Below are 72089 nucleotides of genomic sequence, written 5' to 3' on the forward strand. Positions count from 1 at the left end.
CAATGGGAGAAGTGCTTAGCTTTGGGTTCAATCTTGCAGTGTCCTTTCCCAGTGACAGCAGGAGCAGCAAGGAACGTATTGTATTGTTGCCATCGAGGATAAAAAGATGGGGTTTATATCATATTGCATGAGTTTATCCCTCTACATCATGTCATCTTTCTTAATGTGTTACTCTGTTCTTTATAAACTTAATACTCTAGATGCATGCTGGATAGCGGTCGATGTGTGAAGTAATAGTAGTAGATGCAGGCAGGAGTCGGTCTACTTGTCACGGACGTGATGCCTATATACATGATCATGCCTAGATAATCTCATAATTATTCGCTTTTCTATCAATTGCTCGACAGTAATTTGTTCACCCACCGTAATACTTATGCTATCTTGAGAGAAGCTTATACGTCTCCAACGTATCTATAATTTTTGATTGCTCCATGCTATTTTATCTACTGTTTTGGGCAATGTTAGGCTTTATTATCCAGTTTTATATTATTTTTGGGACTAACCTATTAACCGGAGGCCCAGCCCAGATTTGCTGTTTTATGCCTATTTCAGTGTTTCAAGGAAAAGGAATATCAGACTGAGTCAAAACGGAACGAAATCAACTTGAGAAGTTATTTTTGGAAGGAAAGCAACCCAGAGAACTTGGAGTGCATGTCAGGGGAGATATGGGCTGCCCACGAGGGTGGGGGGCGCGCCCACCCCCCCTCCCCCACCCCCCGGGCGCGCCCCCTGCCTCGTGGGCCCCCCGTAGCTCCTCCGACGTACCCCCTGCACCCATATATACTCTCGTACCCTAAAACTTCCACAACAGAGATTAGATCAGAAGTTCCGCCGCCGCAAGCCTCTGTAGCCACGAAAACCAATTGGGGCCCTCTCCGGCACCCTGCCGGAGGGGTCCATCATCACCGGTGGCCATGGAGGAGTATCCCGAAGGGGTCTTCATCACCATGAAGGTCAAGGACCAGAAGGTGGAGGCCATGGAGGAAGAAGCACAAGGGGGAGAACCTCTCCTCCTCTCTCTTGGTGGCATCGGAGTGCCATCAGGAGGGGAATCATCGCCGCGGTGATCGTCTTCATCAACATCACCATCATCATCACCATCCTCATCTCTTTTACGCGGTCCACTCTCTCGCACCCCGATGTAATCCCCTACTTGAACATGGTGCTTTATGCCACATATTATGATCCAATGATGTGTTGCCATCCTATGATGTTTTGAGTAGATATCTTTTGTCCTTGAGTTGATTTATGATCTAGATTGGTACGAGTTGTATGTTTTATCTTGGTGCTGTCCTATGGTGCCCTCCGTGTCGCGCAAGCGTGAGGGGTTCCCGCTGTAGGGTGTTGCAATACGTTCATGATTCGCTTATAGTGGGTTGGTGAGTGAACAGAAGCACAAACCCGAGTAAGAGGGATTGTTGCGTATGGGAATAAAGAGGACTTGATGCTTTAATGCTATGGTTGGGTTTTACCTTAATGATCTTTAGTAGTTGCGGATGCTTGCTAGAGTTCCAATCATAAGTGCATATGATCCAAGTAGAGAAAGTATGTTAGCTTATGCCTCTCCCTCATATGAAATTGCAATGACGACTATCGATCTTGTTAACAATTGCTTAGGATAATTCCGCACACCGATCCACCATTATTTCACACTCGCTACTTATATTATTTAGTATTATATTCTAACTCTATGATAACAGCACCTACTTTTATATTTTGGCTCTCCGATATCATGCAAAGTTATCCTCTCCATACCCACAACGTAGTTTTATTTCTCGTTGCTAGTTGAAAGCAAACGTTCGGTGCACGTAGGGTCGTATCAGTGGCAGATAGGTCTTGAGAGAATATTGATCTTACCTTTAGCTCCTTGTGGGTTCGACACTCCATACTTATCACTTCCATCTTTGGAAAGTGCTACGATGATTCCTTGCACTTGGGGATTATCAAGCTCTTTTCTGGCGCCGTTGACGGGGAGCAATAGCGTGGGGTTGATATTCTCGTGTGTGCTTGTTTGCTTTCTTTACTTAGTAGATTTTATTTTTCCTTTTTGTTTCTGTTTAGTTGTGGGTGAAACATACAATTTTTTTTGAAAATACAATTTTTTTATTACTTGCCTTTCATGCCTAAAAAGTTTTTCAAAAAGAGAAGTGATTGGAAGGTTTTGCATTGAAGAAGTGAGGGTCGACCTTGAGCACTTGTGCTCATGCTCACGGAAACAATGTAGAATTTTTCATGGAAGTTTCTCTGTAAATAATTATCCCCTTGTATATATTCATTGTATTATAAAAATAGTATGCCAAGCTTTGGTTTTAGGATGATTAGATTGCTTGTTTGCTTTGTGCAAAAGAAAAACATAAACTTTGGCTGTAGTGCACGAATTTACATTTTTAACTGGAAAGTCAAATGGTTCTGATTCTTTTTGCACATTACTTATGTACAAATTTTTAAAATTTTAAATTTTAGTTTATAATTGTAGGAGTTACAGAAGTTTGCCAAACTTCCAGATTACTACAGACTGTTCTGTTTTTAACAGATTCTGTTTTGCATGTGTTGTTTGCTTATTTCGATGAATCTATGAGTAGTATCGGAAGGTATGAACCATAGAGAAGTTGGAATGCAGTAGATTTAACATCAATATAAATAAAGAATGAGTTCATTACAGTACCTTAAAGTGGTAGTTTGCTTTATTACACTAACGGATCTCACAAGTTTTTGTTTAAGTTTTTGTGAATGAAGTGTTTGAAGAACGAGGAGTTACCGATGTGAGAAGAATAAAGAGAGACAAGAGTTCAAGCTTGGTGATTCCCAAGGCACCCCAAGTGAATATTTCAAAGTATACTCAAGCATCTAAGCTTGGGGGTGCCCCGGTTGGCATCCCATCTTTCTTCTTCAACAAATAATCGGTATACCTTGGTTTTTGTTTTGTTCACATGATTTGTGTCCTTTGTGTTTTTCCTTTTCTTCAAGAACCATGCTAGCATGATATAGCCCTTCATTGATTTATAGAATACTTCATGTGCTTCACTTAAATTTTTGAAGTATGATCTTATAGAATTACTCTTTGTGCTTCACTTAAATCTTTTGAGTATGGTCTTATAGAATGCTTCATGTGCTTCACTTATACATTTTGAGCTTGGATATTGGTCAGTTGTAGAATGCTCCATGAACTTCACTTATAACTTTTGGAGTATGAATAATACTATCATTTAAAGTGGGTTTGGAAGAGTGTCAACTTTAGGAATTAGTGATCCCACTATTTTGGAAGATATTGAATCTTAGTGTGATATTTATGAAAGTGGATTTGGAAGAGTGTCAACTTTAGTTAGTAATGATTCCACTATTTCGGAAGAGGTTCCAATTGAGTATGAGAACAAAGTTGTTATCCATGATGCCTCTGAAAATTATTATGAGGGAGGAATTCGTGCTTGTAGGAGTTGAAATAATATTAAGTTTCCTCCCTATGTGCTTAAAGTTTTGAAAGTTATGCTTGTTTTGCCTTCCTATGCTAGTTGATTGTTGTTCTTATAAATTGTGTACTCACAAAGTCCCTAGGCATAGGAAGTGCGTTAAATTTAAATGTGCTAGTCATATTCTTCAAGATGCTCTCATTGTGCTTTAATTCCTATCTTTTATGTATGCATCATTGAAATCATCATGCCTAGCTAAAAGGCATTAAAGAAAAAGCGCTTGTTGGGAGACAACCCAACATTTACCCTTACTGTTTTTGTGTGTCTACATGATTAAGCTACTGTAGTAATCATGTTTTATAGCTTTTGTTTCAATAAAGTGCCAAGTAAGACCTTTGGGAAGACTTGGGTGAAGGTTAAAGTGATCTTGCTGTAAAAAACAGAAACTTTGCGCTCACGAGAATAGATGTCATTTTTTACAGAAGAGTGATTTTGAGTTGATTCTTTTTGCATAAGATTAATAGACAAATTCCTCACGTCCAACAATTTATTTCATAATTTTTGGAGTAGCATAAGTATGGTTATTTTTCAGATCATTACAGACAGTTCTGTTTCTGACAGATTCTGTTTTCATTGCATAGTTTGCTTGTTTTCTAGTTTCTATGACTTATATTTCTCAATATAAATTGTAGAAATGATATGGTACAGTAGGCATTGTGTGAGAACAATTATGAACCTTGTCTTTTACAGTACCCAAGTGCATGGTTTACTCTTTATCATACTAACCTATCTCATGAAGTTTGGATGAGTTTTGTGTGATTGAAGTTTTCAAGTTTTGGGTAAGATATCGATATGAGGAGAATAAGGAGTGGAAGGACCCTAAGCTTGGGGATGCCCGAGTCACCCCAAGGTAATATTCAAGAAATACTCAAGCGCCTAAGCTTGGGGATGCCCCGGAAGGCATCCCCTCTTTCGTCTTCAAAACTATCGGTACACCTTACTCGGAGCTATATTTTTATTCGTCACATGATATGTGTTTTACTTGGAGCGTCATTTTATTTTGCTAGTATTTGCTTGCTGTTATTTAGAATAATGTTTTGCATCTTTAGTTTCAATAAAAATGTCAAGGATAGCCTTTACCATGCTTCTTTTGCTAGTATACATGTTGCTGTTTGAAAACAGAAAGTGTACCGCTGTTGCAAAAATTCCCTAGAAAAGTCAGAGCATGATATAATGTTGAAACTTTTTGCATAATGAGCTATGATAAATATAATACGGTGGGAATTTTCTCTCATAATTTTTGGAGTTAGGAAAGTATTGATACTCTTGCATTCTTTACAGGCTGTACTGTTTTGACAGATTGCTGTTATGTTTGCTTGTTTAATGATTCTATTTGAGGATAGGAGTGTTAAATATGCAGAGCCATTTAGTATGCAATGTTGAATAATAATTTTAGTAATTTGTTACAGTAGAAAACGATAAGGTTTTGCATTGGTTTATACTAACCTATCTCACGAGTTCTTGTTGAGTTTGGTGTGTATGAAGCTTTTGAGATTTAGGAAACCGACGTATAAAAGGAATTAAGGAGACACAAAAGCTCAAGCTTGGGGATGCCCAAGGCACCCCAAGACATTATTTCAAGAAGTATCAAGCATCTAAGCTTGGGGATGCCCCGGTAGGCATCCCACCTTTTCTCTTCAACAACTATCGGTTAGTATCGGTTGAACCTAAGTTTTTGCTTCTTCACATGAGTTGTCTATCCTTGCAATGTCATTTTATTTTGTTTTGCTTGCTGTTTGAATAAAATCATTAGATCTAAAATATTGAATGAAAAAGAATCCTCCCATGGCTAGTTAATAATTATTTGCCTACTCAGTGCCCTTCACTCAAATCTTTTGGAGTAGTTTGTCATTTACTCTTGTGCTTCCCGTATATCCTATGAGTAAATGGGGGAATGAATTGAATGTCATAAATCTGAATTTTTATATGTTTCATATGCTTATAACATGGTTAGTGATGACTTCACACATAGAAAGTATGAGGCATAAAAGTTATTGAGAGTTGGCAAACGTAGTTTTGGTCATTGTTGCAATTAATAGGAAGTAATAAGGAAAGAGTGGTTCACATACAAATATATTATCTTGGACATCTTTTATGATTGTGAAGCACTCATTAAGTATGACATGCTAAAAGAGTTGACGTTGGACAAGGAAGACAACGTAATGGTTTATGTTTTCCGACATCTCAGTTAAAGTATATTGTCATTGACCTTCCAAACATGTTGTGCTTGCCTTTCCCCCTCATGCTAGCCAAATTCCTTGCACCAAGTAGAGATACTACTTGTGCTTCCAAATACCCTTAAACCAGTTTTGCCATGAGAGTCCACCATATCTACCTATGGAATGAGTAAGATCCTTCAAGTAAGTTGTCATCGGTGCAAGCAATAAAAATTGCTCTCTAAATATGTATGACTTATTAGTGCGAAGAAAATAAGCTTTGTACGAACTTGTTGTGGAAGTAATAAAAGCGACGGACTGCATAATAAAGGTCCACATACAAGGGGCAATATAAAGTGACGTTCTTTTGCATTAAGATTTTGTGCATCAACCCTGAACGCGCATGACAACCTCTGCTTCCCTCTGCGAAGGGCCTATCTTTTACTTTATGTTTTTACTTTATGTTTGAGTCAAGGTGATCCTCACCATTCCCTTTTTTTTATCCTTTGGCAAGCTCCTTGTGTTTGAAAGATCATGATATATATATCCAATTGGATGTAAGTTAGCATGGGCTATTATTGTTGACATCACCTAAAGGTGAATACGTTGGGAGGCAACACAATAAGCCCCTATCTTTCTCAGTGTCCGGCTGAAACTCCATAACCACAAGTATTGCGTGAGTGTTAGCAATTGTAGAAGACTATATGATAGTTGAGTATGTGGATTTGCTGAAAAGCTCTATTATTGACTCTTTCTGATGTTATGATAAATTGCAATTGCTTCAATGACTGAGATTATAGTTTGTTAGTTCTCAATGAAGTTTCTGAACCATGCTTGACATTGTGAATAGATTGTTACTTGATCATGAAAAGTTTTATGAGATAAGCTGCTATTATGACACTTGTTGATGCTAGAAAAAGTGATTGGAATTATCATTGATCAAACTTAAGCACTTACTAGCATTCCGCGTCAAAAATTCTCTTTTTATCATTTACCTACTCGAGGACGAGCAGGAATTAAGCTTGGGGATGCCTGATACGTCTCCAACGTATCTATAATTTTTGATTGCTCCATGCTATTTTATCTACTGTTTTGGGCAATATTGGGCTTTATTATCCACTTTTATAATATTTTTGGGACTAACCTATTAACTGGAGGCCCAGCCCAGATTTGTTGTTTTATGCCTATTTCAGTGTTTCGAGGAAAAGGAATATCAGACGGAGTCAAAACGGAACGAAATCAACTGGAGAAGTTATTTTTGGAAGGAAAGCAACCCAGGGAACTTGGAGTGCACGTCAGGGGAGATATGGGCTGCCCACGAGGGTGGGGGGCGCGCCCACCCCCCTGGGAATGCCACCTGCCTCGTGGGGCCCCCGTAGCTCCTCCGACGTACCCCCTGCACCCATATATACTCTCGTACCCTAAAACTTCCAGAACGGAGATTAGATCAGAAGTTCCACCGTCGCAAGCCTCTGTAGCCACGAAAAACCAATCGGGGCCCTCTCCGGCACCCTGCCGGAGGGGGCCATCATCATCGGTGGCCACGGAGGAGTATCCCGGAGGGGTCTTCATCACCATGAAGGCCAAGGACCAGAAGGTGGAGGCCATGGAGGAAGAAGCACAAGGGGGAGAACCTCTCCTCCTCTCTCTTGGTGGCACCAGAGTGCCATTGGGAGGGGAATCATCGCTGCGGTGATCGTCTTCATCAACATCACCATCATCATCACCATCCTCATCTCTTTTGCGCGGTCCACTCTCTCGCACCCCGCTGTAATCCCCTACTTGAACATGGTGCTTTATGCCACATATTATGATCCAATGATGTGTTGCCATCCTATGATGTTTTCAGTAGATATCTTTTGTCCTTGAGTTGATTTATGATCTAGATTGGTACGAGTTGTATGTTTTATCTTGGTGCTGTCCTATGATGCCCTCCGTGTCGCGCAAGCGTGAGGGGTTCCTGATGGGGTTATGTACCTAGGATAGGGTCATGGACCTGATCCAAGTAACTTACCCCAAGACATCCTTAGAAGAGGTCGCCTTCCAGTCGACCAATGAGGACTCACTCGACTGGTCTGAAGGACTCGACCACGAAGACTCACTCGACCACCAGGAGGTCAAGAGGCACTCTGCACTGCAACGGCCTGTAATCAAGTAAACTTTATGATAGTAAAGGCACTTTATGTGGGGCGTTACCAGTAACGCCCCAGACTTAACTCACCGTAAACCCTCTCCTACGTGGGCTGGCTGGGGTCCTGGCGCACTCTATATAAGCCACCCCCCTCCACAGGCAAAAGGGTTCGGCACCTTGTAGTTCATATACTCATAATCCACTCGACCGCCTCCGGGCTCCGAGACGTAGGGCTGTTACTTCTTCCGAGAAGGGCCTGAACTCGTACATCCTTTGTGCTTACAACCTCTCCATAGCTAGGACCTTGCCTCTCCATACCTACCCCCCACTCTACTGTCAGGCTTAGAACCACGACAGTTGGCGCCCACCGTGGGGCAGGTGTTTTAGCGATTTTGTGGAGAAGTTGCGATTCTTCCGAGTACTTTCATCATGGTGTCTGCTGGAGTTTTGGTCGAGGGTCAAGAGATCCGTCTCGGCACTCTCACCTTCATCGCCGACGACTCCGCATGGCTCCAGGAGGCTCCACTCGACGTAGATGCGCTCCCCGTCCGCGGTGCGACGCATTTTCGCGCATGTGTCCGCGGCGTTCTGCTGCGGCAACCGTCGACCCAGTATCGGTCGGCTCCTCCATCGTCCACCCTCCCGGTCTCCCGCCAGCGCAAGCGCTCGGGCCGGTCGAGGCTTCAGCGATGGGTGAGGCACGCGGTGGCTCGCCAATCGGCCACCACCCAAGTTGCGGCAATCGAGCCCGACGAACCTCTCTACGGCTTGTTCGACCTGTCGACTGGCTCCGTAGAGACTGCATCCGAGTGCGGTAGCAGTGATCCAGCGGCGGAAATCTTGATGGTCGATGGGCCCCACAGTCCCCCTGGCTTCGCCCGTGGTGGTGGAGCAGGTGACGGCGGCGACCCTACGCGAGGCTACGAAGAGTACCAACCCGAGCCACTCGACTCTCTGCAAAGAGAGGAACTTCGCCGCAGGAACGAGGATCCCCTGCGTATTCCCATCGCAGGAGAAACCCCCGAGGCTCGTGCCTTGGAGGAGGCGCGCCTGGCCAATTTGGCCGAGCGCACTCGACTGGAGAACCTTCAGCGAGCACTCGACGAGCGCGCGCGGCAACGAGTTCCCGACACCAGTCGACGTCAACTCTTCCCGCCGACTCAGGTATATCGAACCCCAATTCAGAATTTAGCAGCTGCGACCCGTATAGCAGAGTCCATCCAGCCTTCGCAGTCGGAAGCTGGCAGAGGTTTGCTGCAGATCAGGGATCTGCTCCGGGCAGCAGGAGATCAGAATTCAGCCGTGTCTCAGTCGCGCAACAGAATTCACAGTCGATCCGTCACTGTGAATACGGTTCAGTCGGCTCACAGCCCCAGATCGCCTCCGCGGCGCGAAGGGCGCGAGAATCGGCGAGATCAATATGGCGACAGACTCGACCGAGATGATAGGCGTCGAGTGCCCTATTCCCCTCCGAGGGGTGGGTCTTACGCTCCTCGGCAGCCAGATGATAGGCGTCAGTACAGTACAGGGCGTAGGGTTCCAGTTGACCCCAGAGAGCCAGGCTTCGACGCGCGATCCATTATCGTGCAAGGGTTGGTCGACCGGAACAGAGCCCATCGAGGTGCACTCGACAGAGATGTACCCACAAGCAGTCGAGTGCATGTTTCTGGTCCTGAATGTTTCAGCAGAGCTATCAGAGCCGCAGTTATCCCCCCAATTTCAGGTTGGCAACAGGAGTCAGCAAGTTCACTGGTGAGTCTAAGCCTGAAACTTGGCTTGAAGACTACCGAGTGGCAGTTCAGATTGGTGGTGGGAACGACGAGGTGGCCATGAAGCATTTACCCCTCATGTTGGAAGGTTCTGCCAGGGCATGGTTGACTCAATTACCTCCTAGCAGCATTTACACTTGGGAAGATCTGTCCCGAGTGTTCGTCAGAACGTTTGAAGGGACTTGCAAGCGACCAGCTGGATTGACAGAGTTGCAAGTCTGCGTGCAGAAAGCTAATGAGACTCTCAGAGAGTATATTCAGAGGTGGATCACTTTGCACCACACTGTGGAAAATGTCTCTGATCATCAGGCAGTCTGCGCCTTCAAAGACGGCGTCAAGAACAGAGAACTGAGTTTGAAATTTGGTCGAACCGGTGACATGACCTTGAGTCGGATGATGGAGATTGCTACCAAGTACGCCAACGGCGAAGAAGAAGACCGACTCCGAAGCGGCAAGCACAAGCCGAGTCAGTCGGAAAAGGGAAACACCAGTCGGAAACAGAAGCGGAAGGCTGAACCGGCAGCTCCTGGAGAGGCTCTGGCCGTGACTCAAGGAAAGTTTAAGGGGAAACCAAAAGGATCCTGGAACCCCAAGAAGGTAAAGGATAAAGAAGGGAACGACGTGTTGGATATGCCATGTCACATTCACACGAAGAAAGACGAAGAGGGGAATATCATTTACCCAAAGCACACCACTCGCCAATGTCGACTCCTGATCCAGCAGTTTCAGGGAAAACAGTCTAAGGACAAGGAGAAGGAGTCGGACAAGGCCGAAGACAAGGAGGACAGTGAGGGAGGATATCCGCATATCAACTCCACTCTGATGATCTTTGCAGATGTAGAAAGCAGAAGTCGACTGAAAGTGATTAACCGAGAGGTGAACATGGTTGCCCCAGCAAAGGCAAATTATCTGAAGTGGTCTCAAACACCCATCACATTCGACCAATCTGATCACCCGACTCATATTGCCACCCCTGGGAGGCAAGCTTTGGTGGTCGATCCAGTTGTCGAAGGCACTCGACTGACAAAAGTGCTGATGGATGGTGGAAGTGGGCTGAATCTGTTATATGCAGACACATTGAAAGGTATGGGCATTCCGATGTCCCGACTGAGCACTAGTAACATGAGCTTTCATGGAGTTATACCAGGGAAGAAGGCCGAGTCACTCGGCCAGATAGCTTTGGACGTGGTGTTTGGTGATTCGAAGCATTTTCGCAAAGAAAAGTTGACGTTTGAGGTCGTGGATTTTCAAAGTGCATATCATGCCATTTTGGGGAGACCAGCCTATGCACGGTTCATGGCTCGACCATGTTACGTGTACCTCAAATTGAAGATGCCCGGCCCCAAAGGAGTGATCACTGTCACCGGTGATAGGAAAAAGGCAGAGGAGTGCTTTCAGAAGGGCTCCAAGATTGCCGATTCCCAAGTGACAGCGGTCGAGTTCGAGGAATACAAGCAAAACGCAGATCCGAGTGATTTGCTGCGATCGAAGAAACCCGCTACAGAGTCTGCATTCCAGTCGTCTGGGGAGACGAAGCCTGTTCATATTCACCCGACCGACCCCGATGCAGCTCCGACCCGCATCTCCACAACACTCGACCCAAAATAGGAAGAAGCGCTCATCCAGTTCCTCCGTGAGAACTGGGACATTTTTGCATGGAAGCCCGCTGACATGCCAGGTGTTCCCAGGGGACTGGCTGAGCATCGCCTAAGAGTCGACTCGTCTGCAAAACCAGTCAAAGAGCATCTTCGGCGGTCCGCCGTCCAGAAGAGAAAGGCCATTGGTGAAGAAGTGGCTCGACTGTTGGCGGCAGGATTTATCCGAGAGATATACCACTCCGAGTGGCTCGCTAATGTCGTCATGGTTCCTAAGAAGGACAAGTCGCTCCGAATGTGCATTGATTTCAAGCACATCAACCGGGCCTGCCCGAAAGATCACTTTCCTCTCCCTCGCATAGATCAAATTGTTGACTCGACCGCGGGATGCGAGAGGTTATCTTTTTTAGATGCTTACTCCGGGTACCACCAGATCCGTCTGTACGGGCCCGATGAGGTAAAAACAGCTTTCATCACTCCATTCGGGTGCTTCTGCTATATCACCATGCCATTCGGCCTCAAGAATGCCGGAGCCACATTTATGCGAATGATTCAGAAGTGTCTACTCACTCAAATCAGTCGGAATGTGGAAGCTTATATGGATGATATTGTTGTCAAGTCACGAAAAGGTTCCGACCTGCTCGCTGACCTCGCCGAAACATTTGCCAACCTCAGAAGGTATGATATCAAGCTCAATCCATCAAAGTGCACATTTGGAGTTCCTGGTGGCAAGTTACTCGGTTTTCTCGTTTCCGAACGGGGAATCGACGCTAACCCAGAGAAGATTGGCACTATTCTCCGAATGAAACGCCCTGTGCGAGTGCACGATGTCCAGAAGCTTACTGGATGCTTGGCCGCATTAAGTCGATTCATCTCACGACTCGGTGAAAAGGCACTGCCTCTTTACCGACTGATGAAGAAGGCTGACAAGTTCGAGTGGACTCCAGAAGCTGATGCAGCGTTTGCCGAGCTAAAAGCTCTGCTCTCCACCCAGCCGGTGCTTGCTGCTCCAATCAGCAAAGAGCCTCTGTTGCTCTACATCGCAGCCACAGGACAAGTCGTCAGTACTGTGCTAACGGTCGAGCGGGAAGAAGAAGGAAAAGCTCTCAAAGTTCAGCGCCCAGTGTATTATTTGTCTGAAGTCTTGACTCCATCCAAGCAGAGATATCCTCATTATCAGAAGCTTGTGTATGGAATATACATGACCACAAAGAAGGTTGCTCATTATTTCTCTGACCATTCCATCACAGTCGTCAGCGACGCTCCACTATCAGAGATTTTGCACAACAGAGATGCAACTGGTCGAGTGGCCAAATGGGCGATTGAACTTCTTCCCCTTGATATCAAGTTTGAGGCAAAGAAAGCCATTAAGTCCCAGGCAATAGCAGATTTCCTCGCCGAGTGGATTGAACAGCAGCAGCCGACTGAAGTTCACTCGGAGCATTGGACCATGTTTTTTGATGGCTCTAAGATGTTGAATGGTTCCGGTGCTGGGGTTGTCCTGGTTTCCCCCAGAGGAGATAAGCTCAGATATGTGCTCCAGATTCACTTTGATTCCTCCAACAATGAGGCAGAATATGAGGCCCTCCTATATGGGTTGCGCATGGCCATTTCACTCGGCGTCCGTCGCCTAATGGTCTATGGCGACTCGGATTTAGTGGTCAATCAGGTGATGAAAGAGTGGGACGTGAGAAGCCCAGCCATGACTGGATACTGCAGTGCAGTGAGGAAGCTGGAAAAGAAGTTCGAGGGGTTGGAGCTCCATCATATACCCCGACTGAAAAATCAAGCAGCTGATGATCTAGCAAAGATAGGTTCCAAGAGAGAAGCCATTCCGAGTGGTGTGTTCTTGGAGCATATACACACTCCGTCAGTCAAAGAAGATCCTTTCACCGAAGAAACTCCGCAGCCCAAGAGTGCCACAGATCCGACTGAAGTTGAAGTCCCAGCGGTGGTCGACTTGATCATGGAGGTTTTGGTGGTCATTCCCGACTGGACGATTCCGTATGTCGCATATATCTTGAGGAAAGAGCTTCCGGAGGATGAGGAAGAGGCTCGACAGATCGTCCGTCGATCTAAGGCCTTTACCGTAATCAAAGGACAATTATACAGAGAAAGCGCGACTGGAGTCGGTCAGAAGTGCATAACACCAGAAGAAGGTCGACTCATCCTCAATGATATTCACTCGGGGACCTGTGGTCATCATGCGTCCTCTCGGACCATCGTGGCCAAAGCATACCGAGCCGGATTTTACTGGCCCAAGGCGAATGAGATGGCAAAAGAGATAGTGGATAAGTGCGAGGGATGTCAGTTCTACTCGAATATGTCGCACAAGCCTGCGTCAGCTTTGAAGACCATCCCACTCGTCTGGCCTTTTGCAGTTTGGGGGCTGGACATGGTCGGTCCTTTGAGAACAGGACGAAGCGGCTTCACGCATGTACTGGTGGCAGTCGACAAGTTCACCAAGTGGATCGAGGCTAAACCAATCAAGAGCCTTGACACCGGTACTGCTGTTAGCTTCATCAGGGAACTAATATTCAGATATGGAGTCCCGCACAGCATCATTACGGATAATGGGTCGAACTTTGACTCAGAGGAATTCAGAGCTTTCTGCAACTCCCAGGGCACACGGGTCGACTACGCTTCAGTCGCCCATCCGCAGTCGAATGGACAAGCAGAGCGAGCTAATGGACTGATTCTTATGGGATTGAAGCCTCGATTGATGCGTGATCTCAAACACGCAGCTGGAGCTTGGGTCGACGAACTTCCCTCAGTACTTTGGGGACTGCGGACCACACCTAATCGGTCGACCGGAAGAACTCCATTCTTCTTGGTCTACGGAGCTGAAGCAGTCTTGCCGAGTGATCTTCTCCACAATGCTCCTCGAGTTGAAATCTACAACGAAGCAGAAGCTGAACAAGCGCGGCAGGACGCAGTCGACCTTTTAGAGGAAGAAAGGGAGATGGCTCTGATCCGGTCGACCATCTACCAACAAGATTTGCGCCGTTTCCACGCCAGAAATGTGAGAGGTCGAGCCTTCCAGGAAGGGGATTTGGTTCTCCGAGTGGATCAGCACAAACCACACAAGCTTGCTCCTTCTTGGGAAGGCCCTTTCATCGTCACCAAGGTCCTCCACAATGGGGCGTATCGTCTTTACAACGTCGAGCATAATATCAACGAGCCCCGAGCTTGGAACGCGGAGCTACTCCGCCCATTTTACACTTAAGTTTTATCACTCGGATGAGTTGCAATAAAGTACTTTTGTAGTTCATGGACCTCAAAATAATAGTGTCATAGTTCCTCCATAATATCTGTCACTTTTTATTTTTGTCCAATGAAATTCCCCTCAGTGGGTGACTTAGCTGCGAATCTGTTTCGCCTAAGTTTGTAAAAATCCTACCGAGTGGTGAGCCAGACTCCCACTCGGAGGCTTAGCTGCGAATCCGTTTCGCCTAAGTTATCAAAATCCTACCGAGTGGTGAGCCAGACTCCCACTCGGAGGCTTAGCTGCAGTGCAAGCACTCGCCTAAGTTATAAGAATCCTACCGAGTGAGGAGCAACCCTCTCACTCGGAGGCTTAGCTGCAGTCCAAGCACTCGCCTAAGTTATAAGAATCCTACCGAGTGAGGAGCAACCCTCTCACTCGGAGGCTTAGCTGCAGTCCAAGCACTCGCCTAAGTTATAAAAATCCTACCGAGTGAAGAGCAACCCTCTCACTCGGAGGCTTAGCTGCAGTCCAAGTACTCGCCTAAGTTATAAAATCCTACCGAGTGAAGAGCAACCCTCTCACTCGGGGGCTTAGCTGCAGTCCAAGCACTCGCCTAAGTTATAAAAATCCTACCGAGTGAAGAGCAACCCTCTCACTCGGAGGCTTAGCTGCAGCCCTGTGCTCGCCTAAGTTATAAAAATCCTACCGAGTGAAGAGCAACCCTCTCACTCGGAGGCTTAGCTGCAGCCCTGTGCTCGCCTAAGTTATAAAAATCCTACCGAGTGAAGAGCAACCCTCTCACTCGGGGGCTTAGCTGCAGGCCAAGCACTCGCCTAAGTTGTAAAAATCCTACCGAGTGAGGAGCAACCCTCTCACTCGGAGGCTTAGCTGCAGTCCAAGCACTCGCCTAAGTTATCAAAATCCTACCGAGTGGTAAGCCAGCTTTCCACTCGAAGGCTTAGCTGCAGTCCAAGCACTCGCCTAAGTTATAAAAATCCTACCGAGTGTGGAGCAACCCTCTCACTCGGAGGCTTAGCTGCAGCCCTGTACTCGCCTAAGTTATAAAAATCCTACCGAGTGAAGAGCAACCCTCTCACTCGGGGGCTTAGCTGCAGTCCAAGCACTCGCCTAAGTTATCGAAATCCTACCGAGTGAAGAGTAAAACTTCTCACTCGGGGGCTTAACCGCAGCCCAGTGCTCGCCTAAGTGGACTAAAGAATAAGTCGATTGCAATAAAGGCGCCTTGCTTTGAACCTGCAAAAGACATTTCGAGCCGAAGGCAATCATATTCAAGCGCCAAATTCAAGTTTGAATCGATATCTAAAGGAACCGAAAGTGCTCAGGCGTCAAGCCCGTTAAGGTTTGTCAGTTACAATTCCACTCGGCATACCGAGGCAAATTTAAAGCGTCGAGCCAGAAGAAGTTTTTTACCCCTCCTGTGGAGGGCTGGAAGGTGCAACAAATTCATCAAGGTTAATTCCGTCGGCGATCCGAGTGGCAGCTGCAAGGAAAGTTTCCATAAAGGACCTGAAGTCGTGCTTCTTGGTATTGGCCACCCGAAGGGCCGCCAGCTTCTCTTCTCGCGCATCTTTGCAGTGGACTCAGGCCAGACACAGAGCGACATCTGCACCACACCGAGCCGAGGACTTCTTCCACTCCTGCACTCGACCAGGGATCGTGTTCAAGCGGGCCATCAGCGACTCAAGGTCATTCTGAAGTGTCTCCTCAGGCCAGAGCGTCGAGTCGATGCGAGATGTGGCGGCCTTCAGCCTTGCGAGATAGTCCACGACAGCTGCAACACGAGACTCCAGTCGGAAAACATCCATGGCAACTTCGTCGTTCACCGGAGAATTGACGGGGTCGAGGTTTGGCTCCAGTCGGCTAGTTTCTTCTTCAAAGTTTTGACAAAATTCTGCAAGGGTGATCACTAAGTCAAGAGGATGGTCGAATGGAAAAATCACAATTGGAAATGTCTGCCAAGCATAGAGGTTTACCTTCAAGCATAAGAAACAGCTTCTTGGCAAGTCCACTCAGGAAGGCCTCCAGATCAGTTTTCTTCCCAGTCAATTTGCTGACTTGGTCGGTCAGGGCAGCTTTATCAGTTTTCAGTCGACTGACCTCCTTGTTGGCAATCCCAAGAGCAGCTTTCAGATTGGTATTGTCTTGTTCAAGCTTGGTGACTGAAGCTAACTTCTCGTCGGCAAGCTTGATCTTCTCAGCTAGCTCAAGGTCTTTCTTCTGCTGGGCCTCCCTTACCTTACCTACAAGTTACAGCAAGATCAGATTTTGAAACAAGCAAGGGGAAAAGCAGTCGTCAGGGTCTCACCAAACATACCTTCGGTCTCCTCCTTTGCCTTTGTCAGCTTCTCCTGAACCAGCTTCAAGCTCAGCTCGACTTGAGTATGTTTTTGTTCCAGCTCTGAGTAGCGAGCCACAAGATCACAAGAGTTCTGCGAAGAACCAATCGACTAAATGTCAAAAATAATTCACTTCCGAGTGAAAAAGGGAAAAACACACGTTTCTAAGACTACAGCCGAATACAAGCATTCGACCGTAGTCTCGGGGACTACACCCAGTGGGTGCACTCAGCGTGCCCCCACTAATCCTGTTGAAGACAAAGTCGACCAGTCGACCTCAAAAAAAAAGTGCGAGATGCATTCTCTAAGACTGTGATCAACTGCAAGCAGTCGACCACAGTCTCGGGGACTACACCCAGTGGGTGCACTCAGCGTGCCCCCACCGGTTTGTGAAATCCAGTCGACCAGTCGACTGACAGAAAGGTTGACATCATAAAGCCTAAGGCCGACTGCCAGCAGTCGACCTTAGCCTTGGGGACTACACCCAGTGGGTGCACTCAGCGTGCCCCCACCGGTTTGTGAAATCCAGTCGACCAGTCGACTGACAGAAAGATTGACATCATAAAGCCTAAGGCCGACTGCCAGCAGTCGACCTTAGCCTTGGGGACTACACCCAGCGGGTGCACTCAGCGTGCCCCCGCTAACACGGAGTTTATTCGACACACCCAGTGGGTGACTACTATAAATTCCGGAAGAGAAAAGTTTTTGGTAGCATATCCAACAGAACAAACAGCGGTCGACTGACCTGGACATTGCTTTGGAGGGCAGAGCTGGCGTCATAAGCTGCCTGGCTCGCGTCCCGGATGGTCTTCAGCTGCTCCATCATGAGTCCCGCCTGGCGTATTGCCTCCTTCGCTTCGCCAGCTTGGTCCTCTGGGACGTGGTGCATCGTGAAGAGGGAGGGCTGCTGAGCACTCGTCAGTGGATTTGCGAAGGACACCGTGTGTCGAGTGGTGTTCTCTTCCTCCACAGTCAGAATCTCAGGCGCCGTCACATCCTGAGGCACCTTACTGGCGGACGCTTTCCGACTCCTCCTGCGTGCCAGTGGTTCTTCATCCTCGTCGTCATCAGGGAGATTGATAACAGTATTGGGTGGAGCTGCGGAGAAGAATCAGGATCAGAGATCGCGAGTCAGTCGACTAAGAACGATGTTAAGAATACAGTACCTGGGTTCGAAGTTGCTGCGTCCTCCATCTCGTGGTCATCAGCCCGGGCCGAGGTTTCAGAAGTAGCAGCACTGCAACTCCAAAGGATCAGTCGACTAACTTCAGCGTCGACCAGAGATAAAGTTCACACAGAATAAGAAAATATGAGCAGCACGGTTACCCTGATATGGTAGGGATGGACACCTTCATCTTCGGCAAGAGCTTGATCGGCTTCGACGAGGCCGCCCTGGGCTGCTTCGGCGCCTTTTCAGTCGGCACCGGAGAGGTGGTCCGAGGGCGCTTGGTCGACTGAGTGGCGGTCGCAACCCCCTTACCACGTTCGGTCGAAGGGTCGTGGACAAGCTTCGACCGCCTTTCTGAGCGCGGTGGTACGACCTCCTCCTCCTCTTCTTCCTCGTCCTCGACGTCGTCTTCATCACCGTCATCATCATCATCGTCGTCATCGTCCTCTGCAACATCCGAGTCCCATTCCTCCTCTTCCTGGCTCTCGCCCCCGCTCGCCTCGCCCTCCTCAGTCGAAGCTTGTGCCCCATTGGGCATCGAGTACAGCTCGGTGAGGGCCTAGCAGATGCCCAAACAAGGATCAGTCGACCAGTCGGCAGGGTTAACAGAAATGAATACGACAAGGGCGCAGTGGAGAGCAGAGCAAGTGTACCTTGTTTGGGTCGCTGTTGTGGTCGAGTGGAGGAATCCTTCTGGCTCCGCGCGGGTTGTCCTTGTTTCCGGTAACGGCTACCATCCATCTTTCCAGAGTGACGTCGTCGACTGCTTCTGGATGGACTCTAGTCTCGTCTTCGGTCCCACAGTACAACCACATGCAGTGGCTCCGGAATTGAAGGGGCTGGATGCGACGCCTGAGGAAGACCTCCAGAAGATCCATGCCCGTCACCCCCTCCCGAACCAACTGCACCACGCGCTCCATCAACATCTTCACGTCAGCTTTCTCCTCCGGAATCAGCTTCAGAGGGGAGGGCTTGTTCACTCGGTCCATGGTAAATGGAGGGAGTCCACTCGACTGCCCTGGCGTCGACTGGACCTGGCAGTAGAACCAAGTCGACTGCCAGCCTCTGACGGACTCGGGAAAGGTCATGGGCGGGAAGGTGCTCTTATTCCTCACCTGAATCCCCAGGCCCCCACACATTTGGACGACTCGGGTTCTCTCATCACCTGGGCTCGCCTTCTTCACGGTCTGAGAGCGACACGTGAATATATGTTTGAACAAACCCCAGTGCGGTCGACAGCCCAAGAAACCCTCACACATGGACACGAATGCAGCAAGATAGGCAATGGAGTTTGGGGTAAAGTGGTGAAGCTGCGCTCCAAAGAAATTCAAGAAGCCACGGAAGAAAATACTTGGCGGCAAGGAAAACCCACGATCAACATGAGTGGCCAAAAGCACACACTCACCCTCTTCTGGCTGTGGCTGCCACTCCTTCCCCGGCAACCTCGCAGCTCCGTGAGGGATCAAGCCCTCGTTGGCCATGTCGAGGAGGTCCTTCTCCGTGATGGTCGACTGGATCCAGTCTCCTTGGACCCAGCCCTTTCGGCAGGCGGGATCTGGACGAGGACCCTCCGCGGCTGGTGGATCTCCCCTTCGCCTTCTCCGATGCCGACGCCTTCTTTGCACGCTCCAGCGCCGCCGTCTTCTCCTTGGCCATGGTCGCCGGCGAGATGCGCGAAGGGAAGTGGTGCGGGGGCGAGAGCGAGCACGCTGAGCAGGGAGGAAGGAAGCAGAGAGAGAGAGGGAGAATGCTGAGGCGCAGCACAGAAATCCTCGCCGGGCGCATTTATAAGGTCCCTTCCGAGTGGCTGACATGTGGGCCCGGTCGATCTAATCATATCTGGGAGCAGTTATGGAGACTGGATACGTGGCGAAAAAGGCGGCGCGGAGATCGAGGCGTCTATGCCCCGTCCCATCCGAACGCCGCGGTCCGCCCCGCTTCGCGCGCGCCCCCAAATTTCGCATCCCGCGGAATCCGCGAGCAACAAATCAGTCTGTCAGACGCGGTGTTTCCGGCGATCCGTCGCTCGGAGATCGTCGAAGCCCGAAAGATCACTCGACGCAAAAATAGAATGGATCGAGTCGACTGAAGGCAAATTGCTCCCTGTCAACGAAGAGATTCTTTGGTCCAGAACAGCGCACAACTAGAGCGCAAAGGTTAATCGGAAACGACATCAACTCCTTCTTCACTCGAAGCCTCAATCCATTCGGGGGCTAATGATGGGGTTATGTACCTAGGATAGGGTCATGGACCTGATCCAAGTAACTTACCCCAAGACATCCTTAGAAGAGGTCGCCTTCCAGTCGACCAATGAGGACTCACTCGACTGGTCTGAAGGACTCGACCACGAAGACTCACTCGACCACCAGGAGGTCAAGAGGCACTCTGCACTGCAACGGCCTGTAATCAAGTAAACTTTATGATAGTAAAGGCACTTTATGTGGGGCGTTACCAGTAATGCCCCAGACTTAACTCACCTTAAACCCTCTCCTACGTGGGCTGGCTGGGGTCCTGGCGCACTCTATATAAGCCACCCCCCTCCACAGGCAGAAGGGTTCGGCACCTTGTAGTTCATATACTCATAATCCACTCGACCGCCTCCGGGCTCCGAGACGTAGGGCTGTTACTTCTTCCGAGAAGGGCCTGAACTCGTACATCCTTTGTGCTTACAACCTCTCCATAGCTAGGACCTTGCCTCTCCATACCTACCCCCACTCTACTGTCAGGCTTAGAACCACGACTGTTCCCGCTATAGGGTGTTGCAATACGTTCATGATTCGCTTATAGTGGGTTGGTGAGTGAACAGAAGCACAAACCCGAGTAAGAGGGATTGTTGCGTATGGGAATAAAGAGGACTTGATGCTTTAATGCTATGGTTGGGTTTTACCTTAATGATCTTTAGTAGTTGCGGATGCTTGCTAGAGTTCCAATCATAAGTGCATATGATCCAAGTAGAGAAAGTATGTTAGCTTATGCCTCTCCCTCATATGAAATTGCAATGACGACTATCGATCTTGTTAACAATTGCTTAGGACAATTCTGCACACCGATGCACCATTATTCCACACTCGCTACTTATATTATTAAGTATTATATTCTAACTTTATGATAACATCACCTACTTTTATATTTTGGTTCTCTGATATCATGCAAAGTTACCCTCTCCATACCCACAACGTAGTTTTATTTCTCGTTGCTAGTTGAAAGCAAACGTTCGGTGCGCGTAGAGTCGTATCAGTGGCAGATAGGTCTTGAGAGAATATTGATCTTACCTTTAGCTCCTTGTGGGTTCGACAATCCATACTTATCACTTCCATCTTTGGAAAGTGCTACGATGATTCCTTGCACTTGGGGATTATCAGAAGCCACTAGTGAAACCTATGGCCCCTGGGTCTATCTTTTATCATATAAGCTTTCAATCTCCTTTTATTTGCATATTTACTTTTCCTATCTATATTATAAAATACCAAAAATATATTTATCTTATCATATTATCTCTATCAGATCTCACTTTCGCAAGTGGCCGTGAAGGGATTGACAATCCCTTTATTGTGTTGGTTGCGAGTTCTTGTTTGTTTGTGTAGGTGCGTGGGACTTTTGAGGAGCCTCCTACTAGATTGATATCTTGGTTCTCAAAAACTGAGGGAAATACTTATGCTACTATTGTTGCATCACCCATTCCTCTTCAAGGAAAACCAACGCAAGCTCAAGACATAGCAGAAAACCGCCCTGCCTGCCCGCGCACCGTTCTGGGCCTGGCCCAACAAGTGTCGCGCTTATGTGTGGCCCAGGCCCGGGGGCTCCTGTTAGTGTACCAAAATAGGGGCGCTCTTTTGTACCCCTTATTTGTGCACGGGCAGTCAGAGCCGCGCGGACGGCCACACTTAAGCAGGGCAAAGACAGGAAATCAAAGCCACGAGACAGCCAAAGCAACGCCAAGATAGAAGCATAAAGAGCAGGAAGCCAAAGTGGTTTCCCCCGGCAGGGTCCTTGTCAGGGCAGCCCCCATGGCCCTGGCAAGGTCCTTGCCGGGGCGGCCTACCTAACACCAGCAGGACGCGCCACCCTTGGGCCCCAGTTTCTCCAGCGTCACCAACCACGTTGGAACATAGGCTCGGTAGGCGCCTCCATGGTGGCATGCAGATCTTTGTGAAGACAAGGAACACCTCAAATCAGAAGGGCAGAAGACGACGAACCTCGGCGAGATCCTCACCGAGGAAACCCACAAGATCCCCGTCAAGACCCTTGCCGGGGACGACCGCAACGCCGTGGCAAGACCCTTGCCGCGGGCCCCCGCCAAGGCCCTTGCCGGGAACGTCCGTGAGGCTACAGCCAGGCCCGCACCCGCCAAGCCTTTGCCACCGCTCCCATGCAGCTGCCAACCCACCATCTGGGCAGGCACCTGCGTGTCGGCACAAGGCTTCTCAGCAAACTCAGCACATGCCTATGTGGTGGCATGCAAATCTTCATGAAGGCCCTACCACCGCGCCACCTCACCAGCCAGCCTGCCTACATGGCGCTGGCCGCCTCGCTGGCCCAGGCGCATGTCAGGACAAGGTGAAGCGGCGGTAAAGTGAAGGGGACACATCAGAGGCGCATTAAATGCGTCTTGTCCCATAATAGCTAGCGATAGGCTTAACCACAGTACCCTGATGCCACCTCCTGTGTGCCACTGTGGTGCCCCCCTTGCCTATAAAAGGAGGCCCGAGGCATCTAGGAGAAGGACTCGGACTTTTGGACAAGTTACGCCCATTGTAGCTAGTTCAGGAACCTCAATAACACTAATACACACATCCAAGCAGGACTAGGGTATTACGCATCTCTGCAGCCCGAACCTGGGTAAACGACCCGCGTGCTCGTACTGACTGATGATCCTGCTCTCCTCAAGACCCAGCGCCCCGCAACCGTAGTAGGGATTCTCGTGACCCCATAGGTGTCTTTTCCCACTAACATCCCGTGAATCATTAGTATTAGTAGAATGCCCGTGCGTTGCTACGGACTACAACCAATGTATTTTTCCTCAATAATGTCCGCTTCAAAATTGTTGTCCAAAAATTGTTCTTAGGATTTCCCCAAAAAATGAAAAAGTCCCCTAAATAATGTTCCGTAAGTAATGTCCACTAATAATGTTGATAATGTTCCCTCAATAATGTTCTGTAAGAAATGTTTGCTGAATTTCTGTTCAGCAAAAATGTTCCTTCAATAAGGATTATTTCTTACCTGTCCATGAATTTGGCCTTAGTACCTCAATAATGTTCCATCAATGATGTTCCCTCAACAAGGATTATTGTTCACTATGTAAGTAATGCAGAAAATTGTTCCGTTTAGATTGTTCATCGGAAAATGTTCCGTGAAAATAATGTTTTGTAAGCAATGTTCATTGAATAATGTTCACTATATTTATTGTTTCCCTAAACAATGTTCCAAATGTCCCTCAATAAGGATTTTTGTCCCCTAAATAAACGATGTTCAACAATGTTCATAAGTAATGTTTTAATGATTTCTAGGAAATGTTCATTGAATAATGTTCACTATTTTTTGTTTCCCATAACAATGTTGACAATGTTTCCTCAATAATGTTCCATCAATGATGTTCCCTCAGTAAGGATTAATGTTCACTAAATAACTAATGCAGGAATTTGTTCCATTAAGATTGTTCATCGGAAAATGTTCCGTGAAAATAATTCTTTACGAAATGTTCATTGAATAATGTTCACTAATTATTATTTTTCCCTAACAATATTGACAAATTTTCCTCAATAATGTCCGCTTCAAAAGAGTTTCGTAAAAAAATCCCGTGAAAATTGTTGTCAAAGAACTGTTCTTAGGATTCCCCCCAAAAAATGAAAAAGTCCCCTAAATAATGTTTCGTAAGTAATGTCCCCTAATAATGTCGATAATGTTCCCTTAATAATGTTCTGTAAGAAATGTTTGCTGAATTTATGTTCAGCAAAAATGTTCCTTCAATAAGGATTATTTCTTACCTATCCATGAATTTGGCCTTAGTACCTCAATAATGTTCCATCAATGATGTTCCCTCAATAAGGATTATTGTTCACTACATAAGTAATGCAGAATTTTTTTTTCGTTAAGATTGTTCATCGGAAAATGTTTCGTGAAAATAATGTTTTGTAGGCAATGTTCATTGATTAATGTTCACTGATTTTTTGTTTTACCTAACAATGTTCACAATCTTTCCTCAATAATGTCCTCTTCAGAAGAGTTTCGTAAAAAAAGTCCCATGAAAATTGTTGTCAAGGAATTGTTCTTAGGATTTGCCACATAACTGAAAAAGTCCCTAATGTCCCATTGTTTAATGAATTTTTGTTCACTAATTTTTTTGTTTCCCTAAATAATGTGGAATCAATAATGTCCCCTCAGTATGATTATTCTTACCTAAGTGTGTAACATTCTTTGGGAAACTTATCAACATGAAATCACGTTTTTTGTTATTTACTGCCCATTATCTGAAGTGGTATGAGTACTGCTTGCGAAACATTCTTTTTTGCGAAGCAACCTATGTAGTTTCTTCGCTAGACAGAACGGTAGAACCACATGGGCCAGCCAGATCAAGGAAACTAATTGCTTGCAATAATTTTTCTTCATTTGTAAAGAAACTTTTTCAACTAAAAATTATCCACAGAACATTATGCGTGCAACATTATTGTATATCAGGATATCTAACACCGAATCATTTTTTCCACCGCAGCTAGGTACTGGGTGCAACAATTATTAAATGAGGACTTTTTCAACAAGACATTATTGAAGAAACATTATGTTTTGCAACATTATTGGGATGAACAATTATTTACGAACAACTACGAAAGAGTATTATTTACGGAACATTATTTCCATGCAACATTTTCCGTGTGTAGGGAACATTACGCTAAAGTTCCTAAAATGACTAAAAACTCTATATTATAGCTAAACTGTACATGTTTAGCTTCCATGTGCATATAACAGTATATGTAACACTGAATAATTTTTCCCCACAGCTAGGTACTGAGTGCAAGGTAGATAACAAATAAGAAATTTACTTCCACTCTTGTTCTTACCACAAACAAAAACAAATAGTTCAAGGTGAAATTTAATTATAACAAGTGTAAATTATCATTCTCTTCATGCGTACAAGAATCATAATTCATCTAAAATTATTCAAACAGATTTTTTTCTCCCTTTTTTGCACAAAAATGTTTCATTTCTGGTGTGAATCTTCAAGCAGTCTTCTTCTTTACAACAGATTTCTTCCTAGATTTCTTTTCAGATTGTGGCTTCAATCTTTCTCCTTTGTTGACAGACTTTGATGACCGCACAGGAGGATCTTTCAATGAATCATCAGTTTGCACTTTGTTGACAGACTTTGATGACCGTACTGGAGGATCTTTCAATGAATTCTCAGTTTGCACTTTATCTTGATGTTTCTTTCCCTGCAAATACTTGACATGAACTTGAGCAACAGCATCAAGGAGTTCTTTACTAAGCTCAGAATCTTTGCTAACGTACGAGCAAGCTTCCCCAACTTTACTCATCAGGATAGCATATCTAACAGCATTGTGTGATTGATCATCACCTCCAAACAATATATTATCTTTCTTGAACTTCTCTAGTTCGTTTTCTCGAAAAGAAATAGTCCACCTGTCAACAATCAATTTATCTGGAATTTGGGTAATGTTGAACTGTGTAAACAGTCTGAGGATATGGCAACAAACAATACCATCACGCTCAAATTTCCCACAAAAACATTGAAACGACCCAGTAACAAGGTCAACATTAACTCTGAACATTTCTCTTGTGAATTCTGTTTTTCTGTACCATGTGTGCTTATTCAAGTCATACACTCTCTCCTTCTCAACTTCTATAACTTTAAAAGCTGTCGCATTCACTAATTCTGTGAGAAATTTCAAGTAAATTCCTTTGGTATATATTGCTGCTGCATGCCGTTCAACAGCCTGATGACTCCAATACACATGACTCTTCTCATTTGACAAGAATCTGTCCTGGTTTTCAATGTGAACAACATTTTCTTGGAATAGCACGTATTGTTTCATGAATGCCTCTATAGTATCTTTCCTCCTGATATAGTCTTTGAAATTAGAGTTGAAACTTTCACTACGGCTGGTTGACCTAATGAAAGGGCAGAACAATCCTTGGAAATAAGCTGGAACAAAAAAGGTCTGGTTCTCCCACATCCTTTTGATGTGAGCATGCCTAGCACACTCATACTTCACAACAAATTTCTGCCATCTTTGTTCGAATTCCTCAACAGTAATGGACTACAACAAGCACTTCATCATATGTTTCTCCATTTTTTCCCTTGTAGCCATAAATGCACTCATATTTTCCCTGACATTCTTAAATATATGCCAAAGACAGAACCTATGTATAGCATATGGAAAAACTTTAGGAATAGCAGCTTTCATCCCTGCATCTTGGTCTGTCAATATTATTCCTGGTTTCTTCCACTGCATTACCTCCATAAAAGTTTGAAAGATCCATTCAAAAGTATCTGAAGTCTCATCTTGCAATAGGGCCCAACCAAAAACAATTGTTCTACCATGTCCATTAATTCCAACTATAGGTGCAAAAGGCATGTTATACTTGTTTGTGCTGTAAGTGGTATCAAATGAGATTATTTTGCCAAACAACCTGTAGTTCAATCGGAATCGAGCATCTGTCCAAAATATGCCGAGGACAGTGTTGTCTGTGTCTCTTTGCAACCTATAGCAGAAACCAGGAGTATCAATTTGAAGCTTGTCAATATACTGCAATGTCCATTCAATATCTGTGTTCTCTTTCTTAAGGATTCGTTCTCCCTGTTTCAAGTTATCTAGCTTCTTCACATCAAACGTATTGTTTCCCAACTTCCCACCACATAGCCTTCGGAATATACTCATGATTCTTCTAGGTTTCACTCGTTGTTCTTGGAGCAACTTGGACAACATTATCTCTTCCTCATTCATATTTCTGTGGCTTAAGAAAATTTTTGTAAGTGATGGTGAGCTCACTAGATCATGGTTATGCTGAAGAGAAACTGATGCAATGTGCCACTTGTCATCCACCAACTTCACTATAATATTCATCGGACAATTTGTACCTTCAATGATGTTTCTTTTCCTTTTCCTCAAACCACTGTTGGCACTTGGTCTTTTCCTACCTTTGTTGCATTGGAAATACAATTTCCTATTCTTGTAATTTCTCCCTTTTATCACTGCGAACACATTCAACTGAGCATATACATTTGCAAACCTGAGCGATTCATCCAATGTTGAGAATACTATACCAACTTCTGGTCTACTAGCACGGTCCGCTTCTTCTGGTGTAGGGAACACATAATCTTCACTACCAGCACAAGCTACTGAATCTTCATCAGAATCTTCGCTGTCATAATTTCTTTCATAGCTATAGTCACAATTCTCAGCCAAAGAAAGTACCTGCAAAGCGAGAAAACATATTTAGGGGACATCACAATAGCAATCATCCAAATAGCAGTGTTACTTTATCAAAATCTTTCCTGTGAAATTTTCTTTACCTCATTGCAAAAAAAATTCACTTCTTCTCTTGTTGTCAAATGTTCAGTGCACATGTTCTCGCCAACACTATCCTGTGGATTTTTCTTTACAATGTTCAGTGCACATGTTCTCGCCAACAAATTTACTTCAAGTTTTTAAAATGTATTTCCATAGTTACCTACTTGCTCAAAGTTAGTTGCACTGCCGAAGAAGAACCTGTAACAATGTTCTGGTTCTCATTTATTCTCTCAAGTAACTACCAAACACAAAGAAGATGAACTTTTTGTCAAGCAATTAAACTGTACTCATGAACTTGACAAGAATTCCTCCTGCCATTCAGCATAGGTAGAATTATAATTACAACACTCAGCTTGACAGCACTTGCACTATGTTCATCATTATTAGATATTTCAAAATCTTGGCTCATGATATTTCTCGCACCTTCTTCAACTTCTTTGTCAACAACATCGAACAAGCTAAACCCCATTTCAGCTTCTTGACTTTCAATCAGTTCCTGACAGCAAACAAAATGAACCAATTTTCAGGTTCCATGAGTCTCAATCAAAATTCATTAGTTCATACGTCAATACTTGAGAAATATTAATGCAAATCTAAACTAGAAAGTACGTACAAACCTCAGTTCTTTTGCTCAAGCTTTGGTATTCCACGAACTAATCAAATTCTTCCATCAGAGCACAACCCTAACACAAAATTAAAAGAAATTTAAATGTTTTTTGAATGATCACTGAAATTCTGTTCAAAGCCATGACTGATTTTAAGGACAGAAACTTACGACACTTGCAGATTCTACAACACTTTTTCCTAGTATAACATCACTCAACTTCTGCTTTGTCTTCTTCGACTCTTTTCCATTGGACGGAACTACTTTTCTAGTTTGTTTCTGCAATCAGAAGAAAAATTACATTAATCTAATAACTGACTATGAAACAACAGAGAAACATGTTTTTGTAATGGTAAAAAACAAGTATATAGGCTAACCTTCTTAGTTACTTCTTTCTTCTTAATGATTACCCGCTAGTTACTGAATTTGTCAACACTGTTATCCCCTTCCATGTTGATAAACCATAGGCTGCAACATTATTCAGAATGGACACTTATTTTTCTCCAAAGAAGCTTATTGGCATGTACTGGTAATTAAATTCAAATACAAAATTACATGATAGTCTGTGTTTCCAACCACTAGTACCCAAGAATTAGTACTCCAGGAAACAAGAGACAAAGAACCTGCTTCCAGCACCACATGCTGCGCAGTCATCTACCTGGAGACGAGGAACAACCCAACTTCTACTGTTCTCCCAGAGTTTACAAGGTAGTTCTTCCTCAGATCAACAACAACTAACTGGCGAGATGTACGTGCAATCTACCTTTTTTTCTCCTCTAAAACAGTCAGAACTTCTTCTTTGCTATTTCTTGTCCCCTCTTACTGAAGAATGAAGAGAACTAGTACCTGTGCGCTCCAGCACCGCCACCGGTCCAAGGAAAGTTGGACGTGCCCTGTCGCCGCTTCCGATACGCTGCCGCCGCGTGCCGCCGCGTGCTGCGGAAGATTGGTCAAACAGATCTAGCCACGTAGCCCCAGGTCTTATCTGGTCGGCACCGTTCTTTTTTTCGTTTTTTCTTTTCCTTTATTTTTTCCTTCTCACAAACAGACAAGTGGGGCCCTTCACTCAGTACACTTTCCCCAACCCAGCCGCATACGCATTTCTCTCCTCTCTCCCCCTCCCGTCACTCTGGTGGCTCCTGAGATCTGGTTTTCACCGGAGAATCACCAGCGGCCGCTTCATCGGCTTCACTCAAAAGGTTCGCTCCCTTCCCTCTTCCATCTTCCTATGTAGTTTCTGCCCTAAAAGCCTCTTCGCCCCTCCCTGAGAAGAGAATTAGTCAGTGGCTACAGCAGCGCTGGAGCACCAACGATTTAATGGCTTAGAGTAGAACTCATGTACCACTGGTCCTCACTGTAGTTCCACTCCCTTCTTCCCATCAAATTCCTCCATTCCTCCATGAAATTTCTGGCTTAGACTATAACTTCTGTAGAGGACGGACTGTTTCATGTCTGATTAGTTGGTTCCTGATAGTGCTAGATCTGGACTACTATTTTTCAAATACTGTGTATATAGATGTCCAAGTAGGATCTGTACGTGCCTTAGTTAATTTATTATAGCAGTAATCCTGTTGCCATTTCTCCGAAAGAGAAAAAAGTAAACAATATCTCGTTAGGCAGTACCGCATTTACTTGCGTTTTGTTTGAACATGCACATATGAAATCCTGACCGGGGGTATCAATTCGTGTTTGCTTCTTCTAAATGTTGTTTCCCAAGGTCAAACACGTTACATGCATGCTCACAGTTCTTCCTATTTTTACAGAAGAGCAATGTATAATTTGTTAATCCCGTTCGAGCGAGGCTCACAACTTTCTTCTTTCAACTAGTTGCTTACCATGTTTTTTTTGCGATACACTAAATTTGAAGAGTTCCTGTAGTACATAATTGATGAATATTTTATACCTGAATTTGCTGGCATGACCATCTAAATTAAGTTACTACGGTTCTTACTTCGTTCTTAAATTTCATGTCTGTCAAGTGTGGCAACAAGTAATATTAATGTTTGTATTCATTTGTAGATGGAACAAGGATGCAAAAAAAGAGAAGCAGATCAAATAGTATATGCAAGGAAAAGAACCAAGGTATTACACATATCGTTGCAAGTATTCCTGTTTCACACTTAATAAAATCATCTACTGAGCTGCAACGAGTTTGTTTATTTCATTCTATGTTTTGTTTCATTCTCTTTACATGCAGTGTAATCAACTTCAGCATGTTGAAGCATTTCTGAAGCTCACATCTGAAATATCTGATAATTGCAAGCAACGTATACATAGAATGGGTTTCAGGGCATTCCTACAAATAACTAGCTTGTCCAATATAGACTATGTTTACATCTGGCTTGCAAATCATTTCAACACAACTTCGTGCTCTATTGAAACACCGAATGGCTTCAAATTCCGAATTACACCTTCAATTGTTCACAAATTTTTTGGCATTCCAATTGGTGGACATCCTGTAATCACAAAACCATCAGAAGCAACGTATGAGTTCATTCAACAACAATTAGGAACGACAGCACCAACAATTGAATACCTTTTCTCAATTATGAATGATGATCTCCCTGAAGAAAAATACTGCAAAATCTTCATTCTCATCCTCCTGTCATTGTTTGTTGCACCTAATTCAAGTGGAGTTGCTAGCAAATTTGTGTACAGTGCAATAGTTGACATTGACAGAATTTCTCAGTATGATTGGTGTTTGCTTTGTCTGAGCTACATGGTTTATTCAATTAAGAAAACAAGGCTGAAGAACATAGTGAACAAAGAAATCATTCCTGGTGGAAGCAAGTTACTTATGCTGGTAATAGTTTTAGCCACAACATAACTTCTTACAAAATTCAGGAATTCACTTTTCTTATTTTTACTTATATTATCACCGCTTTTATTTTTCAATGATAGATATCTTACTTTGAGTTCCTGATAATATCTGAAATCAAGATGCCGACTATAGAACCAAGACTACCATTATGGACAGCAAACATGCTAAATTCATATATGGCACTTGATGTTGTGCATGGGAAAAGAAATGAGTATGGCAGACTACCGGTATGCCATTTTCCTGCAGAGATACACTTTTGCACAGAAGATAGTTTTAATTGTTGTTTTACTTGTTCCATTTGTTCTTATCTCTTACTGCTTCTCTATACATTGAAAATATTTTATTTATCTTTGACATCATCTTCTTATCAAACAGATAAAATACATGTTTCTCAACTCCATTCATTGATTCAAATTACATCGAACTACCTGAAGAAATCGCAGAGTATATTGAATCCAAATTCTTAGATATCAGTCTAACACAAGCAAGTTCTCTTCGTGCCTCTAGTTTTGTTCAAAGTAACGAATACTTGTTTATATGATTCTGAGTTCTTTTTTACAACAACAGGATAAAATCATTCTTCAATTAAAAGCTCAAGATTTCTATAGAAATATCTTTCGGAACACAACTCCTACCATGAAAACCTATGTAGATGACATCCATTCTTCATTTCTGAAGAACATGACAACTTCCAGCAGCCAAAATGTGCAAATTAAACCAGCACTTTCAGAAAACACATTCAAAGTTCCTACATCTAAAGAATTGTTGGCTATACAATCACCTCGCATTTTCCCAATGCTAGATGTTCCAACAATAATTGATGAAGATAAACAAGTCAACATACATGATATTCTTGATTCATTGGTCAATGATTTCCCGCAGTCTGTCAACATAACAAGTACAAATCTCACTCTCTCTTTCTGTGGTGGTAATCTACCATCTTTTGAACAACTTGCTTGCTCGGAGCTTTTTGTCAAGAGATCAATTCCAAAAGTAACACCCACCATTGATGCTTCTGCACTGTTACATCGTAAGTTTTTTCTTCTCTATAGCTGCTACTCAATATTTTTTTCTATGTGCCCAATTTTTTTTATGAAATAACTCGTACCAAATCTTTTTTTCTATTGTACAGAATTCTTTTCTGAAACAAAATCCCCAAAGAGAAGAGTACAAAAAACAAAGTTCTGCTTTCCACTATTCAGATTCTTATTACCAGGAGAGCGCTTGGAAGGTCATTTCTCTTTACTATTTCTTTTTTTGTACAATGATTCTTTAGCTGGTGCAGATTATTGATCTAACTGTTTCTGTCCTGCTTTCTTCTTTCCCAACCAGATTTTGTTAACCCTGAACTAAATAAAGGTTGGTTGCCTCCTGAAATCACATATCCAGTTGACGAGTCTCTCAACAATACGCTGCATGGCAATTCAAATGGAGAAGCTGGTTCAAGCACTTAGTACGCACAAGCAGATTATCCTTCCTTTGATGCAGTTACCAATTCAATTGACATAGTACAGAAAGTTCCTTCTAATTCTCAAATAATTGCATCAGAACAATCTAAAACTTTTGCACCTACTCCGTCTTCTCAGTTCAGCCTCCCACCAAGTGAATATAACAACAAACATCATAATTATGCAAAAACCATTGTTCTTCCAAGTGAGAGCCCAATAAGGATAATGGACTTCCTGTCACCAAAAGTCTACCCAAGCAATATTGGCACACCCATTGAAGATCCTTTGTTAATTCAAGCACTTGAACAACACATTCCAGTAAGTTCTCAAAACCAGAAGGTTCAACTTGGCAACAACGCATAAACAATTCTTTCAAATCTGGGAATGTAGTAGTCCAAGATCAGAACAGGGGAAATAAGCAGGTCATTTTTCCAACTGGAATAGAGAATGCCTTCTACCAATAATTGGTTGGACATCTTTCAAAGTTAACCTACAGGTATGAAAAATGGCACATGAAATTTATCATACATCTTTCTACATGTTTTGGACATAAACAAATCTAATCTTTTAAAGCTTTCTCTTCTTTGTTTTTTTCTACTTGTGTTAATGTTGCTCTTCTCCCATAAAACAGCCAAAGGATCTTCAAGATTGAACGAATTTGGGTTGACCAGAAAACCATAAAACTATCACTCAAGGCTGGTGGTTAGATAAATCCTCGGGTTGTTGACTGTTTTTCAAAACTAAGGAATAAAGACCAGCTCAACCGAGGAAGAAAAGGCCTGCTTCCAAAAAGCGATTTAGTAGAACATATAGTTAGCATTGATGACATGGTCAGCCTATATTTCTGTTTTTTTCATACTTTCTCATTTACAGTACAACAGTTTTTGTTCCTTTTCCTAACTTTCAATCATTTTGTGCAAAACAAATATGTAGGAGAAGCTAATGAACCCAATGCTAAATCATTCAGATCCTGCAAACAAATTGATCTTACAAGAATGTAATGTTGGATTCAGTTTATTGAACACTTCCTTGGTAACAATTTCTTTATTTGTTAAAACAGATAATACAGAATTTTAATTTTTTCATAGAGGTTTGACTAATATTCCTGTTCCTTCAATTTATCTAGGTAAAAATGCCTGTGTTCAAGGAAAAACAATTGTTATTAATCATTGCTAATTTCAGAGCCAAATTTTTTGATTTTATGAACCCCTACTACAGCGGCGATGCATTTCTACCAACAATTAGTGCAGTAATCTACAACTTCAAGACTTTATTCACTGCATCATATGGAAATACTAGTTCTTTCAACATAGGAAATTTTGAATCAAGATTTGTACCAGCTCCAAAAGTGAATTTCAGGTGCTTTTTCCACCGAGCTCAGGCCTTTTATGATTCATTAGCAACTTCTTTATTCTACTCCCGAAGAAATAGTTAGAAAGATTTTTAAGTTAATCGAAAATTTCAACTCAGTTTTCTTTTCTCAGGTACGACTCAGGAATTTTCCTTCTTCAGTATCTTAGCAAGTACAAAGGCCTCGGAATGGAAGGTTTCTTCAATGTAAGAAGTTACCAATTCATTCGTTGAGAGCACTTGTTTTCCTTGTTCAACTTTCTTTGAAATATATATCTGTTTTTTCTAACCTACTACTCCGTTTTTTACATTCCGAAGGACGATTTACAAGCTTTACGGGAGAAATTCTTTTTTGAGATCATAACTTGCAAGGACAATGAAATTCAGCTTCCATTCGTAACTTCTTTCCTACAGAGACATGTTAGTATTCTATTTTCTTTTTATTGCGACAATCCTTGGCCTCCTCCTCATCACATCTCAATTTCAACAGGGTTTGCGCATTTTCAAGTGAGACATTCAACAGGATTTCTGCATATGAACTAAACTTTTACGTAAGTTCATGATCTCTAGTTTCCCCATGAAGAATCATAATGAACTTTTTTCCTAATCTCAACTAACATTTTTTACTTTCTTATTCCTTAGGTATTCAATGCCATTCATTACTGTCAAGTATAATGGAATTTGCACTTCAAGATGTTCTCCTCAATTTGCATTGAAAAGGGAAAAAAGTGGCGAAAATGCTTCATCCTAGGAAAAAAAACATTTGTTTCTATTTTTCTGTTTGTTTTTTCATGTTCACCCTAGTGATACTTTCTGGCATATGAACAACAGAAACAGTTCCTGAAGAAGTCGTAATTGAAATTCCTTTACCATACATTTTTCAGCCTACTTATAATTCGTTCCAGAAACATGTTGACACCAGAAACAGTTTGGCACCATTTTTCAGCATACTGATAATTCGTTCTACTTGTTCTAACTCCTTCCTCCTTTGTTTTAAATTGTTTGGCACCAGAAACAGCTTCAAACTAAAACAACGGAACAATTTTGAACAGTTCAGACAGTAGACAGGAGAAACAGTAGACAGGAGAAATAGTAGACAGGAGAAACAGCAGAACTCCCGCCAGTAGAAACAGTACACAGTAGAACTCCCGCCAACGCGCTAGAAACAGTTGAACTTCCGTCAACGCGGCCCGGCAAGCCCAGCAACAAGGTCCCCTATGCAATCGCCCAGCATTCTGATGCAGAATGCGGCGGTTAGGAGCTCCCGAAAATAAGAGCAACTAGTTAACGAGCGCTCCTTCGTAACAAGCGGAAGCGCTACGCGGGCGACAATTGTCACGCATGGAGCGCTCCAGCGAGGGAAAACCAAGCGGCGCGGTTGGTTCCCGGTTTTCCCTTTCCGGTTTATGATTTTATGAATTTTGCAGTTTAACCCTCCAACTACTAGCATTTTCCGTTTTTCCCTTTCCACGCGGTAACACCAAGAAAATAACGTCCAATCGCGTTGGTTCCATGTTTCCTTTTTATTTCCCTTTTTGTTCCCATTATATTTCTGGGAAATGAAGATTTATGGGGTAGTTACGGATGGGGGGCTACCAACACTATCAAATGTGACCTTTCAAGTAAGGAAAAAAGAGCAACATTTATCAAGGCATAGTTCGACGCACGGTCGGGATGACTGCAGAGGCATCGCTCAATCCTGTGAAATGCAAATGTCTATATTCTCTGTATGCACAAATGTATACTAGTAGAGGCATGGTTTGTATAAGTTTACTAAATTGGAGCGCGGCGCCTCTGGCGCGGGGAACCTCCTGCTCACCTTCGGCTCGTTGAATTTTCATAAACATCTTGAAGGGGAGGGGCATGTGTCGAAGTGTGTGTTGGCCATTCAGCGTGTTGGTTCGTGCGGCGTGTTGTCCGTCATGGCGTCACACGGCGCCTCCGACATGGGGAACCTCCTGCTCGCCTTCGGCTCGTTAAATTTTCATAAACATCTTGAAGGGGGGGCATGTGTCGAAGTGTGTGTTGGTCGTGCAGCGTGTTGGTTCGTGCGGCATGTTGTCCGTCGTGGTGTCACATGGCGCCTCCGGCGCGGGTAATCTCCTGCTCGCCTTTGGCTCGTTAAATTTTCATAAACATCTTGAAGGGGGGGGGCATGTGTCGAAGTGTGTGTTGGTCGTGCAGCGTGTTGGTTCGTGCAGTGTGTTGGTTCGTGCAGTGTGTTGTCCGTCGTGGCATCACACGGCGCCTCCGGCGCGGGGAATCTCCTGCTCGCCTTCGGCTCATTAATTTTTCATAAACATCTTGAAGGAGGGCATGTGTCGAAGTGTGTGTTGGTCGTGCAGTGTGTTGGTTTGTGCGGCGTGTTGTCCGCCGTGGCGTCACACGGAACCTCCTGCTCGCCTTCGGCTCGTTAATTTTTCATAAACATCTTGAAGGGGGTGCATGTGTCTAAGTGTGTGTTGGTCGTGCAGCGTGTTGGTTCATGCGGCGTGTTGCCCGTCGTGGCGTCAAAGGGCGCCTCCGGCGCGGGGAACCTCCTGCTCGCCTTTGGTGTCATGGTACTAAGTCTGACAGTAAGAGTAGGGGGTACGCATGAGGAAGAAATGCCCTAGCTATGGCGAGGTTGTACACATGAGTTTACGAGTTCAGGCCCCTCTCGGAGGAGGTAGAAGCCCTACGTCTCGGAGCCCTGAGGCGGTCGACTGGAATATGGGTGTGTGTTACAAGGGGTGCGAACCCTTGTCCCAGAGGAGGGGGTGGCTTATATAGAGTGCGACAGGACCCCAGCCGTCCCCCGTTACAGGGTTCAATGTACATTAAGACAGTGTGTTACTGGTAATGCCAGATATAAAGTGCTATTACTGATCTTTAAGACTACAGAGTGAATGCTTGACCATTGCCATCCTGAGTGACTCTAGGTCTTTTGTACTCCGAGTGGTTTCTTGTATGGTCGAATGACTCCATCTTGGTCGAGTTAAATTGGGGGTATCCGAGTGAGGTGACTGGTCGAGTGGATTGCACTCTATGGCTACTTCAGTCGGTATTTCTTGCTATACTTTGAATGTCCTTGATTCTAGGGTAGTGACCTTGGGTAGGGCGTATAGGTCAGGCCTATGACCCTACCCTAGGTCCATGGCATCGTCATTAGCCCCCTAATGGATTGAGGTCTGAGTGAAAAGAGAGTTGAAGTTGACCCTATCTTGACTCTTATGCTTCGTAAGCTTTCTTACTCAGCTCGAGGTTCATGCTGAAACTTCGAGTTCATTTTAGTCACCTTGATCGATTCAGAGGTCGTCGAGTGAACTTATACTGGCAGTCTTCGAGTGTTGATATGGTGTGAAATCTTCAGCGCGATTGGTTACTGCGGTTCCTGGATCTCACGGGATTCGAAAATTTGGGGAAGCACGCGAGGCGGAGCGCGCCGCAGTAAACGGGACGGATTGATAGGGGTGCCTCGATTCCCATGCCGCCTTTTTCGCCACATAGCCGGTGCGCGACTGTTGCGGGATTTGACAAGATTGCACATGCCCATGCGCCAGCCACTCAGAAGCAGGCCCATAAAAGGCATCGAGGCCGATGCATTTGCAGTGTGCACCCCATTCCCCTTCTTCTTCATCTGCTTCTCCACCGCGTCCTCCTCCACTCTCGACGCCGCCGCTCCACCCGTGCGCAGTCCGCCGTAATGGTGAAGGACAAGATGATGGCCCGGGAGCGTGCGAAGACAGCGACGGCGACGGCGAAGGGCAAGAAGATGAGCCGGGAGTCGTTGTCGAGGTCCGGGTTGCCGCCTGGCTGGATCCAGGGGGACTGGATTCGATCTACGCTCTGGCAAGAAGATCTAGAGGATCTGGCTGCCTCGGGATTGATCACGGATGGGTCTTGGAGGCTGCCTGGGGACGAGATCGAGCCTCAGCCACGGGAGGGTGAGTGCGTCCTCCTCGCAACCCATGTAGACCGTGGTTTTTCTCTACCTCTGCATCCTTTCTTTCGGGGTTTCCTGAACTTTTTCGGTGCCCAACTTCACCATTTCTCTCCCAACACCATCACATACCTTGCTGCATTTGTTTCTCTGTGCGAAAACTTCTTGGGCTATAGACTGCTCTGGGGTCTCTTCAAACATATCTTCACTTGTCGTTCTCAATATGTGAAGAAGGCAAATCCGACTGTCAAGAGGACATACGTGATTCAAATGTGCGGGGGTTTAGGGATTCAGATGAGGGTTAGGAGCACTTTTCCCCCTATGACACTTCCTGAGTCGGTTAGGGGATGGCAGTCGACCTGGTTCTACTGCCAAGACATTCCGACCCTCGGTCAGTCGACCGGTCTTCCTCCCTTTACCCTATGTCGAGTCCAGTAAACTTCTTCATTGATCGTGTCTGCAGTGGAGAAAGTAGAGGTGAACATGCTAGTCGAGCGGGTAGTCCAGTTGGTCCGTCAGGGCGTGACTGGCATGGATTTATTGGAAGTGTTTCTCAGTCGATGCATCCAGCCGCTCCAAGCTCGTGATCATTCGATGTGGATGTATTCGGGTTCCAACGACACCGCTCGGGTCCACCTAGAGGAGGTCAGTGATGTGACGGCGGCCCAGTGGCTGAAGGGCATTACTGGAAACAAAGACAACCCCAGGGGGTCCAGGAGACTCAACCCATTCGACGTTGAAAATCAGCCGGACAAGGTCTGATCCTTATTACCGAGTGTATTTCAATCTGACTTGCAACCATCTTTGAATATGACTGATGTTTGTTTAACTTCTTGCCTTGCAGATTTATACTGAGATGTATTCGATGCTGAACGGAGAGCAAGCCCAGGAGCAAGCCCAGGAGGGAGTGGAGAGCGCGGACGAGAGTGCAGACTAGCAATCTCCTGATGATGATGAGGAGGAAGAGAGTGATAAGTCGGACGATGAAGAAGAGGTCGACTCACCACCCTGCACAGAGCGCCGATCCAAGCAGTCTCACGATCCAGCGGGTGGGCGCAACAAGGCTGCGGCTCCAAGCACACAAGTGCATAAGAACACTCGGACTTTGACTCCGGAGCCGTCAGAACAGGTCGCCAAGCATACCAAGGTTGTCCCTTCAAAGCCTTGGAAGACCTTGCCCAGGATCAAGATGGATGTTCCCATCGCTTCTGCGTGAGTGTTCTGTCTTTCTGTATTTTATTGTCGACTCATACTTTTGCTCAGACCGAGTGGGTTTTGAATCTTTCAGTGCTGCAACTTCTGGGACCTCCTTGGACATTGACAAGGCTCAGGATGATGAAGAAACTGAAGATGCGGCTGCTTCCAAAGCGGGTACGATTCTGCAATCTTGTGCTTATTTTGTCGAGTGAATTGTCGGTCGAATGAACTCTTATGGTTGAATTTTGTGTAGCCCCGCAAAATGTCATTGAACTTCCAGATGACGATGAAGAAGCGCCTTAGAAGAATACGAGAAGGAGGGGCAGGACTTCAAGCAGGAGAACGTCTACCAACCAGGTGCCCCAGTCGACATCAGCACCGGAGACAGTGGTCCAGTGATCCAGAGATCCGATTCAGGTCTCTGTTTCCTTTGCCAATCCTATGTTGATTGACCGTCCTTCGGTGTCGATTGCTCAAGTCCCTGCTTCGCCTGCGCACCTCCATGCCTCAGATCCTGTGATTGCTCCGACTGTACTACTGTCACCGCTCTTTGCTGCTCATCATACCCTAGATGACCCGGTGGGTGCAGCCAAGGAAGCCATACTCCAAGCAGGCCTTATGATGGAGCAGATGAAGGTGGTGCATGAGGCTAGCCAGGCTGCCTATAATGCCAGCTCTGCTCTGTGCATTAATGTCAAGGTTAGTTGATTTCCGACTGATCTTCCAGTTTGATTTTTGCCCTCCTACGATATAGTAGTTGTAAGCTGCCGATTCATTGTCCGTAAGATGTCCCTGGATGAGTGTTTTCAAACCTCTTATGTGCATCTATCATGGCTCTGCACTTTACATCCAATCAATCGCTCGGTGTTTTAACTTATTGCTGAATAGTTCTTCCACTTGAGTTGACCAAGTCAAGTCGAGCGTATCTCTGAACCAGTGGGGGCACGCAAAGTGCACCCACTGGGTGTAGTCCCCGAGACCGCCGTCGGATGTTTGATTCGGCAGGGGTCTTTGTCAAATGTCTCTTCATTGTTCTTTCACTCGGCGGAATAGTTTGATCCGAGTTGTAAACCGGACCAGTGGGGGCACGCGGAGTGCACCCACTGGGTGTAATCCCTGAGATTCGGCCGGGGTCTGAGAATCTTTTTTTTGCATACTCACGCTGGGCAGATCATGCTGAGTGGTAAAACGGACCAGTGGGGGCACGCCAAGTGCACCCACTGGCTGTAGTCCCCGAGACTACTGTTGAATGTTTGATTCTGCAGTAGTCTTAGAAGTTGGAACACTTTTTGCTGTGATTAACTTTTGTTTCTGTCGACTGACGTGTCTTATTTGCTGACACAGAAATCTTGTGAGCTCGGGGCCCAATATGCTAAGTTGGAGAAGAAACAGATCAGCCTCAACCTTGACCTGGAGCTGGCCAAGAAGAATCTTCAGAAGGCCAAGGACTGTCCACCTTATAGTTTTTCCCTTTTAGTCTTTTGAACTGAGTGACTCCACTCGAACAGATGTGCGTAGTGAAAACCGTCAACTCCAAGGTCGTCTGAAGAATGTTATTTCTTTAGTCAAAATGAAGCAGACTCTAGAGCAGAAGGACCTTGACCTTGCCGCAGCATAGAAAGAGGCGCGAGAGAAAACATAGCTTGCTGACAAGAAGCCGGCTTCAGTCAGCAAGTTAGAAGAGGAAAACGCCAAGCTGAAGACTGCTGTTACTGAAGCCAACAAAGAAGTTGCGAAGCTGAAGAAGGACAAGGAGACCCTGTCCGACAAGGTTGGAGATCTCACTCAGAAGAAGGGCGAACTGGAGGCTTATCTGGGAAGACCTGCTGAGAAGCTGGTCCTGAAGCTTGAAGGTACTTTCTCTTGTCCGACTGATTTGTAACTGTTGACTCATTGTATAGCTGCTGACTCACCACTTCTTCGAATGTGCAGAATTCTATCAAGACTTCAAAGCATAGATTGGGCGGATCGAGACGGATCTAGACCCCATAAACTCTCTCGTCAAGGATGACATCGCGATGAACATGCTGCGATTGGAGTCTCGTCTTGACAGCGCTGTGGATTACCTTGCTCGTCTGAAAGCGGCATTGTCGTGGATTGAAAAAGAGCTCTGGCCCCGAGTGGAATTCCAGAATGACCTCGAGTCTTTGATGACCCAGCTTAAAGAAATCGTTGGTCGAGTGCAAGAGTGGAAGAAGTCGTCTGCTCGCTGCGGTGATGATGTGGCTTTGTCCTTGGTCCGAGTCCGTTGCAAGGAAGTCAAGGAAGACAAGTTGGCGGCTATCAAGGTTGCCATCACCAAGAAGCTCCAATTCCAGTCCTTCATGGAGACCTTCATCGACGCTGCCACTCGCATTGCAGACGGAATCGACCTTGACAGCTTCGTCGAGCCAGCAAGCCCTCCTCCCGAAGAGTGAACAAACTTTATGCCTCATATTTATTTGCCTCGGAATGCCGAGTGATTTTGTAACCATTAAAATCTTTCAGGCTTATGCTTGAGTACTTCTTCCCGTGGTTCTGAACTCTACGGGGTTTACCTAAACTTGGTTTTTCCTTGAATATGGTAGCTTTGCCTTTACCACTTTTGGATCTTTTTTAATTCCGAGTGGAACTTAACTTCTCACTCGAAACAAACATTGTGCTTGTGATGCAGCTCAGACGACATGCTCGATTGGCACCTCGCCGTCCTTGCGGATCAGGATGGAGCGGACGTTGTACTTGTGACGCAGCTCAGACGACGTGCTCGATTGGCACCTCATCGTCCTTGCGGATCAGGATCTTTGCTACTTAGGCGAGTACGGGATCGCAGCTAAGCCTCTGAGTGGGAGGATTGCTCTCCACTCGGGATGGTTTTTTAACTTAGGCGAGTACGGGGTCGCAACTAAGTTCCCGAGTGGGAGGATCACTCTCCACTCGGAGTAGTGTTTTTAACTTAGGCGAGTACGGGGTCACAGCTAAGCCCCGAGTGGGAGGATTGCTCTCCACTCGGAATGTTTTTTAACTTAGGTGAGTACGGGGCCGCAGCTAAGCCCCGGAGTGGGAGGATTGCTCTCCACTCGGAGTAGTTTTTAACTTAGGCGAGTACGGGGTCACAGCTAAGCCCCCGAGTTGGAGGATTGCTCTCCACTCAGAGTAGTTTTTAACTTAGGCGAGTACGGGGTTGCAGCTAAGCCTCCGAGTGGGAGGATTGCTCTCCACTCGGAGTAGTTTTTAACTTAGGCGAGTACGGGGTCGCAGCTAAGCCCCCGAGTGGGAGGATTGCTTTCCACTCGGAGTAGGTTTTAACTTATGTGAGTACGGGGTCGCAGCTAAGCCCCCGAGTGCGAGGGTTGCTCTCCACTCAAAGTAGTTTTAAACTTAGGCGAGTACAAGGTCGCATCTAAGCCCCCGAGTGGGAGGATTGCTCTCCGATCGGAGTAGTTTTTTTAACTTAGGCGAGTACGGGGTCGCGTATAAGCCCCAGAGTGGGAGGATTGCTCTCCACTCAGAGTAGTTTTGTAACTTAGGCGAATCAGGTTCGCAGCTAAGCCCCCGAAGTGAGAGGGTTGCTCTTCACTCGGAGTGATTTTGAAACTTAGGCGAATCAGGTTCGCGGCTAAGCTACCCACTGGGGGATTTGAACACATGTGTTTATGGGAAAACAATCATTAAGATACTACAAAAATCTTGTCTTTGATAAGCAAACTGAAGGACTCTTATTACAACTCATCGGTCCAAGTGGTTTAGGTATAGAAATGGCGAAGCAGCTCCGCGTTCCACACGCGTGGCTCGTCCACTTTCTTGGCTATGTTGTAGAGGTGATACGCTGCATTGTGGAGCACCTTGGTGATGATGAAGGGACCTTCCCAGGCCAGAGTGAGCTTGTGAGGTCGTTTCTGATCCACTCGGAGCACAAGGTCTCCTTCCTGGAACGCTCGACCTTTGACATTATGGGCATGGAATCGTCGCAGATCTTGTTGGTAGATGGTCGACCGGATCAGGGCCATCTCACGTTCCTCCTCCAAGAGATCAACTGCGTCCTGGCGTGCCTGTTCTGCGTCAGCTTTTGATAAGATTTCCACTCGGGGAGCGTTGTGCAGCAAGTCACTCGAAAGCACAACTTCAACACCATACACCATGAAGAAAGGGGTTCGGTAAGTCGACCGGTTCGCAGTTGTTCTCAGTCCCCATAAGACGGACGACAACTTAGTCACCCAAGCTCCAGCAGCGTACTTGAGGTCGCGCATTAGTCGGGGTTTTAGACCTTGAAGGATCAAACCATTCGCCCTTTCTGCTTGCCCATTCGACTATGGGTGCGCAATTGATGCGTAGTCGACCCAAGTGCCTTGGGAAGCACAAAATGCCTTGAACTCATCAGAATCAAAGTTGGAGCCATTATCTGTGATAATGCTGTCAGGGACTCCATATCTGAATATCAACTCCCTGATGAAACTGATGGCAGTGCTTGAGTCAAGGTTTTTGATAGGCTTGGCTTCGATCCATTTGGTGAACTTGTCGACTGCTATGAGCAAATGAGTGAAGCCACTTCTGCTGGTCTTGAAGGGTCCAACCATATCTACCCCCCAGACTGCAAACGGCCAGACGAGTGGAATAGTCTTCAAGGCAGATACAGGCTTGTGAGACATGTTGGAGTAGAACTGACAACCTGCGCACTTGTCGACTATTTCCTTTGCCATCTCATTTGCGCGCGGTCAATAGAATCCCGCTCGGTATGCTTTAGCCACGATGGTCGGGGAGGATGCATGGTGACCACAGGCCCCCGAGTGGATATCGTTTAAAATCATCTGACCTTCTTTTGGGAGATGCAGCGTTGAGCCACTCCTGTGACACTTTCTCTATAAAGCTGCCATCTTCTCACGGTGAAAGCCTTCGATCAACGGACAATCTGGCGGGCCTCATCCTCATCTTCTGGGAGTTCCTGCCTGAGCAGGTACGCGATATATTGAAGGAAATATGCCCTAGAGGCAATAATAAGTTATTATTTATTTCCTTAATTCATGATAAATGTTTATTATTCATGCCAGAATTGTATTAACCGGAAACTTAGTACATGTGTGAATACATAGACAAAACATATAGTCCCTAGTATGCCTCTTCTTGACTAGCTCGTTAATCAAAGATGGTTATGTTTCCTAACCATAGACATGTGTTGTCATTTGATGAGCGGGATCACATCATTAGGAGAATGATGTGATGGACATGACCCATCCGTTAGCTTAGCATTATGATCGTGTCATTTCATTGCTACTGCTTTCTTCATGACTTATACAAGTTCCTCAGACTATGAGATTATGCAACTCCCGAATACCGGAGGAACACTTTGTGTGCTACCAAATGTCACAACATAAATGGGTTATTATAAAGGTGCTCTATAGGTGTCTCCGAAGGTGTTTGTTGGGTTGGCATAGATCGGGATTAGGATTTGTCACTCCGTGTTTCGGAGAGGTATCTCTGGGCCCTCTCGATAATACTCATCACTATAAGCCTTGCAAGCATTGTGACTAATGAGTTAGTTATGGGATGAAGTATTATGGAACGAGTAAAGAGACTTGCTGGTAACTAGATTGAACTAGGTATTGAGATACCGGCGATCGAATCTCGGGCAAGTAACATTCCGATGACAAAGGGAACAACGTATGTTGTTATGTGGTTTGACCGATAAAGATCTTCGTAGAATATGTAGGAACCAATACGAGCGTCTAGGTTCCACTATTAGTTATTGACTGGAGACTTGTCTCGGTCATGTCTACATAGTTCTCGAACCGGTAGGGTCCGCACGCTTAACGTTCGATGACGATTGGTATTATGAGTTTATGTGATATGATGTACCGAAGATTGTTTGGAGTCCCGGATGTGACCATTGACATAACGAGGAGTCTTGAAATGGTCGAGACATCAAGATTGATATATTGTACCACTATGTTCGGACACCGGAAGTATTCCGGGTAAGTTTCGGATAAAACTGGAGTACTGGGGGTTACCGGACCCCCCCGGGAAGCTATTGGGCCTCATGGGCCTTAGTGGAGAAGAGAGAGGTCCGTCCAGGAGGTGGCGCGCACCCCCCTCTCCTTCCTTCTCTCCACCTACTCCTTCCCCTTTCTCCTTGTTGGAATAGAAAAGGGGGGGTGAGGGAGTCCTGGACTAGGGGGTGTCCGGATAGCCGGACTATCATCATCGGCCGGACTCCAAGACTATGAAGATACAAGATTGAGGACTTCGTCCCGTGTCCGGATGGGACTTTCCTTGGCGTGGAAGACAAGCTTGGCGATACGGATATGTAGATCTCCTACCATTGTAACCGACTCTATGTAACCCTAGCCCTCTCCGGTGTCTATATAAACCGGAGGGTTTTAGTCCATAGGACACACAACCATTACAACAATCATACCATAGGCTAGCTTCTAGGGTTTAGCCTCCTTGATCTCGTGGTAGATACACTCTTGTACTACCCATATCATCAATATCAATCAAGCAGGAGTAGGGTTTTACCTCCATCGAGAGGGCCCGAACCTGGGTAAAAACATCGTGTCCCTTGTCTCCTGTTACCATCCCCCTAGACGCACAGTTCGGGACCCCCTACCCGAGATCCGCCGGTTTTGACACTGACATTGGTGCTTTCATTGAGAGTTCCTCTGTGTCGTCACCGATAGGCTTGATGGCTTCTTCAATCAACAACAACGCCGTCCAGGGTGAGACTTTTCTCCCCGGACAAATCTTCGTATTCGGCGGCTTCGCACTGCGGGCCAATTCACTTGGCCATCTGGAGCAGATCGAAAGCTACGCCCCTGGCCATCAGGTCAGGTTTGGAAGCCTAAACTTCACGGCCGACATCCGCGGAGACTTGATCTTCGACGAATTCGAGCCACAGCCGAGCGTGCCGCGCTGTCACGATGGGAATGATTTAGCTCTGCTGCCGGACAGTGCCCTGGAGGCCGCACACGAGTCCACTCTGACCCATAGTTCGGAGCAGACCACGCAGATCGAGGACAGGTGGCTGGACACCGCCTCGGGAGCTGCAACTTCTACGGTGATGGAGCCGAATACTGACCTTGTCCCTTATAAAGCTCGTGACTCCGAGGCGCCGGACTCCTTGCCGGACTCCGAACCTCCGGTGCCCCTGCCAATCGAATCCGATTGGGCGCTGATCATGGAGTTCACCGCCGCGGACATCTTTCAGCACTCACCCTTTGGCGACATCCTAAATTCGCTAAAGCATCTCCCGTTATCAGGAGAACCCTGGCCAGACTGCAGTCAGGATGGTTGGGATGCGGACGACGAAGAAATTCAAAGCCCACCCACCACCCACTTTTTAGCCACTGTCAACGATCTAACCGACATGCTAGACTACGACTCCGAAGACATCGACGGTATGGACGATGATGCCGGAGACGATCAAGAACCAGCGCCTACAGGGCACTGGAAGACCACCTCGTCATACGACATATACATGGTGGACACCCCAAAGGATGGGGACGGCGAAGAAGCAGCGGAGGCAGATTCTTCTAAGAAACAGCCCAAGCGCCAACGTCAGCGACGCCGCTCTAAATCCCGCCACAGTAAGAATGAAGATTCCGGCATCGGAGATAATAACACCCCAGAGAGTGCCGAAGACAACCCCCTCCAGCAAGATTCAGCACAGGAGGACGGGGAAGCCAGCCCTCGAGAGAGAGCGGCAGACGAGGAGGATGAAAACTACATGCCTCCCTCCGGAGACGAGGCAAGCCTCAACGACGACGAATTCGTCGTGCCAGAGGATCCCGTCGAACAAGAGCATTTTAAACGCAGGCTTATCGCCACGGCAAATAGCCTAAAGAAAAAGCAGCAACAGCTTCAAGCTGATCAAGACTTGCTGGCCGACAGATGGACCGAGGTCCTCGCGGCCGAAGAGTATGAACTCGAACGCCCCTCCAAGAGCTACCCAAACGCAAGTTGCTCCCCGACTAGAGGAGGAAGCATACAAACCTTCATCACCAGCGCACAATACGGCAGACCGACCACCCCGTGGCCGCGACAGAGAGGCATCTAGGACCTCCATCAGGACCGTACCCCGGCACTGCTCGAAAAGTACGAAGCCACGAGGGAATGCGCCGGACTTGCGGGATATATTGGAGGACAAGGCAAGACAATCCAGATCTATCTACGGATCACGTGGGCGCCCCACGACCCACAACAACTACCGTCGTGCCGGATACAGCAACTCCGGCCGGGCCGAACACAGCAGACAACGCTCTCTTGAGCTACGTCGTGATATTGCTCAATATAGAGGCGCCGCACACCCACTATGCTTCACAGACGAAGTAATGGATCATCAAATCCCTGAAGGATTTAAACCCATGAACATTGAATCCTACGATGGCACAACAGACCCCGCGGTTTGGATCGAAGATTATCTCCTTCATATCCATATGGCCCGCGGCGACGATCTCCACGCCATCAAGTATCTCCCACTCAAGCTTAAAGGACCAGCTCGGCATTGGCTTAACAGCTTGCCCGCAGAGTCAATTGGGTGTTGGGAGGACCTGGAAGCCGCATTCCTCGACAACTTCCAGGGCACATATGTGCGACCACCAGACGCCGACGAACTAAGCCACATAATTCAGCAGCCAGATGAATCGGCCAGATAGTTCTGGACACGGTTCTTAACAAAGAAAAATCAAATCATCGACTGTCCGGATGCAGAGGCCCTCGCAGCCTTCAAACATAACATCCGCGACGAGTGGTTGGCCCGGCACCTAGGACAGGAAAAGCCGAAATCCATGGCAGCCCTCACATCACTCATGACCCGCTTCTGTGCGGGAGAGGATAGCTGGCTAGCTCGCAGCAACAACCTCAGCAAAAATGCTGGCAGTCCGGATACTAAGGACCACAATGGCAGGTCGTGTCGAAACAAAAACAAACGCCGCGTTAACGGCGATAATAATGAGGATATGGCAGTCAACGCCGGATTCAGAGTCTCTAAACCCGGTCAGTGGAAGAAGCCATTCAAAATAACTACTCCGGGTCCGTCCAATTTGGACCGAATACTCGACCGCTCTTGCCAGATACAAGGCACCCCCGAAAAGCCAGCCAACCACACCAACAGGGATTGTTGGGTATTCAAGCAGGCAGGCAAGTTAATTGCCGAAAACAATGACAAGGGGCTGCACAGCGACGACGAGGAAGAGACTCGGCCGCCGAACAGTAGAGGACAGAAGGGTTTCCCCCCACAAGTGCGGACGGTAAACATGATATACGTAACCCATATACCCAAGAGGGAGCGGAAGCGTGCACTTAGGGACGTATATGCGATGGAGCCAGTCGCCCCGAAGTTCAATCCATGGTCCTCTTGCCCGATCACTTTCGATCGAAGAGACCACCCGACCAGTATCCGCCATGGCGGATTCGCCGCATTGGTTTTAGACCCAATCATCGACGGATTTCACCTCACTAGAGTCCTGATGGACGGCGGCAGCAGCCTGAACCTGCTTTATCAGGATACAGTGCGCAAGATGGGCATAGACCCCTCGAGGATTAAACCTACAAAGACGACCTTCAAAGGCGTCATACCAGGTGTTGAGGCCAATTTTACAGGCTCAGTCACACTGCAAGTGGTCTTCGGATCCCCGGATAATTTCCGAAGCGAGGAGTTAATCTTTGACATAGTCCCGTTCCGCAGTGGCTATCACGCTCTGCTTGGACGAACCACGTTTACAAAATTCAACGCGGTACCGCATTATGCATACCTTAAGCTCAAGATGCCAGGCCCTTATGGAGTCATCACGGTCAACGGAAATACTGAACGCTCCCTCCGAACGGAGGAACACACAGCGGCTCTCGCGGCAGAAGTATAGAGCAGCCTTTTAAGGCAATTTTCGAGTCCGGCCGTTAAACGACCGGACACGGCCAAACGCGCCCGGAGTAACATCAATCAAGACCACCTGGCACGTTCCGAGCACGCGTAGCAATGCGGCCCCAACCCCAGCCTGTGCATGATTGCAAGACCAGCTCTTCGCGTACATCATTACGCTCTGGAGATACCATGGGCATAGGGGGAGGGGCACGACCACGACAGGCCCAGAGTGCGGCTTAACCACACCAAGGGCTCCCAAGCGTGTCGCTCTTTTTATTTTTATCTTTTCCTTTTTATCCACAGGACTCCGTTTCACCAGAGAACCTGTCCGGCGGTAAACCTGCCGAACTCACGATGCAACAGCCAGGGAAGGACAAAGGCTACGACGAACATTCAGGTGGTCTCCATTATGAGCATTAAATTTGTTAAATACACCAGTTCGTAGCCTACCCCTGGAGGGGGATATGTTTAATTAGTCCAATCCCTTGCTTACTGCACTATTTGTATCGTTCTGCACTCATAGCAGAATTCCTTGAATAAACAATGCATCACTTTTTGCCTATAATTGCATTCCTTTATATATATATATATATATATGTTCATTCATGACATCTTGCACCCGTACATTTTGGTACGGCCGAATACACCAGGGGCTTATGTTCCCCGCATTATGGTGTGATAAGTCCGAACACTTTCACAAGTGCGGCACCCCGAACTTATAGCATTATATGCATCGGCTCCGAATCATGTCTTGGGTCAATAGTTGGGTTTGCCCGGCTCCCATGTTTTGGTACCTTACGTTCCGTTCTATCGGCTAAGGTAGCACTGGGAGAACCACTGCGATTGCGCCCCGGTTGAGCTAGGCGAGCGCGTCAGTGGAGAAAGCTAAAACTGACTATCATGATAAGGCAAGAGCTGGTCGCTGTTCGAGAGGTCTTTTCGAGTCCCTAAAGACTTATGCCGCTTAGAGCGAGGAACCGGCTTCGTCCGGCCCAGGCGTGGATAGCGCCCCGGATTCGGTCTTCCGAATACCAGGGGCTCCGCCGAAATTTAAAATTATAGAATTCTATGGCTAAGTGAGAGTGTTCAAGCATTATAAGTCCGGTTGCCTTGTTCGTTGTGTTGAGCGCCTCCCTAGATGGACCCAAAAATGGGAACAAGAGTGCTCAAGTTTATCCCGAACACCCCAGCACTCATGGCATGGGGGCTGAAGCCGACGACTTGCCATCTCTCAGATTTAATAAACGGCCGAACAGAAGGTAATATTTTAAATCAATAAGCGTTGCTTAGCGCATATGAACAAAGTTTTCAGCGCACAGGATAACACATTGCGAGTTTACTCAATAATTACATCTTTGGGACACTCATCCGCAATCTTGCGGGCACCCTTCAGGACACTCTTATAGTACATCTCGGGCATACGATACTCCTTGCCCGCTGGCGGCGCGTCCGTGATAAGCCTCTCCGCATCCAGCCTGCCCCAATGCACCTTTGCGTGGGCAAGGGCCCGACGGGCACCTTCAATGCAGGCAGAGCGCTTGATGACTTCCACCCAGGGGCACGCATCCACCAGCCGCCGCACAAGGCCGAAGTAGCTCCCAGGAAGGCCTCTCCAGGCCATAGCCGGACTATGAGGCCCTTCATGGCCTGCTCGGCTACCCTGTGGAGCTCGACCAGCTGCTTCAACTGGTCGCTAGGGGGCACCGGATGTCCGGCCTCAGCGTACTGAGACCAGAAGACCTTCTCCGTTGAGCTCCCCTCCTCGGCCCGGTAGAATGCGGCGGCATCGGACACGCTGCAAGGCAGATCTGCAAACGCCCCTGGAGAGCTCTGAATTCGGGTAAGTAACAGGTAATTTACATTCACATGCTTGCTTTGCATGAAAAATGCCTTACCCGCCGCTATCTTCTTCATCGCCTCAATCTCCTAGAGGGACTTATGGGCCTTGGCCTTAGCGGCTTTGGCACTTTCAAGAGCCGAGGCAAGCTCGGACTCTCGAGTCTTCGAGTCGCGCTCCAAACTCTCATGCTTTTCCATGAGAGCCTGGAGCTCTTGCCGCACCTTCGCCACCCGCGCTTCCTGCTTCTCTCGCCCCGCTCGTTCCGCGGCTGCATTGCGTTCGGCCGTGGACACGGCCTCCTTCAGGGTCGCCACCTCGTTCGTAGCCCCTTCAGTACCCATGTTATCCTTGTTATTTCTATTGCAACCAAAATCCTTTTCTGTAAGGTACAAATTTAAAAGTGGTGTTACTCACCTTCTTTGTCCTCGAGCTGCTTCTTGGCAAGGCCGAGCTCTTGCTCGGACCGCTCGAGGTCCTGCTTCAAAGCACCGACCTCCGCAGTCAATGCGGCAGAGGTCAGCAGCGCAGCCTGCAAACCCATATTGACATAATTTTTAGCACTCCTGCGTATATCTTTTTTAGATCCTCAGTCCGGTTTTTCTTTCCGAACACCGAACCGAGCATCAGGGGCTACTGTCTATGCGGTATTACATTACATATTTTAAACTTCTTACCTCAAAGCCTGTTAGAAGGCTACTGCAGGCTTCGGTCAGCCCGCTCTTGGCGAGCTGAACCTTCTGAATCACCGCACTCATGATAGTGCGGTGTTCTTCCTCGATGGAAGCGCCATTAAGCGCCTCCAACAAGTTGTCCGGCGCCTCCGGTTGGACGGAGGCTGCCGGCGTCACAGTCTTGCCCTTCTTACGAAGGGGCCGCCTGCCGGACTCCGGAACCACTGCAGGTTCCGGCATGGAGTCCGGCGCAAAGTCCGGGAGGCTGCCTTGCGGCACCTCCGGAGCCTCCTCCTGATGGTCCCCTCCTGGGATCCCACCTCGGCGTCGTCAGCATCACGAGGGGTGGAGGCGGTCAGAATGGAATCTACATCCGACGGAGCCAATGACCCGCTTGATGAAGCGGGAAGATCATCATCGGCCGGACTACAGGTAGTGTGCGGCATTAGAAGGACACTATGTGACATAAAACAGAAATTATAAATCATTCAGGAATCCAGATACTTACGATCTTGTCGGAGGCCTGGCCCTTGAGGGCCACTCTTCATCGCCAACGTTGGCGTTGGCGGAGCTGTCTGGGGGAAGGGTCCTTCCCCTCTTGGATCCTTCGGCCTCCCCTGTTGGGGAAGCCTCCCTCTTCCTCTCTCCCCCCTCTTGGGGAGAGTCCTCTTTCTCCTCCTTGTCTTCGGGGGAGGAGTCCGCCTCGGAGCCATCGGACGATGAGTCCGATATCACCTGGCACCGGGAACTTCTTCGAGTTCCCGTGGCCTTCTTCTTGGCCTTCTTCTCCGGCACCACATAAAGTGTCGGGACTAGCAGCCCCGTTAAATGGGCGTCCGCTGGGTCTTCGAGAAGGGGAGCCGGACAGTCTACCTGTCCGGACGTCCTCTGCCAGTCCTGTCAAAGGCATTGGGAGTTTTAAATCCCACACAGAGTCAAACTATGAAAGAAAATAAGTGTCCCATAGAGGATAACAAAGCTTACCTCGCCGGCCGGGCGCTTGGTGCTGAATCCGCGGTCTTCCGTCGCGGATGCGGGGGCTTCTCCGCCCTTGAACAGCACCCTCCAAGCAGCTTCGTACATCGTGTCGAAGAGCCCGCTCAGGGTCCGGTGCTGAGCCGGATCGAACTCCCACAAATTAAAGGCCCGCTGTTGGCAGGGGAGAATCCGGCGGACGAGCATGACCTGGATCACATTGACAAGCCTAAGCTTCTTGTTCACCAAGGTCTGGAGACAGGACTGGAGTCCTGTCAGCTCCTCCGAACTGCCCCATAGCAAGCCCTTCTCTTTCTAGGAGGTGAGCTGCATGGGGATACCAGATCTAAACTCGGGGGCCGCTGCCCATTTAGGGTCACGCGGCTCGGTGATGTAGAACCACCCCGATTGCCATCCCTTGATGGACTCCACGAAGGCCCCCTCAAGCCAGGTGACGTTGGGTATTTTGGCCACCATGGCGCCTCCGCACTCCGCTTGGACGCCCTTCACAACCTTCGGCTTGACATTGAAGGTCTTGAGACACAAGCCGAAGTGGGGCCAGATGCAGAGGAAGGCCTCGCACACGACGATAAACGCCGAGATGTTGAGGATGAAGTTTGGCGCCAGATCGTGGAAGTCCAGGCCATAGTAGTACATGAGCCCCCGGACGAAGGGATGAAGTGGGAAGCCCAGTCCGCGGAGGAAGTGGGGAAGGAATACGACCCTCTCATGGGGCCTGGGGGTGGGGATGAGCTGCCCCTCATCGGGCAGCCGGTGCGTGATGTCGCCGAAAAGGTATCCGGTGCCGCGCAGCTTTTCGATGTGCTCCTCCGTAATGGAGGAGGCCAACCACTTGCCTCCCGCTCCAGACATGACTGGAGAAGGTCGAGACGAGATGAGCGGACTCGGGCGCTGGAGTTCGAGTGCGCGGAGATGGATAAGCAAAGGAGGAAGAAGGTGTAGGTAAAAAGGTGGATCCTTATCCCCTTATATATGGGCGGACGAAAACTATGCGTCCCCACCGGCCTGGTAAAACTCGCTTATCTCCCAAGCGCCACCATCAATGGCACGGTTGGGTTACCCACGTCTGTATTGATGGGAATCCTGGAATAAGGGGAACACGATCTCTGCTTCGACAAGACGTGCCAAGGAAACCGCTTCGCTAAACACGCTGAGGTGGTATACTAAAAAACGATTCAAGTAAAGGCTTGGTGGTGGCGTGACGTCATGCCACAAAATACGTCAACAGATTGAACTTGTGTATATGTTATTCTCTCTACGGTGGAATGTGGAATTTATTTTGCAGAGCCGGACACTATCCTGGTGTTCACAATCTTCTATGAATTATTCGGAGGAGGAACCCGCCTTGCAATGCCGAACAATATGCGCACCGGACTCATCGTCATTGAAGCCTGGTTCAGGGGCTACTGAGGGAGTCCTGGACTAGGGGGTATCCGGATAGCCGGACTATCATCATCGGCCGGACTCCAAGACTATGAAGATACAAGATTGAAGACTTCGTCCCGTGTCCGGATGGGACTTTCCTTGGCGTGGAAGGCAAGCTTGGCGATACGGATATGTAGATCTCCTACCATTGTAACCGACTCTGTGTAACCCTAGCCCTCTCCGGTGTCTATATAAACCGGAGGGTTTTAGTCCATAGGACACACAACCATTACAACAATCATATCATAGGCTAGCTTCTAGGGTTTAGCCTCCTTGATCTCGTGGTAGATCCACTCTTGTACTACCCATATCATCAATATCAATCAAGCAGGAGTAGGGTTTTACCTCCATCGAGAGGGCCCGAACCTGGGTAAAAACATCGTGTCCCTTGTCTCCTGTTACCATCCGCCTAGACGCACAGTTTGGGACCCCCTACCCGAGATCCGCCGGTTTTGACACCGACAGGGGGTGAAACCTACTTGGAGTAGGATTGCCCCCCCTTGGCGCGCCTCCTCCTGTCACCCTCCTTTATATACTTGGGAGGGGGCAACCCCATAGACTCACAAGTTGATTGTTTAGCCGTGTGCGGTTCCCCCTCCATAGATTTCCACCTCGGTCATATCATCGCAGTGCTTAGGTGAAGCCCTGCGCCGGTAACTTCATCATCACCGTCACCACGTTGTCGTGCTGACTGATACGTCTCCAACGTATCTATAATTTTTGATTGTTCCATGCTACTATATTACCCTTTTTGGATGTTTATGGGCTTTATTTTACACATTTATATCATTTTTGGGACTAACCTATTAACCGGAGGCCCAGACCATATTGTTGTTTTATTGCCTGTTTCAGTATTCCGAAGAAAAGGAATATCAAACGGAGTCCAAACGGAATGAAACCTTCGGGAGCGTGATTTTTAGGAAGAATATGATCCGGGAGACTTGGAGTTCATGTCAGAAGATCATCGAGGAGGCCACGAGACAGGGGGCGCGCCCACCCCCTGGGCACGCCCTACCCTCTCGTGGGCCCCTCGAGGCTCCCCTGACCGACTTCTTTCACCTATAAAAGCCTACGTACCCTAAAAACATCGAATATCAAGATAGATCGGGAGTTCCGCCGCCGCAAGCATCTGTAGCCACCAAAAACCTCTCGGGAGTCCGTTCCGGCACCCTGCTGGAGGGGGAATCCCTCACCGGTGGCCATCTTCATCATCCTGGCGCTATCCATGACGAGGAGGGAGTAGTTCACCCTCGGGGTTGAGGGTATGTACCAGTAGCTATGTGTTTGATCTCTCTCTTTCGTGTTCTCTCTATGGCACGATCTTGATGTATCACGAGCTTTGCTATTATAGTTGGATCTTATGATGTTTCTCCCCCGCCTCTACTCTCTTGTGATGAATTAAGTTTCCCTCTTGAAGTTATCTTATCGGATATAGTCTTTAATTTGAGAACACTTCATGTATGTCTTGCCGTGTTTATCTGTGGTGACAATGGGATATCACGTGCCACTTGATGTATGTTTTGGTGACCAACTTGCGGGTTCCGCCCATGAACCTGTGCATAGGGGTTGGCACACGTTTTCTTGACTCTCCGGTAGAAACTTTCAGGCACTCTTTGAAGTACTTTGTGTTGGTTGGATGAATCTGAGATTGTGTGATGCATATCGTATAATCATGCCCACGGATACTTGAGGTGACAATGGAGTATCTAGGTGACATTAGGGTTTTGGTTGATTTGTGTCTTAAGGTGTTATTCTAGTACGAAGTCTTGAATAGATCGATCCAAAAGAATAACTTTGAGGTGGTTTCATACCCTACCATAATCTCTTCGTTTGTTCTCCGCTATTAGTGGCTTTGGAGTGACTCTTTGTTGCATGCTGAGGGATTGTTATATGATCTATCTATGTTATTATTGTTGAGAGAACTTGCACTAGTGAAAGTATGAACCTATGCCTTGTTTCCTACCATTGCAATACCGTTTACGCTCACTTTTATCGTTAGTTACCTTGCTGTTTTTATATTTTCAGATTACAAAAACATATATCTACTTTCCATATTGCACTTGTATCACCATCTCTTCTCCGAACTAGTGCACCTATACAATTTACCATTGTATTGGGTGTGTTGGGGACACAAGAGATTCTTTGTTATTTGGTTGCAGGGTTGTTTGAGAGAGACCATCTTCATCCTATGCCTCCCATGGATTGATAAACCTTAGGTCATCCACTTGAGGGAAATTTGCTACTGTCCTACAAACCTGTGCACTTGCAAGCCCAACAACGTCTACAAGAAGAAGGTTGCATAGTAGACATGAAGCTCTTTTCTAGCGTCGTTGCCAGGGAGGTGAGTGCTTGAAGGTATATCTTTAGATCTTGCAATCAAATCTTTTTGTTTCTTGTTTTATCACTAGTTAAGTTTATAAAAGAAAACTACAAAAAAAATGAAATTGAGTTTGTCTCATACGCTTCGTCTTTTCAATATCTTTCATGAGTATGATGAAAAGGAAAATTGTGCTCAAGTGCTAGAAGAAGAATTACATAGAATGCTTGGCATGAAATATGTGAATGATGAGCATGATTGCAATGTTGTTAGTATGAATTCCTTGAATATCCATGATGCTAATGGTATGCAAAGCCACAAGCTTGGGGATGCTATGTTTGATGAAGATGGTATTTTTTGTCCCCCAAGTTTTGATGAGCAAATTTATTATGATGAAAGCATGCCTCCTATTTATGATGATTATATTGATGAAAGTGGGTTTGGAAGAGTGTCAACTTTAGGAAGTAGTGATCCCACTATTTTGGAGGATGTTGAATCTTATTGTGATGAATATGAAAGTGGATTTGGAAGAGTGTCAACTTTATTTAGTGATGATTCCACTATTTCGGAAGAGGTTCCAATTGATTATGAGAACAAAGTTGCTATCTATGATGATTATTGTGATGACTCATATGCTATTAGGAATAATGATAACCATGAAACTTGTCATCATGATTTTAGTTTTTAATTGGATTATGCGTCACATGATAATTATTTTGTTGAGTTTGCTCCCACTACTATTCGATGAGAAGAATTTTGCTTATGTGGAGAGTAGTAAATTTTCTATGCTGTAGATCATGAAAAGAATGCTTTAGGTGCTGGTTATATTGTTGAATTCATTCATGATGCTACTGAAAATTATTATGAGGGAGGAATATATGCTTGTAGGAATTGCAATAATGTCAAGTTCCCTCTCTATGTGTTGAAAATCTTGAAGCTATGCTTGTTTTACCTTCCTATGCTAGTAGATTATTGTTCCCATAAGTTGTTTGCTCACAAAATACCTATGCATAGGAAGTGGGTTAGGCTTAAATGTGCTAGTCATATGCTTCATGATGCTCCCGTTATGTTTCAATTCTTATCTTTTATGTGAGCATCATTGTCATCATCATGCCTAGCTAGAAAGGCATTAAAGAAAAGCGCTTGTTGGGAGACAACCCAATATTTATCACTACTGTTTTTTTGTGTCCAAATGATTATGCTACTGTAATAATCATGTTTTATAGCTTTTGTTTCAATAAAGTGCCAAGTAAGACCTTTAGGATAGCTTACGGTGATAGTTGTGTTGATCCTGCTGAGAATCAGAAACTTTTGCACCTAGTAAATTAGTTTTGTTAATGCACAGAAACGTGATTATGATCTTATTCTTTTGGCTCTGGATTGGTACACAAATTTATCAGTACTTCCTAATTTGGTAGGATTTTTGGAGTTCCAGAAGTATACGTTTGATACAAATTACTACAGGCTATTCTGTTTCTGACAGATTCTGTTTTCTATGTGTTGTTTGCTTATTTTGATGAATCTATGAGTAGTATCGGAGGGTATGAACCATAGATAAGATGGAATACAGTAGATATCACACCAATATGAATTTATAATGAGTTCATTACAGTACCTAAGTGGTTGTTTTATTTTCTTATACTAACGGAGCTTACGAGTTTTCTATTGAGTTTTGTGTTGTGGAGCTTTCATGTTTTGGGTAAAGATTCAATGGACTATGGAATAAGGAGTGGCAATAGCCTAAGCTTGTTTATGCCCAAGGCACCCCAAGTTAACATTCAAGGACAACCAAGAGCCTAAGCTTGGGGATGCCCCGGATGGCATCCCCTCTTTCGTCTTCGTTCATCGGTAACTTTACTTGGAGCTATATTTTTATTCACCACATGATATGTGTTTTGCTTGGAGCATCATTTTCTTTCGTTAGTATTTTCTTGCTGTTATTTAGAATAATGTTTCGCATCTTTAGTTTCAATAAAAATGTCAAGGATAGCCTTTACCATGCTTATTTTGCTAGTATACATGTTGCTGTTTGAAAACAGAAAGTTTACCGCTGTTGCAAAAATTCCCTAGAAAAGTCAGAGAATGATATAATGATGAAACCTTTTGCATAATGATCTCTGATAAATTTACTACAGTGGGAATTTTCTCTCATAATTTTTGGAGTTAGGGAAGTATTAATACTCTTGTATTCTTTACAGACTATACTGTTTTGGCAGATTGCTGTTATGTTTGCATTGTTTGCATATGTTTGCTTGTTTAGTGATTCTATTTGAGGATAGGAGTATTAAATATGCAGAGGCATTTAGTATACAATGTTGAATAATAATTTTAGTGATTTGTTATAGTAGAAAATGATAAGGTTTCGCATTGGTTTATACTAACCTATCTCACGAGTTCTTGTTGAGTTTGGTGTGGATGAAGCTTTTGATAAAAAGAGGAACCATGATATGAGAGGAATTAAGGAGACACAAAAGTTCAAGCTTAGGGATGACCAAGGCACCCCAAGATAACATTTCAAGAAGTCTCAAGCATCTAAGATTGGGGATGCCCCGGTAGACATCCCACCTTTGTTCTTCAACAATTGTCGGTTAGTATCGGTTGAGCCTAAGTTTTTGCTTCTTCACATGAGTTGTGCTATCCTTGCAATGTCATTTTATTTTGTTTTGATTGCTGTTTGAATACAATACCAAGATCTTAAATTCCTTAATGTTAGAGAGTCTTCACACAGTTGCATAATTATTCGACTACTCATTAATCTTCACTTATATCTTTCGGAGTAGTTTGTCATTTGCTCTAGTGCATCACTTATATCCTTTAGAGCACGATGGTGGTTATATTTTGTAGAAATTGCTAGTCTCTCATGCTTCACTTATATTATTTTGAGAGTCTTTTAGAACAGCATGGTATTTGTTATGGTTACAAAGTTGGTCCTAGAATGATGAGCATCCAAGTTGGGTATAATAAAAACTATCATAGAAAGTGAATTGGATGCTATGATCAATTTGATGCTTGATAATTGTTTTGAGATATGGAGGTAGTGATATTAAAGTCATGCTAGTTGAGGTGATTATGAAAAATGCTTGTGTTGAGGGTTGTGATTCCCGTAGCATGCACGTATGGTGAACCGCTTTGTGATGATGTTGGAGCACAATATTATTTATTGATTGTCTTCCTTATGAGTGGCGGTTGGGGACGAGCGATGGTCTTTTCCTACCAATCTATCCCCCTAGGAGCATGCGCGTAGTACTTTGTTTTTGATGACTTCTAGATTTTTGCAACAAGTATATGAGTTCTTCTGACTAATGTTGAGTCCATGGATTATACGGACCCTCACCCTTCCACCATTGCTAGCCTCTCTTGTGCCACGCAACTTTCGCCGGGTACCATACACCCACCATATACCTTCCCCAAAACAGCCACCATACCTACCTATTATGGCATTTCCATAGCCATTTCAAGATATATTGCCATGCAACTTTCCACCGTTCCGTTCATATGACACGCATTACTTTTGTCATATTGCTCTTTGCATGATCATCTAGTTGACATTGTATTTGTGGCAAGGCCACCTTCATAATTTTCATACATGTCGCTCTTGATTCATTGCATATCCCGGTACACCGTCGGAGGCATTCATATAGAGTCATATCTTGTTCTAGCTTTGAGTTGTAATTCTTGAGTTGTAAATCCATAAAAGTGTGATGATCTTCATTATTAGAGCATTGTCCCAGTGAGGAAAGGATGATGGAGACTATGATTCCCCCACAAGTCGGGATGAGACTTCGGACTTAAAAAAAAGAGAAAAAAAGAGAAAGGCCAAAAAAAAGAGAAAGGCCAAAGAAAAAAAAGAAAAAAAAGAGAAAAAAGAGAAAAAAGAGAAAAAGAAAAAGAAATAAAATAAAATAAAATGAGAGAAAAAGAGAGAAGGGACAATGCTACTATCTCTTTTTCCACACTTGTGCTTCAAAGTAGCACCATGATCTTCATGATAGAGAGTCTCCTATGTTGTCACTTTCATATACTAGTGGGAATTTTTCATTATAGAACTTGGCTTGTATATTCCAATGATGGGCTTCCTCAAAATGCCCTAGGTCTTCGTGAGCAAGCAAGTTTGATGCACACCCACTTAGTTTCTTTTGTTGAGCTTTCATATATTGATAGCTCTAGTGCATCCATTGCATGGCAGTCCCTACTCACTCACATTGATATCTATTAATGGGCATCTCCATAGCCCGTTGATACGCCTAGTTGATGTGAGACATCTTTTCCTTTTTGTCTTCTCCACAACCACCATTCTATTCCACATATAGCGCTATGTCCATGGCTCACGCTCATGTATTGCATGAAAGTTGAAAGAGTTTGAGATTATTAAAGTATGAAACAATTGCTTGGCTTGTCATCGGGGTTGTGCATGATTAAATACTTTGTGTGATGAAGATAGAGCAACAGCCAGACTATATGATTTTGTAGGGATAACTTTCTTTGGCCATGTTATTTTGAGAAGACATGATTACTTTGATTAGTATGCTTCAAGTATCACTATTTCTTATGTCAATCTGAACTTTTATTTTGAAGCATTTGGATCTGAACATTCATGCCACAATAAAGAAAATTACACTGAGAATTATGCTAGGTAGCATTCCACATCAAAAATTCTGTTTTTATCATTTACCTACTCGAGGACGAGCAGGAATTAAGCTTGGGGATGCTTGATACATCTCCAACGTATCTATAATTTTTGATTGTTCCATGCTAATATATTACCATTTTTGGATGTTTATGGGCTTTATTTAACACATTTATATCATTTTTGGGACTAACCTATTAAACGGAGGCCCAGCCCATATTGCTGTTTTATTGCCTGTTTCAGTATTTTGAAGAAAAGGATTATCAAACGGAGTCCAAACAGAATGAAACCTTTGGGAGCGTGATTTTTAGGAAGAATATGATCCGGGAGACTTGGAGTTCACGTTAGAAGATCATCGAGGAGGCCACGAGACAGGGGGGCGCGCCCACCCCCCTAGGCGTGCCCTACCCTCTCGTGGCCCCCTCGAGGCTCCCCTGACTGACTACTTGCGCCTATATACGCCTACGTACCCTAAAAACATTGAATATCAAGATAGATCGGAAGTTCCGCCGCCGCAAGCCTCTGTAGCCACCAAAAACCTCTCGGGAGTCCGTTCCGGCACCCTGCCGGAGGGGGAATCCCTCACCGGTGGCCATCTTCATCATCCTGGCGCTATCCATGACGAGGAGGGAGTAGTTCACCCTCGGGGCTGAGGGTATGTACCAGTAGCTATGTGTTTGATCTCTCTCTCTCTCTCTCGTGTTCTCTCTATGGCACGATCTTGATGTATCGCGAGCTTTGCTATTATAGTCGGATCTTATGATGTTTCTGCCCCCCCCCCTCTACTCTCTTGTGATGAATTAAGTTTGCCTCTTGAAGTTATCTTATCGGGTAGAGCTTTAAATTTGAGAACACTTGATGTATGTCTTGCCGTGTTTATCTGTGGTGACAATGGGATATCACGTGCCACTTGATGTATGTTTTGGTGACCAACTTGCGGGTTCCGCCCATGAACCTATGCATAGGGGTTGGCACACGTTTTCTTGACCCTCCGGTAGAAACTTTGGGGCACTCTTTGAAGTACTTTGTGTTGGTTGGATGAATCTGAGATTGTGTGATGCATATCGTATAATCATGCCCACGGATACTTGAGGTGACAATGGAGTATCTAGGTGACATTAGGGTTTTGGTTGATTTGTGTCTTAAGGTGTTATTCTAGTATGAACTTTTGAATAGATCAATCTGAAAGAATAACTTTTAGGTGGTTTCTTACCCTACCATAATCTCTTCCTTTGTTCTCCACTATTAGTGGCTTTGGAGTGACTCTTTGTTGCATGTTGAGGGATTGTTATATGATCTATCTATGTTATTATTGTTGAGAGAACTTGCACTAGTGAAAGTATGAACCCTATGCCTTGTTTCTTACCATTGCAATACCGTTTACGCTCACTTTTATCATTAGTTACCTTGCTGTTTTTATATTTTCAGATTACAAAAACCTATATCTACTTTCCATATTGCACTTGTATCACCATCTCTTCGCCGAACTAGTGCACCTATACAATTTACCATTGTATTGGGTGTGTTGGGGACACAAGAGACTCTTTGTTATTTGGTTGCAGGGTTGTTTGAGAGAGACCATCTTCATCCTACGCCTCTCATGGATTGATAAACCTTAGGTCATCCACTTGAGGGAAATTTGCTACTGTCCTACAAACCTATGCACTTGCAGGCCCAACAACGTATACAAGAAGAAGGTTGCATAGTAGACATCACTGACGAAACCCTCCCTCGACCTTAGCTAGATCTAGAGTTCATGGGACGTCACCGAGCTGAACTTGTGCATATCACGGAGGTGCCGTACCTTCGGTGCTAGGATCGGTCAGATCCTGAAGACGTACGACTACATCAACCACATTGTCATAACGCTTCCACTTTCAGTCTACGAGGGTACATAGACAACACTCTCCCCTCTCGTTGCTTTGCATCACATAGAGATAGATCTTGCGTGATCATAGGAATTTTTTTGAAATTACTGCGTTCCCCAATAGCGGCATCAGAGCCAGGTCTATGCGTAGATGTTATATGCATGAGTAGAACACAAAGAGTTGTGGGTGATAATATTCATACTGCTTACCAGCATGTCATACTTTGATTCGGCGGTATTGTTGGATGAAGCAGCTCAGACCGACATTATGCGTACGCTTACGCGAGACCGGTTCTACCAAGGTGCTTCGCACACAGGTGGCTGGTGAGTGTATGTTTCTCCAAAATTAGTTGAATCGAGTGTGGCTACACCCGGTCCTTGTTGAAGGTTAAGACAACAAACTTGACAAAAAATCGTTATGGTTTTGATGCGTAGGTAAGAATGGTTCTTGCTAGAAGCCCGTAGCAGCCACATAAAACTTGCAACAATAAAGTAGAGGACGTCTAACTTTTTTTGCAGGGCTTGCTGTGATGTGATATGGTCAAGGCATGATGTGATATAAATTGTTGTATGAGATAATCATGTTTTGTAACAAAGTTGTTGGCAACTGGCACGAGCCATATGGTTGTCGCTTTATTGTATGCAATGCAATCGCCATGTAATTGTTTTACTTTATCACTAAGCGGTAGCGATAGTCGTAGTAACAATAGTTGGCGAGACGACAACGATGCTACGATGGAGATCAAGGTGTTGCGCCGGTGACGATGGAGATCATGATGATGCTTCGGTGATGGAGACCATGAGCACAAGATGATGATGGCCATATCATGTCACATATTTTTATTGCACATGATGTTTATCCTTTATGCATCTTATTTTGCTTAGTACGGCGGTAGCATTATAAGATGATCCCTTACTAAATTTCAAGGTACAAGTGTTCTCCCTGAGTATGCACCGTTGCTACAGTTCATCGTGCTAAGACACCACGTGATGATCGGGTGTGATAAGCTCTACGTTCACATACAACGGGTGCAAGTCAGTTTTGCACATGCAGAATACTCGGGTTAAACTTGACGAGCCTAGCATATGCAGATATGGCCTCGGAACACTGAGACCGAAAGGTTGAGCGTGAATCATATAGTAGATATGCTCAACATAGTGATGTTCACCATTGAAAACTACTCCATCTCACGTGATGATCGGACATGGTTTAGTTGATTTGGATCACGTGATCACTTAGATGATTAGAGGGATGTCTATCTAAGTGGGAGTCCTAAGTAATATGATTAATTGAACTTTAATTTATCATGATTAGTACCTGATAGTATTTTGCATGTCTATGTTGTTGTAGATCAATGGCCCGTGCTACCGTTCCTTTGAATTTTAATGTGTTCCTAGGGAAAGCTAAGTTGAAAGATGATGGCAGCAACTACACGAACTGGGTCTGTAACTTGAGGATTATCCTCATTGCTGCACAAAAGAATTACGTCCTGGAAGCACCGTTGGGTGACAGGCCTGCTGCAGATGCTACTGATAACGTTAAGAACATCTGGCAGAGCAAAGCTGATGACTACTCGATAGTTCAGTGTGCCATGCTTTATGGCTTAGAACTGGGACTTCAACGATGTTTCGAACGTCATGGAGCATATGAGATGTTCCAGGAGTTGAAGTTAATATTTCAAGCAAATGCACGGATTGAGAGATATGAAGTCTACAATAAGTTCTATAGCTGTAAAATGGAGGAGAATAGTTCTGTTAGTGAACATATACTCGGAATGTCTGGGTACGACAACCACTTGACTCAACTGGGAGTTAATCTTCGTGATGATAGTGTCATTGATAGAATTCTTCAATCACTGCCACCAAGCTAGAAAAGCTTTGGGATGAACTATAATATGCAAGGGATGAACAAGACTATTCCCGGGCTCTTTGCAATGCTAAAGGCCGCGGAGGTAGAAATCAAAAAGGAGCATCAAGTGTTGATGGTGAACAAGACCACTAGTTTCAAGAAAAAGGGCAAAGGGAAGAAGGGGAACTTCAAGAAGAACGACAAAAAGGTTGCTGCTCAAGGTAAAACTTTCCACAACTAATGTCATTTTCGAAATACGAGAGGTCAATGTAAGATTATGCATTGAGGAAGTGGGAGTCGACCTTGAACCTTTGTGTTCATGCCCATGGAAACAATGTAGATCGTATCATTAAAGCTTCTCTTCAAATAAATATTTCCTTGGTATAAGTTTATCTTATATCTGGGATCTGGCATTTTGCAATCGTTGTTCCGGCCATGTTCTCCTTTAAATACCATTTCTCGGACAAGTTGAAGTACTTGTCTTCTGCAGATCTTTGCACCTGTCCAACCTTTACTTTGATCTACCATCGAGTATTACACTCTGGTATCTCGAGAATATCATGGAACTGCATAACTTTTATGGGTTCTTCATCAACTGTTATTTCTCACCGATTCTAATTTTCCTAGGTTCTGGGTTGTCGTTAACCGAGAACACCGATATGTGAACCGAGTCTGCACTACGGTTCAATAACTCTAAGTAATCTTCGTTGCTTATGAGTTTATTAATCCTTCAAGTCATTCCTAGCCTGGTCGGCTATATCATTATCATGCTAAATTTTAACTGTGCTACCTGCTCTTTATTCCCGGAGCACAATTTTCGACGATGAGCTCAGCTTATGTCGACCTTACTCGTCATAGCATTTCGCCTTGAATAGCAAGCTTGGTTTCGAGTTTGTGTCGTATCCGTGGTTCCAATAACCTTTCGCTTCATCATTCCTTTGACTTGATGTCATCGCCGATCGATTACATCTTCATGGAATCTCTTGACAAATGTGTCGTGATCATCATCAGCATTCCGAGCTCTTCGAAGATATCAATCGAATTCATGATGGGAAATACCATCCTTGCCCGTCGATGATTTGTGTAATCATCGACAACATTCTTACCTTCCCCCAACACAAACTTGTTCGTGTTTTGTGTTATACCTTGCTATCCAACATTTGTTCTCCTTTACCTTGGAGTATTGCCATCTTTTATGTCAAGAATGTTGTGATAATTGCTCCACCTCTTGAGAATTCTTGGTATAGTGATACTTCTCACCATCACCATTCTTCTTGGTCCCCGTATTGTTTCTAACCGTAATACCGGCAATTGAACTACGATGTGTGAATTCAAAACTTCTAGCAACCCTATTGCTTTGAAGTGAATGGTCGATTGATTCTGTTTCATTAAGTCGCCGTTCTAACATTTATCGTGCAACCCATCCCATATTTCGGGTGCACCTGTCAACCAATGTTTAATTGTGGACATTTTCGTCGAACATACATCGTTATATCATTTGAATTGACAAGTGTCATCTTCTTGTTCACATTATTGTGGAAATCATCCGTTTGAAATTCTCGATGAATTGTCGCTGAGTTCATCAGCCACCTCCTTATCCTCTCCTTGGTTAAATGATGAACTCTTGTTTTGGTACTCGCTTCCATAGTTCATTTCCCGAGAATCTTACAATGACATCTCGTCAATTTGTGTTGCACCTTTTCTTCTCAGGCATCCTGAGTCCGAGGCATCCTGGCACCAATTAGATCTGAGTCTCGGTCAGATATGATGATTGGGACATATTTCCAAGAGTTATAACATTGGTCTTTACATGACATGGTAAGATGATGTCATGCCTAGCACACCCGGCCGGAGGCCCTATTGTTATAGTTCCCTTTAGCAATGTTATCCATTCTTCCATGAGGAAACTGTACGACTTATTCTAGAAGTTGTTCTTGATGAATCCTTCGTGTATCCAAAGTACGACCTTTGCTTGAAGACCATGTGAATGCTATCTCGAAATATGTCTGTGGTGCTCCGATTTTCAACAAGAACATTTGAAGCCTAATGCTAAATGTTACTTGATCCATTATCCAAACACCGTTGCATGGGTAATGTCATGAAATTTCTCTCCCCTTTTCTAAAGAGTTTTCTACATTACATCCTGCCAAGGATATCATGCTTTGCTTGTCCTTGGGAAGGATATACCCTTGAAATATGTGTTTGAACACATTTTCCTTTCCATTGTTCTGTTTAATCTGATAATCATATTTTCCTTTCCATTGGTTGGTTTAACGTTGCTTGTGATCTATATGGTCTAAGCAGTAATATTCTCCTGCTTATGTAAACATCTCGGTGTACAATTTTATCAGCAAGACCATGTTACTATTGTTGATGACATTCCGGTAGCCACCGACGGACGAGAACTTTGCCTATTGGTCCGCCTCGTTTAACGAGCAGGAAAATGGTTCTCTTCGTCCCTCGCCCTTGGTACCGACGTTGTTGGCGACATAACTGACCGGTTATTCTCTGACATGCCTTGCTATCATGACCGTGCAAGATGCCAATGCCCTTCCTTCTTTTAACCTACATGGTGGGCCCATAACCCACAGTTCCACAGGATTGAAACCTGACTCTCCTGTACACCCTTGTTTCTAAAGTTATTACTCACGCTTGTCTTCGTATGAAATCACAAGACCCCTTCCTAGAGATGACCTAATCTAGTATCAGACACAATACTTATTCTCGTTGCCCTGGAACCCTTTCACCTTCTGATTAGGCATCAAACTATTGCCTATTCGTTTGAAACTTCTCATGGTACCTTCTTACTTTGCTCTCGATATCTTCTTAAGTTTCCATTCGAGAGATACTTATGCTTCTTCCCCTGAGTTAACTGTCTGATGCTCGGTCTTGTTAGAATCCGTCCTTATTGAGTTTTCCCTTCTTACCCTTTCGTAAGTACGATGAAGATCCCGAAGAAAGGATGCCTACTTCATCATGATGACCTGAAGCAGAGAAATGAAGACATCAACGTAATGGATCGACCGCTTCGGAAGGAGCAACCAAGATCGAGAAGACTCGTTAGAATTTCGTAACCTAGTTTTTTCCCTTACTCCGCCTCTTAAATCTCGGGACGAGATTTCTTACAGTGGAGGAGAATTGTGACGCCCGGATATCTAAGCTACAGTAAACCTCTGCTAATGATGCCATGTCACCTCGATTACTGTTGCTAATCTCGCGTTAGTTCGCAACCGGTTCGAATTCAAATTCAAAATCAAGCAAACAATAAAAGTTTTTAAATATTAAAACTAAAATGTTCGGAGTGCGCCAAATATTACAAAGGTAATTATGGTGCAGCAAACCCCTTTTTATAAAATGCCTAATTAAACAGAAAAGAAATAATAAAAGAAAAAAAAGGAGAAACCCCCCCTGGGCCGTGGCCCAACTGGGCCAACCCCCAGGCCCAGCCGGCCAGCCCGCTACCTCCCCTCCATAACCCCCCACCAGGGAGGAAACCCTAGCCCAAACACCCACACCCCCTCGAAAATATCTCACCCCTCCCCTCTCTCTCCCCCGATTGGATCAGGATCGAGAGGAGGAGGACCCCGACGCTGCGCCCCGTCGCTGTCAGGACCGCGTCGCCCGGAGCTCCCCCCCGCTGGACTGCTTCGCCCTCCCCCGCCGGACTGCCCCCCTACGCACGTCATCCCCGTCGTCCCCCCCGACCTTCCTCGAGCTCACTGCTTTAGACCCTGCCACCCCCGGTGAGGCCACGGCCACGGTTCCCCTCTCCTCCTCCCCCCCCACGCGCTCGCTCCGGTGCCGTGCTCGTCGCGCCCCGGCTCGCCCCGGCTCACCGCGCCCCGGTTTTCCCCCTCCCCTGCATGTTTTCTCCCGGCCACGCCCGGTACGTGCTCTCCGCGCACTGGCCGTGCGCGCGCACGCGCCCGCGCCTCGGCCACCGTCGCTGTTGGTCACTGCGCCCGTCCCCATGGCGCCCCTGTTCTCCCCGCTCCGCCCTGTGCGTCGTCTCCGGCCACCACCCACGGCCTCGGCAAGCCCCGGCCCTCCTCTTGTCGTGCTGCCGCGGCTCCGCCGCCCCCAACCGCGCTGCTGGCCCGCGCTGCGGCCAACCCCTCTCCGTCGATGCCCCGGCTTCGGCCACTCCGGCCGCCGCGGCCGGCGACCTACTGCGCTGGATCAGGGGCTCGACCCGCTAATGGGCACCCCGTAGCCCCTGCACCCGCGCGCCCATGCGCCCGCACCCGTTAAGGCCCCCCGGGGCCACTAACATGGGGGCCCCACCCCATCGAACGTTTTAAAAAAAAGAGTATTAAAAATAAAATTAATAGATAAAATAAAAATGATTTAATAAAATTAAGTATTAATTAATGAATTATCTAATGAATTAATTAAGTTAATTAATCCTACTTAATTAGTAATTAACATGTTAGTCTAACTAAGCAGTAGTTAGTTAACCTAACCCTAATTAATTAAACAGAGTATGACAGGTGGGTCCCACACGTCAGCCTGACCAGCCAACACCTCTGTTGACTGATGATGTCATGCTGACGTCATGCTGATGCAGTAATACTATTTTGGAATTTAATTAATAATTAATAAATTAGAAAATGATTTAAAAACTTTAAAAATTAATATAAAATAAACCGTAGCTCGGATGGAGAAACTTTGTACATGAAAGTTGCTCAGAATGACGAGACGAATCAGGATACGCAACCCGTTCGTCCGCCACACACCCCTAACATATCAACTCGCAACTTTCCCCCTCCAGCTCCTCTGCCCGAAAACGCGGAACACCGGGGATACTTTCCCGGTTGTTCCCCCCTTCACCGGTATCACCTCATACCGCGTTAGAACACGTTAGCTCTGTCTGTTGTCCTGTTATGCACTTGCTTGCTATGTATTTACTGTTTCTCCCTCCTCTTCTCTTTGGTAGACCCCGTGACGATGCTGATGCCCCTGTGGTCGACTACGTCAGCGACGACCCCTCCTTGTCTGAGCAACCAGGCAAGCCCCCCCTTGATCACCAGATATCGCCTATTCTCCTCTATACTGCTTGCATTAGAGTAGTGTAGCATGTTACTGCTTTCCGTTAATCCTATTCTGATGCATAGCCTGACATTGTTGCTACATCTGTTGATACCTTACCGGCAATCCTAAATACTTAGTATAGGATGCTAGTTTATCATCATTGGCCCTACATTCTTGTCAGTCTGCCTTGCTATACTATTGGGCCGTGATCACTCGGGAGGTGATCACGGGTATATACTATACATACATACATACTATACAGATGGTGACTAAAGTCGGGTCAGCTCATTGAGTACCCGCAAGTGATTCTGATGAGGGGGCTTAAAGGACAGGTGGCTCCATCCCGGTAGAGGTGGGCCTGGGTTCCCGACGGCCCCCGACTGTTACTTTGTGGCGGAGCGACAGGGCAGGTTGAGACCACCTAGGAGACAGGTGGGCCTGGCCCTGTTCGGCGTTCGCGGATACTTAACACGCTTAACGAGATCTGGGTATTTGATCTGAGTTTGGCCATTTGGTCTATACGCACTAACCATCTACGCGGGAGTAGTTATGGGTATCCCGGCGTCGTGGTATCAGCCGAAGCCTTCGTGACGTCAGCGACTGAGTGGCGCGCGTCGGATTGGATTGGAACGCCACTAGGCTAGGTATGCTTCCGGCCGCGTACGCAACGTGCATGTGTGGTAAGGGCGATGGGCCCGGACCCCTGTGCGCTTAGGTTTAGGCCGGCGTGCTAACCTCTCTGTTGTGCCTAGGTGGGGCTGCGACGTGTTGATCTTCCACGGCCGGGCATGACCCAGAAAAGTGTGTCCGGCCAAATGGGATCGAACATGTTGGGTTATGTGGTGCACCCCTGCAGGGAAGTTAATCTATTCGAATAGCCGTGATCTTCGGTAACAGGACGACTTGGAGTTGTACCTTGACCTTATGACAACTAGAATCGGATACTTAATAAAACACACCCTTCCAAGTTCCACAGACAACCCAGTGATCGCTTTTCCACAGGGCGACGAGGGAAGGATCGCCGGATAGGATTATGCTATGCGATGCTACTTGGAGGACTTCAATCTACTCTCTTCTACATGCTGCAAGACGGAGGCTGCCAGAAGCGTAGTCTTTGACAGGATTAGCTATCCCCCTCTTATTCTGGCATTCTGCAGTTCATTCCACTGATATGGCTCTTTACACATATGACCATGCATATGTAGTGTAGCTCCTTGCTTGCGAGTACTTTGGATGAGTACTCACGGTTGCTTTCTCCCCCCTTTTCGCCCTTTTCCTTTCTTTCTGGTTGTCGCAACCAGATGCTGGAGTCCAGGGGACAGACGCCACCGTCGACGACGACTCCTACTACACCGGAGGTGCCTACTACTACGTGCAGCCCGCTGACGACGACCAGGAGTAGTTAGGAGGATCCCTGGCAGGAGGCCTGCGCCTCTTTCGATCTGTATCCCAGTTTGTGCTAGCCTTCTTAAGGCAAACTTGTTTAACTTATGTCTGTACTCAGATATTGTTGCTTCCGCTGACTCGTCTATGATCGAGCACTTGTATTCGAGCCCTCGAGGCCCCTGGCTTGTATTATGATGCTTGTATGACTTATTTATGTTTTTAGAGTTGTGTTGTGATATCTTCCCGTGAGTCCCTGATCTTGATCGTACACGTTTGCGTGTATGATTAGTGTACGATTGAATCAGGGGCGTCACAAGTTGGTATCAGAGCCGACTGCCTGTAGGAATCCCCTTTCCAACTCCTTGGCCGAAGTTGAGTCTAGAAGCCGAAAACTATTTTACTAACTTGGCTGTGCGGCCCCTAGGCCCACGTCGCCATTGGGTGGTATTAGGATCTTTTATTCCTCATCCATACTCTGGGATTCTAATCTCTCTTCTATTTGGGTTAAATGATTTTTCTGAACTCTAACTCTAGTTTCTCGTTATCACTTCCTGCCGGAGAGCCCCTTCATTACAGATGATCGACCGCTTCAACAGAAGATTTTGACAATACTCTCCGATGTTTCCCCGAGACCATTGTGCCCTTCGCCATTGCAATTCCATACCACTGATAAATCCCTATAGAAAGCTACATACACTTGTCGTCCATAACTTCATTCCCAGTTGATCTTGTTATTACAAGATACCTCGAATTCTCTCTATTATTCCGAGAATACTTTGTACCTACTGCCTTGCAGTTCATTATCCACATATACACCGCTATGGATAATTTCTCACACTTACCGAGTATCCGCCCATCCCTAGTTGGTTGTGTGTTTCACTAAGTTCTTCAAAATAATATTCGAACTTCCGAAAATCCTGAGTAGCCTATTGCTCTTGAAATTCTTGCTTGCTTGCATTATGGTTAATCCATAAGTCTAGTAATCTTATTGGCATCCTTTGTCACTATCATTTTAAGTCCGTTGATTCTATATGTGTGCGAATGCACGCAATCATCAGTTGATCCTGATAAATTACCTTTCCGGCTCAGACGTCTTTCGAACATGGGCTGGTTCTCGGCCAATCAGATTGCCATCGATTGTACCCCTAAGTCTATTCAACTTATCCATCTTTGATCAGAGCATTTGCTCCTGATCCCTTGATTTGAAAATCATAATTCCTTTGCTAATTAAACGTTGAATTATTCAGATGTTCTATAAACCGATGCATTGCATTCTTTCTTCCTCCGATTGGGTATCGATACTCACATCAGCTCCATTGTGGATCACCATATCCACTGCTGGATTATTATCCGACAATGTCCTTCGTAATTAATCACCTTGTGAGTTCTTTCTCTGATACATAATGCCTTTGGTAAATGGTATCCTCTCCTTTTGTAAACCATGCTCTGCTTTCGAGCTGGTGATATTTACTCTTGAAGCTTGTGGTATATGTTCCTAAGAAGCCCCGATGGGTTGAACCAATGCCTTCCC

General features: G+C 45.8%; 2 protein-coding genes across 9 annotated transcripts; one reads left to right on the forward strand and one right to left on the reverse strand.

Annotated features, from left to right (window-relative positions):
- Nucleotides 1-24934: 24934 nt before the first annotated feature.
- LOC123069310 (protein FAR1-RELATED SEQUENCE 5) lies at nt 24935-28967 on the reverse strand. Of its 8 annotated transcripts, none has more exons than XM_044492130.1 (7): nt 28829-28967; nt 28360-28450; nt 28154-28261; nt 27996-28061; nt 27543-27874; nt 27381-27452; nt 24935-27282 (listed from the first exon to the last, which is right to left on the reverse strand). In XM_044492130.1, the coding sequence occupies exons 6-7, from the start codon at nt 27432-27434 to the stop codon at nt 26125-26127; spliced, it is 1212 nt and encodes a 403-aa protein (XP_044348065.1). In that variant the 5' UTR covers nt 27435-27452; nt 27543-27874; nt 27996-28061; nt 28154-28261; nt 28360-28450; nt 28829-28967; the 3' UTR covers nt 24935-26124. The 8 variants fall into 8 exon arrangements, with proteins under 8 accessions (XP_044348065.1, XP_044348069.1, XP_044348068.1 ...); XM_044492134.1 differs by having other exon boundaries at nt 28746-28921; XM_044492133.1 differs by lacking the exon at nt 28829-28967 and adding an exon at nt 28538-28822.
- On the forward strand, nt 28835-34477 carry LOC123069309 (uncharacterized). Its single transcript, XM_044492129.1, has 12 exons — nt 28835-29181; nt 30002-30064; nt 30180-30785; nt 30884-31030; nt 31371-31833; nt 31936-32034; nt 32136-32256; nt 33470-33610; nt 33736-33808; nt 33920-34021; nt 34092-34152; nt 34244-34477. The coding sequence occupies exons 2-11, from the start codon at nt 30002-30004 to the stop codon at nt 34110-34112; spliced, it is 1836 nt and encodes a 611-aa protein (XP_044348064.1). The 5' UTR covers nt 28835-29181; the 3' UTR covers nt 34113-34152; nt 34244-34477.
- Nucleotides 34478-72089: the final 37612 nt, after the last annotated feature.

Source organism: Triticum aestivum, chromosome 3B, assembly GCF_018294505.1.
Source record: "Triticum aestivum cultivar Chinese Spring chromosome 3B, IWGSC CS RefSeq v2.1, whole genome shotgun sequence".
NCBI lineage: Eukaryota > Viridiplantae > Streptophyta > Magnoliopsida > Poales > Poaceae > Triticum > Triticum aestivum.

Bases quoted from the DNA above. Each gene is read 5' to 3' on its own strand.
- LOC123069310 (XM_044492130.1), bottom strand. From the start codon at position 27,434: ATGTGCACTGAACATTTGACAACAAGAGAAGAAGTGAATTTTTTTTGC. The intron at 27,283-27,380 runs GTAAAGAAAATT...CTCGCTTTGCAG, and splicing joins TGAATTTTTTTTGCAATGAG to GTACTTTCTTTGGCTGAGAA.
- LOC123069309 (XM_044492129.1), top strand. From the start codon at position 30,002: ATGGAACAAGGATGCAAAAAAAGAGAAGCAGATCAAATAGTATATGCA. The intron at 30,786-30,883 runs GTAATAGTTTTA...TTTCAATGATAG, and splicing joins GAAGCAAGTTACTTATGCTG to ATATCTTACTTTGAGTTCCT. The intron at 31,031-31,370 runs GTATGCCATTTT...TTACAACAACAG, and splicing joins ATGAGTATGGCAGACTACCG to GATAAAATCATTCTTCAATT.